This window comes from Quercus suber, unplaced genomic scaffold (assembly GCF_002906115.3).
Source record: "Quercus suber isolate HL8 unplaced genomic scaffold, Cork oak 2.0 scaffold_129, whole genome shotgun sequence".
Taxonomy (NCBI): domain Eukaryota; kingdom Viridiplantae; phylum Streptophyta; class Magnoliopsida; order Fagales; family Fagaceae; genus Quercus; species Quercus suber.
Genome location: NW_027069592.1, coordinates 39,749 through 111,837, shown reverse-complemented (window position 1 = coordinate 111,837; position 72,089 = coordinate 39,749). Strand labels below are relative to the sequence as shown.

General features: G+C 31.9%; 3 protein-coding genes and 1 long non-coding RNA gene across 4 annotated transcripts; 3 read left to right on the top strand and 1 right to left on the bottom strand.

Annotated features, from left to right (window-relative positions):
- The first annotated feature begins 29,312 nt into the window (after positions 1-29,312).
- On the top strand, positions 29,313-33,687 carry LOC112009267 (synaptotagmin-3). The gene is given in 9 exon segments (XM_065776156.1): positions 29,313-29,459; positions 29,545-29,646; positions 29,785-29,815; positions 29,818-29,858; positions 30,483-30,559; positions 30,758-31,007; positions 31,822-32,193; positions 32,961-33,089; positions 33,180-33,687. Coding segments are annotated over 9 exon segments (1,194 nt in total). The 5' UTR covers positions 29,313-29,396; the 3' UTR covers positions 33,309-33,687.
- A 22,567-nt stretch (positions 33,688-56,254) lies between these two features.
- Positions 56,255-61,539, top strand: LOC112009257 (E3 ubiquitin-protein ligase WAV3). The gene is made up of 2 exons (XM_024041592.2): positions 56,255-57,068; positions 59,182-61,539. The coding sequence occupies exons 1-2, from the start codon at positions 56,853-56,855 to the stop codon at positions 61,123-61,125; spliced, it is 2,160 nt and encodes a 719-aa protein (XP_023897360.1). The 5' UTR covers positions 56,255-56,852; the 3' UTR covers positions 61,126-61,539.
- A 1,252-nt stretch (positions 61,540-62,791) lies between these two features.
- LOC112009274 (uncharacterized) lies at positions 62,792-64,257 on the top strand. Its single transcript, XR_002882653.2, has 2 exons — positions 62,792-63,322; positions 63,444-64,257. It is a non-coding gene; the product is annotated as an uncharacterized LOC112009274 (long non-coding RNA).
- Positions 64,258-65,843: 1,586 nt separating this feature from the next.
- LOC112009269 (uncharacterized) lies at positions 65,844-70,390 on the bottom strand. The gene is made up of 4 exons (XM_065776154.1): positions 70,172-70,390; positions 68,044-68,256; positions 66,201-66,324; positions 65,844-66,120 (listed from the first exon to the last, which is right to left on the bottom strand). Exons 2-4 carry the CDS (start codon positions 68,235-68,237, stop codon positions 66,043-66,045), a joined length of 396 nt encoding a protein of 131 aa, XP_065632226.1. The 5' UTR covers positions 68,238-68,256; positions 70,172-70,390; the 3' UTR covers positions 65,844-66,042.
- Positions 70,391-72,089: the final 1,699 nt, after the last annotated feature.

Below are 72,089 nucleotides of genomic sequence, written 5' to 3'. Positions count from 1 at the left end.
CTAATATTACATTGTCATTAATTATTGGTGCGATAGTCACTCTATAAGTATAACTATATGAGTGTTTGTGGGGTATGAAGGACGAAAGCCAGGGTTTAAGTTTTTAGAAAGGAGTTCACACACATATCCACTTAGATTAAGCTTGAATAGAATTTCTATCATGTATCAAAAAAAAAAAAAAAAAAAACCTGTTTTAGTATAGTCATCTGGCATCAAATCAACATTTCTTTATTTTACAAACTTTAAAACATATACAGAAAAGAGAAAAGTTCAAATTAACTTTTATTCTATTTTATTCATTGTCTTGGTATATATTATTTCCAACATAATATTAAAACCAAAAAACAAAAAATAAAATTCTTATTCCATCCAATGATTATAGACGGAAATCTTTACTTGTAGGTAGGGATGGTCATACCCATTGGGTAATGGATATCCAACCATACCCGATCCTGTGATGAGTTCTTGGCCTTCAATAAAAACAAAATATACATGTTAGTTTCTCTTATTCATAAAATGTGAATAGTGCTTTGAAAAATTAGAATAGTAATATTATGGAACTAACATATTTACTGTGAATTATTTCTATCAATAATTTGAATCGGTATTGTTCTACAATACTTATTATGCAATTAAATTATATATCTTATAAATTAAAAACTTGATTTTTTTTTTCTATTCAGGGCTAGTATTTATTATCTAATATTACCTTGTCATTAGAGCATTCGCATCCGAAAATTGTATCATATCCTATTTTACCATCTCAAAAGGCTACTTTATCAATTATGCCATACAATTTGACAATATTCTTAGCATCCCAATTTTTATTTTACAAGACAACACATTAAAATAATATTTCTACACAATAAAATAATATATCCCAAAATCATATCTATTCTCTCCCATCTCTCTCCTCTCTCTAATTTTTACCTCTCTTCCAGCTGCAACTTCCACCGGAGCCTTCATTTCCAACGAGGTGGTGAAATAGTTCGAAGCCATAATCTTATTCAGCCTCTCTCTCAATGCCGAATCTACAGCAACATACAAAAAATCAAAATCACACACACCAATTATTCAAAATTGATTCAAAATAAAGAGAATTATATTCAAATCAAAGATTATACATGATAGGCCAAAAACGTATTAACCCCTTGCGATTAAATTAATTGATTAATTAGCCAAGTTATTTATTAATCAAATTAACATGTAAAGCGCATGGTAGCACAAAAAAATCACCAATAACTAAAGTATGCAGCGGAAAATAAATTAACACGGTGATTTGTTTACGAATAGGGAAAATTTACACGACAAAAACCCCACCGGGTGATTTTAAGGTCACCACTCCTGAAACTCCACTATTATGACAACAAACAATTGCAAGTAAAGGAATCCCAATACCTTATACCAACCTACAGTTGAACCCTTACCTCAAGACCCAATTTGACTTGTTCTATAGTGACAATTCCAATTGCACAGATTCCAGTACGCGACTTCAATCACCAACTACAGAAGGTTGTTGGCTGCAAAGTTCTACAGTTCATCCACGATGAAGATCAAGAAGATGCTTGGTCACAAAACTCTATGGTGTACAAACACAGCAACTTCTTCATAAGAATGATGAACCAGGGCAAAACTCTGTCTCCGGTCACAATTTGCTTGAACAAACTTTGCTCAACACTTGTGCAACTTGTGAACACTTTGAGGGCCCTTAAAATAATCTTTTTATATGTCTAAGGTTAGGAGAAAAGAAGGCCCAAAGACACATTCACAGATCTCAAGAAAATCATATCAGAATTTTGAAATTCTTAAACCTCGATAGATAGGAGTTGTCGAGCAGGTGTCGAGTACCCAGGCTGAGACAGCTTTCTTAAGCTCGATAGATGCAGCTGTCGAGCCAGCTGTCAAGTTTTAATGAATTTGCACTATTCAGCTTATTTCTTTGACAGACTTAAATAGCTTTAACACTTGATCTTAAAATCTTATTTCTTGAAGTATTAAAAACACCTACATCTACTCAAATACAAGTAAAGTACGTTTTGTCAAAGGATTAGCCAATTACATAAAAGAATGACATATGTTCTTAACAAGTGAAACACATATGTCCTAAAAATACAAGTAAGGCCTCACTGCCCATCACCCACCACTCACCACCGCCAAAATAAAACCCATAAATGACCAAAAAAAAACCCAGCAAAATTGGACCCAAACATTGACGATCTCCGACAACCAACAAAACCCAACAACATTGGACTTAAGAGAGCCACAACCCATGACCCACTTCAGCCATACCCACCTCTTCCTTTAAGCGCCGGTCACAGCACACATACACACACAAAAACCCCCCCACAGAACCTAGAACTCCAAACTCGCCGATCCACCTATCCACTAACCCACGACCCACACACCAACGTGACGGCCCAACTACCTACACAAAGAGAGAGTGAGAATTAAGAGCAATTCACAGAGAGAGAGGGAGACGAAATGAGGAAAGAGAGAGAGTTGAGAAGTCTAACATAGAGGAGAGAGAAAGAATAAAACAGATTAAAAAACAAATACAAAAGTCTACAGTGTCATCATAAAAGTAAGATGGCACTATAGCAGTATTGGAAAAAAAATTTACAATTCTTTACTTTTACAATTTCAGATGTTGGAGGTTTTTGAGATACAAATGCTAAATAAAGGCAACATATGGCATTTAGCATTCCGGATGTGAATGCTCTTAACTATTGATGCGATAGTCACTCCATAAGTATAAGTGCTTGTGGGGTATAGAAGACAAAAGCTGGGGTTTAAGTTTCCAGAAATGAACTTCACACACATATCCACTTAGATTAAGTTATAATAGAATTTCTATCATGTATAAAAAAAATTTATTATGGTCATCTGACATCCAATCATCATTTCTTTATTTTACATACTTTAAAACATATATGGAAAAGGGAAAAGTTCAAATTAACTTTTATTCTATTTGATATATACTACTGTAAGTTTCTTTAAAAAAATATTATCCCCTTTTTCCGTGTGTGTGTGTTAAAAATATTTAGTATTTAAAAAAAAAATTATTCTATTTTATTCATTGTCTTGGTATATATTATTTCCAAGACAATATAAAAACCAGAAAACAAAAAATAAAATTCTTATTCCATCCAATGATTATAGACGGAAATCTTTACTTGTAGGGACATAGAGCCTCAGGCCCCCCAGGACAGTTCCTGTGACGCTGTGACAAAAAGGGCAGCAATGCCAATTGTGATGAAGGGCAGCAATGCCAATGGTGATGACTAGTGAGAAAGATGTTATAGAATTCTTAGTCAGACCATTCCCGTAGGTTATTCCAAACCCACCAAAATGCATAATAAATAATATCATTTACACAAAATGCACAAAAGACCAAAACTTCACGGGGTGACTATGTTGCTAGCTGTGTACAACTACTTAGCCGCTAATAATATATATATATATATATAAAGGATTAAGTTATTTGTTTTGAGTAAAATTAGTTTATTAGGCTTAATTATTTTAGTTTTATTATGGTAATTTTTGTTGTTTTTTTTTTTTTAGTTTTTTTTTTTTTTTTTTGGTTTTTTGAAAGTTTCAACTTATGGCATCCACTACTGATATCATCAGACCAAGACACCAATCGGTTGTTGGTGTAGGTGAGGATTAAACTTCAGATTTCTTATTCAATCATTAGAGACTTTACAACTTGTTGATGTAATGAGTGGTTATTAGTAAGTAAAAAAATGGTGTAAACGGTGGGTTTAGATGCGAACTAATAAGAATTTACTACCTCAACAGTATGTAAAAATGTTATAAAAAAGTTTGTAACTATAGCATTACTCTTAAAATAACCAATAATATTATTGTAAAAATGCATTTTTTTTTTAACATGAACATATGAAAATGCCCTCACCCAACCTTGACCCTTCTCCCTAGTAAAAGGCATAATATATAGCACGATACTATTTTTTATTTATTTTTTCCTTCCTGAGTTGTACGATGTCTTATTAATGTTTCTTCTAAATAATCCTATTGGAGCAAGACTATTAGTAAAATGAAAGTAATTTACTTTTAAAATTTTAAGTATGTAATTTTAAAAAAAAAAAATTAAGTATCATGCATCTTTGATGCTCTCTATAATATGACCCAAGGAAAATTCAGTCTGGTCAGGCTTTTCTACCAACCTGAATATCCCAAACTCATTTTAAAAATTGATTAATATGCAATTTCCAACTTACTTGACGGACCAATACTAAGAACATATTAAGATTTCAATACTCAGGGCAGCTATTAAACTCAATTTTCTTTGGCCAAATCTAGTCAAATAGCTGACTGAGCCTTTTTATTTATTTATTTTTCCCCTTATTGGTAGAGAAGTGACCAAATCCACAATATATATAATATACACAAATCAAATCTTGTTTATTTGGCACTGGCCTGCCGGTGAAAAACTTGGTCAAGTTAATTCAATTTTTGGTGTATATAAATTAGTATGATATTTGTCTAGGTCATCTAAAAGTTTGTCTGACCTCTTCAAAAAATAAAAAATAAAAGTTTGTTTGACTTAATTTAATATCCGTGTTAATTATTCATCCTTGTGTTTTTTCTATTCACATTTTTTTGTGTGGTAATCCATGTTAATTCATCAATTTTATTAACTCCTAATCTAATTGTTAGGATTTTTAGTGTTGACTAATTCTATGATAAATTTATTTTATTTGTAATTTTGGGTAGTGTACTATTGTGTTATTATGGTTGTAAACAAGGATGAAGGCTGAAGTTTCTATTCATTATGAATGCCTGCTCGAGTGAAAACTAGATCTTGATTTAACAAGAATGAAGGTTCAAATAGAAAGTTCCGATAGACCCTTAGTTGATCGGAATCCTATTATGAAAAATCAGATATTGCTTTCCATGGTTATTCCTGTAGCCACCTCAACCCCAAAACCATACACCTTCATAAGCAAAATTAAAATCCATCACTAAGAGGGAGATAATTGTACTTTAACAAAGATAAAACAAGAGAGAGAGAAAATCTTCCATTAATTTACATTGAATATCCTTGAAAGTTCCACTATTTTAAACACCTTGTCATCATTATCGAGTTGGATGTTGCTGTTGAAATTATGTAGACAATATCAAATCTTTGAGGACTCTTGAAGCAGTCGAGAGATCGGTTTGCAAATGACTTATCGTCTTGTACAATAGATAATTTAGAAGGTTCGAAGCAAGAGGCTGCAGTTGTTAACATGAGCTTGGACGACTTGACTACATATATAATGTGAGTATCGTATGTTCATCAATAAGTCGTGTGAGTATCATATGTTCTTTATCTTGTTGAATGAGATTATCCACTTGATCATTGTGATTAATTAACTTCCTCCTCAATAATTGAATTAATAGGTTAAAACTCCTCTTAACATATATTGTCTCTGTGTAATGGAATGGAACATGAAATTTTGGTCCTATAGTACTCTTATCTGTCTCCTTCATGCCATGATTAAATTGTCATATGTAAGATGGCAGATATTTTGTTCGAATGCATTCAAACAACTTTGTCCGAGCACCATGTTAACAGAGAATCAAAATAATGCGAGACTAAGAAACACACAAAAGAAAGTGATGGATATTTGACTGTATCATAGTACAATGTAAAGATTATGTCAGTTTTCTCCCCCTCGATGTGGGAGCATTCGTATCAATAATTCGTGTAAATTTTTTATCCAATTTAGCATTAGACTTTTTTTTTTTTTTTTTTAAATAGCTCACTTTTCTAAACAACTCACATTTGATTATTTATTCTACACTTTTCTCTTTTCTTCACCCATAATAATTATCATCTACTCTCTTATTTCATCATCAAGATATGTAAAAAATAAATAAATAAATAAATACAAAATGAATAATATCAATATAAATTTACACGGTTAATTATTTTAACAACTATATATTTTTACACAATTTTGCATAACATGATATGAATATATTTTGAGCTTGATTGCTAAAATGTGATTTTTTTTTTTTTCTATTTTTACAAGCTACTTTGCAAGTGCTCTAAATATCAAATATACTGGTACATAAGCATTGTATAACATAAATTCCTGACTTGTGTTGCTCAGTTTCATCATAGGTTGTTGGGTGCACTACACTGTTACATCGTGTATATATATATATATATTAGAGAGTTTCAACTTATAGCGTCCGCTTCTGATGATACTCTTTAATCATCAGACCAAGACACCAATCAATTTTTATATTTTTTTCGTATATAAATATGAATATTCTTAAATATATCCGGGTACTTTTGATTTGTTCTATTTTTCTCTACCTCTTTTCACTCAGTACTATCTTTGGAATTAGCAGCCATAATTGATATTTTTATTGTATTCTATGGAACCAGTGGTAACTTCTTAATTTAGTTTTTATAATTTAGACATTTTTTTGGGCTTGTATATTTCTTTTTTAGATTTTAGATTTATAAATATTTTTTAATGGTCTTTAAAATAAGGAAAATATTTGAACTACAAACTCTTTTTACAAATTGTTGATAATGTAAGTGATTGGCTCAAATGCGAACCAATAAGAATTTGCTATATTAACATTTTGTAAAAATATTATAGAAAAAATTGTGACTATAACAATACTCTTAAAATAATCAACAATATTTTTAAGGGGACAAAAGTGTAATTTTCTAAAACAAAATTGTTAAATTAAGTACCCATATATATAATAATTTTTTTTTTTTTTAAAGTTTGAGGGGCTCCTAGTCCAACTATGGCTCCCAAGTCCAACCATGGCTCCGTCCATGAGCTAGACTTATTGCCCCCAAGTCCAACCATGACTCTGTCCATGAGCTAAACTCATCCATATCAGTATAGATTTGGAAATGACTGTACAATAAAGTTGCAACTATGGCTCCCAAGTCCAACCATGGCTCCGTCCATGGAAAAAGTTCTGTATGTTTCGGATACATGCATCCTCCTCCTTACAAGGGGGTGGACCCCACACGTGTGGGGTCCACCCCCTTGTGATGCGAGGTCCACCCCCTTGTGAGGGGGAGGATGCATGTTTCCGAAACATGCAATACCTTCTCCCGTCCATGAGCTAGACTTATTGCCCCCAAGTCCATATCCATATCAGTATAGATTTGTGTGGGGTCCACCCCTTTGTGTGGGGTCCACCCCTTTGTGAGGGGAAGGATGCATGCTTCCAAAACATGCAATACCTTCTCCTGTCCATGAGCTAGACTTAGTGCCCCCAGTCCAACTATGGCTCCATTCATGAGCTAGACTTATTGCCCCCAAGTCCTTATCCATATAGTATTGATTTGGAAATGACTCTACAATAAAGCTGCAAGTATAAAGCATCATCATTATCACAAAAGGGTGGGGGTGGGGGCTGCCAAAGCAAAATATCTAGAAAAATTCTTAGGTAGTCCCGGAATATAATAAAATTGTGCTTTTTCTCTCACATTTATGGTGAAACCCACCATAAATTTAATGAGCGGACCCCATCATGAATGCGAGAGGAGAGAACACCATTCTCCGTGGTGCTCCGAGAGTACCTAAGAATTACTCTAATATCTCACAAACATTAGCATTATAGAGTTCGTGCTTCTGACCTTGAAAAAAGATTAATTATATTCATAATTTATGAGTCGTGATTCGTGATTCGAGGCAGAGAAAGGGACAGAATAAAAATAAAACAATCACTTCATCTTTATATTATCATCTTCGCTGGAGATGAATAACTTATTGCTTTGTGTTGTGTGGCTAGAGATGCCTTGTCCTAGTTAAGAATACCGTACGAATATGGGAGACCACCATGATATTTCTGCTGCATTCATCACATGCATGTTTGTCTGATATATAAAGTCGTGACTGATGATTGATGCAACTGATGAGGAGGAATAGTGTCTGTAATCCCCAAGTACCCTCACGAACCTGATTTATTTGAAGATTACTAGGAGTGTCAGAAAACCACTTAATCCATATAAATGATAAATACTACTTGTTGTTAGCATTTGATTATCCTCCATCATTGTAGAATTATATCAATTTGGTGCAAATGTTCAATGTTGATCACCAGCCTTCTGGTTTTTGATATATGCATGGATAGTTAGGCAGACAACAATATTTTCTTTGCTTGGAACTTGTATACTGAAGAATCCAAGTACAACCATTATCTCCTTCCAAGTCTGTCCTTGCATACAAACCACATTTCTGTACCCATTCAATATTATTTCTGGTTTTTATCGCACAGTTTCAAATTCGTTGCAGAAGATGTTAGATTGAGTATCTCTCTCTCTCTCTCGCATATATGATGTATAGTCAGATTAGTAAATAGTAAAAATATACTACTTCAACACATAGTACAAAACTTATGAAAGGTTGATGGAAGGACATGACAAAAAAGTATTGGGATGCAAAATAAATTCTTTAAAGTTTAGGGACTAAAACAATATTTTACTAATTTATTTATTTAAGGCTACATAGCATCTGATGGCATCTAAAATATATTTTTTTTATATTACTGTTAACTGCATTAGCATTTTTTGTTCACCATATATAATGGTAGGAATTATTTTGATATAATATTTAAAAAGTTAGGGACTAAACTAACACATTTGATATATTATAGACCTTTTTGACAAATAGAGCAAATGTTAATAATCAAATTTGTTAGGTCTAATGGTTTAAGTGTTGGCAAACCATGACAAATTGTAAGTTTTCTTAAGTTACAAGGTGTATTTTTTCAAGTCTAAGATGAAGACCTAAGTGATAAGAGCATCTACATTAGTAGATTCATATTGAAAAATTTATGACTCTACAAAAAACTACTTTATTAATTTTACCTTTTCACTTTACAAAACACCGAATATAAATAATTTTATTTTAGCTTTCAATACAATAAAATAATATAAACAACACAATAAAGTAAATTTTTTTTTTGGAATAATTACAGTAAACCCCCCTGGGGTATGGCCCGTTTTCACTTTGCCTACCCTTGGTTCAAAACTTATCACTTTGCCCCTCTGAGGTACCTTCTATTAGAGATCTGTTACCCACTTCTCCCTTTGCCATTTGAAAAACATATTTTTAGAAAAAAAACAAACAAAACAAAGGTCAAAGAGTTGGAATTTTTGATTGCTTAAGAACTTCTCATAGAAGTTCTTATATAAGTTGGAAGAAGAAGAAAAAAGAACTTTATTATAGCCTTAGACTTCATTATGCCTAATCTCCAAAACCCATCTCTTTCTTCTTCTTCTTCTTCTTCTTCTGCTTCTTCTTCTTATTTAAGAACCCACAAAGAAAAAAACCTAGAAAACCCAGTAATGCTTCCTTTCAGATTAAGCGTCGTCGTTTTGTCTCTGTATACAGTTGTTTCCGACGAGACCGAACTACAGTGGAGATGGGCTTGGGCTTGGGCTTGGGCTTGATGGGTTGTCGCGGTTTGCTGAAGCGCCGGACTACCATAACGGGAAAGAGTGCCCGCTGATGAAGAACAAGGATATAATTATCGAGGTCTTTAGTGAACCGGTTGAGATTTCCAGCGGACCAACGAAGAGTAACAGTTCTCGTAAACATGGACCAAAATGCGAGCAACAAAATCGCCGCCAATGCCCAGAACTTGTACCGACCTTTACCGAAGAAACTCGAATCCGAGGTTTCTTTCTTCACTATCGTTGCTTGAATAAGCCCATCTTCATCCTTCATTTCGATCAAACCCCAAAAAAAAAAAAAAAACAAAAACAGAGAGATACGAGGATTTTTTTGGAGGGTTCGATTCGATAATTAATATGTAAAAATTTTTCTTCTAATGTAGTTACCATGCTGTTTGTTTTTTGTTTTCAGTCTGAGGTGGACTATTGGATTTGGAAGAAGGAAAAACAAAAACAAAAAAATGACGACACTTCGTGGGTTGTGGGGTTATGGGTTGTGGGTGAGGTGGTGGTTATGGGTTGTGGCTTGTGGTGGTTGTGGATTGTGGGTAAGGTAGTGGTGGTGCTGAGTTGTGGGTTCTGATAGTGGTGGTGGTAGAGTGGGTGGCAACGCTTCGTGGGTTTCAATTTTTTTTTTTTTTTTTTTTTTTTAAAAAAAAAAAAAAAAAAAACTTTGCTTTTTGATTGTGGGTTTTATTTGATTTTGGCTTGCTAGTGGTTTGAAAAATGAGAGGGATTTTTGGTCTCGATTAAGAGGATTTAATTGGTTTTGGATGTGTAACTGAAAATTTTGAAATATATTTACAAATGTTGTGTTCTTGTATTCATGAGGAAAAGATTCAATGGTTCGTGGTTTTGATCCGTGTTATGTCTGATTTTTAATAAAATGGTGTTTTTCCAACGTCTGAGGATGAGGTGAGTAACGGATAGGTAACAGAAGGTACCTCAGGGGGGCAAAGTGATAAGTTTTGAACCATGGGTAGGCAAAGTGAAAACGGGTCATACCTTAGGGGAGTTTACTGTAATTATTCCTTTTTTTTTTTTTATAACATATGAACTATAGTGTGAACACATGAATGAGTTACAGTGTAGTGTGAACACGTGAATAATAATACAAAATAATGTGAACACGTGAATAATAATACAAAGCAGTGTAGAGCCCAATTAGTTGGCTTTGGCTTCACCAATGTAGGCATAGTTTTGTATTTGGTGGTGCTAAAAATATGGCTTTTTAGCACCACAAGTAATAATGGTCTTTGTAAAATCAAAGTATTTCTAAGATGCAAGCAAAGAATACGAAAAGAGATTGGAATCAACTATGGAGAAACAGGGAGGGAGAAAGAGGGAAAATACTTCATGTGAAGATTGTTTTTGCTTTGCATAGCTCATGTACAATTACACTAGGCTTGTGTGTGTGTGTAGATCTCTCTAAACATTGGTTAAGTTACTAACATGCATAATCAACTCGCTAAACTTGTCTCTAACAAACTGAACTAGCATAACAGATTCTAAAACAAAATCGAAACAAACTCTCCCTAGATAAAAGCTAATAATGGAATGACTGCATTTAGGCTTCATTAAGAACTTGATGAAACAATGTTGTTGGCACTGCTTGAAACGTGTGTTTCACACTTTAGTGATGACACATGACTCTTTAAATGACTTAAGAGTAGCACGTGGCTCAAGTTTTGATTTGGCTTCCAAATCGTCATCGTTCAGTCAAACTTAATGTGTGCAATTTTCATTTTAGCCTAATTTGAATAATTTGATTAATCCACTACATAATAAACAAGGGTCTAAACAACCCAACAGAAATGGTATTTAAAACTTTTTTGAAAAAATAAGAGATAAAATTCAATAAACTCGGTATTTGATAGATGAAAATTGTAATTTACCTTTTCAGTTAATATAAGATTGAGATTAAAAAAAAAATTGGGTTAAAAAATTATTGAATTAAAGGAAAGGGAAAATACTGCCTCATGTTGTGTAGGCCGACGGTCTATTGGGCCAATAACAGACCACTAAAAAGGAACTGGATTAAATGGAATGGTGAAAGGCTTTTCTGTGATCCATAGCATTACGAAAGAGGTCCAAAAACCAAGTGCCACGACAAACATGATTACTGTCAATGCTATATTATTGGGCTCGTGAGTCGTGAGGTACGATTCTCATATACCAACAAAGTGGAGTAATAAAAACAATAGAAAGCAAAACCTTTTGCCATGAACTAAAGAGATACAAGACCCATTTATTAATAGAACTGAGCTCACAATAAATTTTATATTGAAGATGAGTGAGGCTTAAGAAAATTAGTTAGGCTTGTTTCGAACCTAATGGGCTTTTGAAATTGCATCATGTATAAGCAAGCCAAGAACGGGCCTAACATGCTTCTAAACTGTTTACTTTGGGTAGTTCAATGAAATAGTAAGTGGCAGTTTCATGATTTTTTTTCTTTGGCAGGTCAGTAGTGGCAGAGTTAGAAATTCATTATGAGAGCGATTAAAAAGAAAATGATTTTTTTTTTTTGTATATACTACTTCCATATTCATGTAATAGTCTAAAAAATTTATTAATTGTTTAAAGATGTAAGACAACAACCATTGAATGCATAATAACTTATTATATTTATATGTAATATTAATTAAATAAAAATATATGATAAAGAAGAATAATAACAAACCTAGGAGTGGGACTAGGAGTAAATGTGAACTATGAAGAAAAAAAAAACTAATATAAATTTTTGCTTTTGGAGTGTATGGTTTTCTAACCATACACATGGTTACTCTCTTAGAATTTGAGCAAACAAAGATAAAAGCTAACAAAACTACTTGATCAAACAAAGATAAAAACTAAGAAAACATAGATTGGAGAAAGAGAGATAGAGAGAATAAAGAAAGAAATCACAAATATAAATATAGATCAGTTGGTTGGAATGGTAGTGTAATTTTTTGTTGATGATGAAGAAGAAAAATGCAAGGAAAAACAACTTTATTTTGTTGTCAACGGAAAAGTAAGCCAGAGTTCCAGATAGAAGGTTTATTTATTTATTTATTTATTTTTAACAAATGAGCAAAAATTTGAAACATTTTTTTCTTTATTATAAAATTAAATATTTTTAGAGTAGTGTTGTTGACACAACACTTGCACAAAAATTTCACAACAAAATATAGGTGGCAAGTTGTTAAAGGTAGGTAAAAAAAAGTGATATATTAGCAAAAAAGAAAGGTAAAAAGTGATGTTAGTTGTGGGTCAAAATAAAAACTAGTTACAACTTGTCACTTACCCCCTATTGTGAAATTATTGTGAAAATAGTATTAAAATGATCATATTCAAGTTTATTTTAATTAGATTTAAACAAAATTTATGGTCAGGGTGTTCAAATATTTATTTTAGGGGAGTCAAAATAATTTTTGTAAAAGAATTTATATATATATATATATATATAAATTCCAAGTCAGGTTTCGTTTGAATCCCCTAACCAACACGTAACGCTGCCCTTGGAAATAGTTGTGGAATAGTAAATAACACCTTATTTGAACAAAACTTCACATGTATGTTAAAAACATAAAGAACATACAATTTATAAGTTAGATTTTCAAAAATCATATCTAATAAAAATGTATAGGATTTGAAGGGTTTCTTTTCAAACTAATTTGGGAAAAAACTTTGTCCAATAGTTGCAGACTTAATTGGGTAGTTCTTACAAGATAAGTGTGAACCAATCCCCATCAGATATGCTCGTGTTTACTGGGCTTTAACCCATCCAACATTATCACAGTTGAATAAGGCTACTAAACTTCGGGCTCAGCCCAACTCCTGCTTCATGGTCCCAATCTCCTTGACTTTCACATTCTGAGTTTCTCCCAATTATGTAAGTGCATCACTTACAAGTAATCTCATAGCTCACTTCCACTCATCCTTTGTTAATTCAACAAAACAGGTGTAAGCCCAAGCTCACTCTTTTAATTCTCCATAATTACTTAGCAAAATAAATAAATAAAAAATCAACGAAGTTTGTGTTGTGAGGAAGGCTTAAGTTTATAGGTTTAGATCCGATTATGTATTAACTGCTCACTTTTATATTTATTATTCCGTTTTCGTTTGAAATATTGTCATTAGTATTTAGTATGGGACTTTACTATTCAACTAACCAATTAACCATATTGTTTACATATGAATATTCTAAAAAATTGATTTGTTTAGATGGTAAGAAAACAAGTGATTCACCATGGAATAGTGGAATAAATTTATGCTTTAGGAGCTTCCTTAAAATAAGAATGTTCTCATCGAGGTTAAGAGCAAGGAGACAGGATCAGCAGGTATTAGTTACAAACTTACAACCAAGAGCAAGAATCTGCTGGATAATTTTAAAAGTATACTAATAAAATAAAATGAACTGCTCGGTTTTCTCATAAAGTAAGTGTGAACTCGAATACAATAAGCATAAAAAAATGAAAGCAATTATATTAAAAATAATACAGTATATAAGTTAAACCTGTCCAGGCCAACATTAATCAGCTATCACCTTTCCCAAGCATCTTTCTTTTAGCAAAATTTCCAGATATCACCTTCACTAAATCAACCAATTTTTCCTTTTAGACACTTCTCTAGATATGACCTTCCCAAAACCATCCTAAAAACTTCTTACACCAAGTTCGGTTCTAAACCGGTTTGGAGTTACCTACTATGTAATGATTAAAAAGACCACTTATGTGTAGTTTTACTTTTAATTGCATGACTTCTTTTAACGAGTCTATAAAGTATAAACTCGTTTAAATAATGCACATAAATAATCTTGTATAAATAGTCACATAATGAGTTTGAGAAAATAACTCAAAACCAGTTGAACCTAAACTTTGTTCAATGTATATTCCACACAGGATATACCCTAAACTAGAAACTTCAAAATTATTATGTCATGGCAATCACTAGAAAGCCAAAAATTTCCATTATTTTCAACCTAACTTGCATCTCAAAAGTCAAAGCACATATATCCTAATTTAAGATTTAAAACATGTCAAGGAATTAATAGCCCTCTAATTGTAGCGGATTATACTATCAACTAAAGGACCATACATCGTGAAGCAGCTGGTAATTTGTCTTATGGGTACTACCCCTTGGGATTAAACTCAGTCATATCAAAGGAAATTAATTAATTAAACACAAACACACAAACATGTTTGCGTGTCACATACTGTCAATTTACTATGCAATTCACTGTCACCAAAAATTAAAAAATAAAAAATAAATTTTCTTTGGCCATTTGTGCAAGAAAGAATGAATTTCTATAAAAATAAGTACATAAAAACTCCCTAAAAATAACTAAAGATATTTCATATCTTTTTACAATTTCTTTTCGAAATACTACGTTCACAATATTTTCATAACAAATCTTAGGTGGTAAATTGTTACCTGCTGGTGGGCAAAAAATAAATTTCTATAGTGGATTCAAATTAAAAATCCGTAACAACTTATCACTTAGAATTTGTTGTGAAAATATTATGAACGTAGAATTTTTTTTCGTTTTATTGGTGTTTTGAAAACAATATATCCTGCATAGATGTAGTCAAAGTTTTATCTCTATCTATTTGGCTCCAGCTGAAAAAAAGACTGACTTAGCATTCGGCAGAAGGTAGCATGAAAAATTATAAATTCTAAGCAAGCCATAGGCTATAGCACATGTAATTCCAGAATTCATGAGTGTTTTATGTATGTGAATAGCTGGAAATCATTTGTCATCATCTTAAATTATACATTAGCAAATTAAAATTAAAAATGACAAGATTGGCTTTTTCTTCTAATAATCTTATTTTCTGAAGCTAAACCGAAAAGGTAATCAATCCTTGATATCACCTAAAATGTCACTAATATTAATTTATTTTATTAAATTCATGTATGAGACAAAGATAAGATTCTCCCTACGATTTTCCCATCTCATAAGAAAATGCCACTTCAGAAACTTAATATTTATCATAAATTTTTTATATTAGCAATGGTTAATAATACTTTATTCACATGTAATATTTACTTGCATGTGATTTAGAAAAGTAATATTTTACCTCTTTGTGATACTTTTTTAAGGAAAAAAAATTCCTACCTGTGTTTTTATAATTATTGGGTGGATTGTTCTATTTAACTACATATTTAATAAAAATATATATATTTTAAGTGTGTAAAGCATCACTTTAGAAATCACAAATTTTTTGGGGGTAAAGAATTCAAAAACCACGAGTTGAAAAACAAAACCCGTCTTAGGTCACAACTAAAAAATAAGTATAATATAATCGAACTCATAATTTTTTTTTATAAATACATAAGATTTTAAATTTATGACCTCTACTCTATAATGATTATCTTTTAATTAGCATCAAGTTAATTAATACATCAATGAAAATATTTTTATTATATGCAGGACAATTTTGGCCAAAACACCACGGGTCATTTACGCCGAAGCACAATTTATAAATGCATTCAAAGTGACAAAGACTTTTTTTATTATTTAATTTGGGACCATAATGACAAAGACATATTTGATTATTTTATACACATGCCTTGTAGAAAATTTGTCTATAAAAAATTGGATTTTGGCTAAAGTGCATATATGACCTACCTTTCAAAACAATCGACAGCTAATGGTTGCTTGAATTCCAAAAACCTTCCAACAAACTATGATAATTAGGTGAGCAACTACAATTAGCAATCCATGTCTACGTGCCAAGTGGGTTATCTTGTGAGCATTGAAAGCAAAAGAAAAAGAGGCGTTCTAAGACCATAAATTATTTTACAACTTTTTTGCGACAACTTTCATGTAACAAATTGTGAATGGTTAACCGTCACTTACATATCAATTTATTATTTTTTTCTTCACCAATCACACCCTGCCACATTATAGTTGGGGCAAGAACTTGTGAAAAATTTTGTGGTCTTTAAGATTTTTTTTTTTTTTTTTTTAAGAAAAGACGCATTTAAATACTAGAGAATGCCAATCATAACAATAGCTCAGTGATGTTAATAATCAAGTAAAAGTTAGAAAAATAAAAGGAAGAGATCAGGCTTAGCATTATCCGAGGTAGAGTGGAAGCCCCGTCCGTCTTAGCATATCCGAGGTATAAGGGGAATATGACAAGCGATCTTTAGCATAGGAGTATATTCAAAAATCATAATATTTTATAGTTTTCTACTTGTCATCATTCATAGTTTGCAGCACATAAACAGGCAAACCACGTTGCCCCAATGCCAAAATGGAAATTTCCAACCTTTCAATCTTGTATATACAACCTGTTGCACGTGGCATTTTCCTGTTGGAACCCTCTTTTTTTTTCTTTTTTTCTTTTTTTTCCTGTTTAAACAAGTTCTTGTAATTGTCAAATCTTTAAAATAAATAAATATATATATATATATATTTTAAAAAGGTGAAAAGACTAATCGACCATGCTAAAACATATTGCGTGTGAGTTATGTGTAGGGGGTTTCATTTTTTGAAAATAAAATATATAATAAGGATTTTGTTGGGTTCAAATGTTGTTGTATTGGCAAATCTAAGTCAAAAATAATCTTTGATGTAATTGAGTCTTAATTTTTTATGTTTAGAATAGTATTTGAAACTGTTTAGAATTGTGAAGGATCAATGGGCTCAACTCTACTTGATTGATCAAGTTTAAATGGACCTTAACTCTTTGCCTAGATTTCTCTCGACCAATTGAGTTGTAAGATTTTGTATTGAAACTACGATGACTCAGTCCAACTTAAAATCAATTTGTTGTTGTGGTGAAGTCAATTAAAGACTGGAAATTCGTACATATTAACATCATGGACTAGAAATTTGTGCACATTGAAGAAGGTTGCTAAGAAGAACAGTCCGACCGGGTTGAAGTTACTTCAACAAAAATACCATTTTATTCAAATCATTTTAATTAAAAACTGAAATTCTCTAACTATAATTAGCTTCTTCTTTTTTTCTTTTATCTTTTTTTTAGGGAAATGCTATAATTCTGTTTAAGCAGTTCTACTCACGTAAATAAAAGAGTTTTCGATATTTATTGCAAATGGGTCCTATCACTGATTAGCCAAAAAAAAAATGGATCCAGCTCAAGAGTGAGAGTTTTGACCATATGTTTGCGATGGTCCATCCTCCAACATCGTTATTAAATGTGATGGTCCATTTTCTCAAACCATATCAAGGGCAACATCTTAGAGTAATAGAAGACTTGGACTCCTATTGTAGCATTTATTTATTTCTTTATCTAAAACTGCAAGAGGAGTCCAACTCTTCTATTATTGCAAGATGTTTCCCTTGATAAAACCATATCTTTCACCTAGTTATTCATAAATCAATTTAGCGTCCATTGAATAGAGAGAGTAGAGAGAAATCTTCATTTTAAAGCATTCACATTAGTCTCGTCAATTTAATATTTCAACAAAAATTTATCTAAACTTAACCAAAACAAGCATGCATCAGCCTCACTAAATTAACTAAAGTTTTTAATGAGAATAATCTCATCTCTACATGTAATGAGCATCTATCCTCGCTACATTAAATTTCAATGTTAATAAAGTATGGAGACTGATGTATGTGTATAAAAATTAAAAGATAGCTAAACTAGTAAAAGTAGAATTTTTTTGGTTTAGTTTAACTTAATATTTAAGAAGACTGGTGTGAATATTCTTAGAGAGAGAAAGATTTGCTTAAAATGAGAAATTGAAGATGAATTTCTATACTAGGAAATTGAAACTATTTATATAGGTGAAACACAGTTTATCAATGTTTCCCATACATATTGCTTACTCTATTACTACCACCCAGATTAATAGAAGTGAAAAAAGATTTCAAATTAAAATGGCTTCATAAGTTTGAAACTTTAATTGATAACATTAAAGACTTAGGACTCAATTTGAAATAGGTTATGTAAGGACTCAATTTGAATTGAGTGTTGGGTTTTCAGCCCAACAAGCCCAAACAATACATTTATAGAGAGTGGGCTGACAGGCTTAGGTGCTGGCCATTGATCACCATGCCCAAACTTATCTTTAAAAATGGCTAAGTGTTTTCTTACAAATGAGGGAATGCTCCTCGGCCTGTGGCCTCCTCAGGGGGGCAAAGTGATAAGTTTTGAACCATGGGTAGGCAAAGTGAAAACGGGTCATACCTTAGGGGGTTTACTGTAATTATCCTTTTTTTTTTTTTATAACATATGAACTATAGTGTGAACACATGAATGAGTTACAGTGTAGTGTGAACACGTGAATAATAATACAAAATAATGTGAACACGTGAATAATAATACAAAGCAGTGTAGAGCCCAATTAGTTGGCTTTGGCTTCACCAATGTAGGCATAGTTTTGTATTTGGTGGTGCTAAAAATATGGCTTTTTAGCACCACAGTAATAATGTCTTTGTAAAATCAAAGTATTTCTAAGATGCAAGCAAAGAAAACGAAAAGAGATTGAATCAACTATGGAGAAACAGGGAGGGAGAAAGAGGGAAAATACTTCATGTGAAGATTGTTTTTGCTTTGCATAGCTCATGTACAATTACACAGGCTTGTGTGTGTGTGTAGATCTCTCTAAACATTGGTTAAGTTACTAACATGCATAATCAACTCGCTAAACTTGTCTCTAACAAACTGAACTACATAACAGATTCTAAAACAAAATCGAAACAAACTCTCCCTAGATAAAAGCTAATAATGGAATGACTGCATTTAGGCTTCATTAAGAACTTGATGAAACAATGTTGTTGGCAATTTTCATTTTAGCCTAATTTGAATAATTTGATTAATCCACTACATAATAAACAAGGGTCTAAACAACCCAACAGAAATGGTATTTAAAACTTTTTTGAAAAAATAAGAGATAAAATTCAATAAACTCGGTATTTGATAGATGAAAATTGTAATTTACCTTTTCAGTTAATATAAGATTGAGATTAAAAAAAAAATTGGGTTAAAAAATTATTGAATTAAAGGAAAGGGAAAATACTGCCTCATGTTGTGTAGGCCGACGGTCTATTGGGCCAATAACAGACCACTAAAAAGGAACTGGATTAAATGGAATGGTGAAAGGCTTTTCTGTGATCCATAGCATTACGAAAGAGGTCCAAAAACCAAGTGCCACGACAAACATGATTACTGTCAATGCTATATTATTGGGCTCGTGAGTCGTGAGGTACGATTCTCATATACCAACAAAGTGGAGTAATAAAAACAATAGAAAGCAAAACCTTTTGCCATGAACTAAAGAGATACAAGACCCATTTTTTAATAGAACTGAGCTCACAATAAATTTTATATTGAAGATGAGTGAGGCTTAAGAAAATTAGTTAGGCTTGTTTCGAACCTAATGGGCTTTTGAAATTGCATCATGTATAAGCAAGCCAAGAACGGGCCTAACATGCTTCTAAACTGTTTACTTTGGGTAGTTCAATGAAATAGTAAGTGGCAGTTTCATGATTTTTTTCTTTGGCAGGTCAGTAGTGCAGAGTTAGAAATTCATTATGAGAGCGATTAAAAAGAAAATGATTTTTTTTTTTTGTATATACTACTTCCATATTCATGTAATAGTCTAAAAAATTTATTAATTGTTTAAAGATGTAAGACAACAACCATTGAATGCATAATAACTTATTATATTTATATGTAATATTAATTAAATAAAAATATATGATAAAGAAGAATAATAACAAACCTAGGAGTGGGACTAGGAGTAAATGTGAACTATGAAGAAAAAAAAACTAATATAAATTTTTGCTTTTGGAGTGTATGGTTTTCTAACCATACACATGGTTACTCTCTTAGAATTTGAGCAAACAAAGATAAAAGCTAACAAAACTACTTGATCAAACAAAGATAAAAACTAAGAAAACATAGATTGGAGAAAGAGAGATAGAGAGAATAAAGAAAGAAATCACAAATATAAATATAGATCAGTTGGTTGGAATGGTAGTGTAATTTTTGTTGATGATGAAGAAGAAAAATGCAAGAAAAACAACTTTATTTTGTTGTCAACGGAAAAGTAAGCCAGAGTTCCAGATAGAAGGTTTATTATTTATTTATTTATTTTTAACAAATGAGCAAAAATTTGAAACATTTTTTTCTTTATTATAAAATTAAATATTTTTAGAGTAGTGTTGTTGACACAACACTTGCACAAAAATTTCACAACAAAATATAGGTGGCAAGTTGTTAAAGGTAGGTAAAAAAAGTGATATATTAGCAAAAAAGAAAGGTAAAAAGTGATGTTAGTTGTGGGTCAAAATAAAAACTAGTTACAACTTGTCACTTACCCCCTATTGTGAAATTATTGTGAAAATAGTATTAAAATGATCATATTCAAGTTTATTTTATTAGATTTAAACAAAATTTATGGTCAGGGTGTTCAAATATTTATTTTAGGGGAGTCAAAATAATTTTTGTAAAAGAATTTATATATATAATATATATATATAATTCCAAGTCAGGTTTCGTTTGAATCCCCTAACCAACACGTAACGCTGCCCTTGGAAATAGTTGTGGAATAGTAAATAACACCTTATTTGAACAAAACTTCACATGTATGTTAAAAACATAAAGAACATACAATTTATAAGTTAGATTTTCAAAAATCATATCTAATAAAAATGTATAGGATTTGAAGGTTTCTTTTCAAACTAATTTGGGAAAAAACTTTGTCCAATAGTTGCAGACTTAATTGGGTAGTTCTTACAAGATAAGTGTGAACCAATCCCCATCAGATATGCTCGTGTTTACTGGGCTTTAACCCATCCAACATTATCACAGTTGAATAAGGCTACTAAACTTCGGGCTCAGCCCAACTCCTGCTTCATGGTCCCAATCTCCTTGACTTTCACATTCTGAGTTTCTCCCAATTATGTAAGTGCATCACTTACAAGTAATCTCATAGCTCACTTCCACTCATCCTTTGTTAATTCAACAAAACAGGTGTAAGCCCAAGCTCACTCTTTTAATTCTCCATAATTACTTAGCAAAATAAATAAATAAAAAATCAACGAAGTTTGTGTTGTGAGGAAGGCTTAAGTTTATAGGTTTAGATCCGATTATGTATTAACTGCTCACTTTTATATTTATTATTCCGTTTTCGTTTGAAATATTGTCATTAGTATTTAGTATGGGACTTTACTATTCAACTAACCAATTAACCATATTGTTTACATATGAATATTCTAAAAAATTGATTTGTTTAGATGGTAAGAAAACAAGTGATTCACCATGGAATAGTGGAATAAATTTATGCTTTAGGAGCTTCCTTAAAATAAGAATGTTCTCATCGAGGTTAAGAGCAAGGAGACAGGATCAGCAGGTATTAGTTACAAACTTACAACCAAGAGCAAGAATCTGCTGGATAATTTTAAAAGTATACTAATAAAATAAAATGAACTGCTCGGTTTTCTCATAAAGTAAGTGTGAACTCGAATACAATAAGCATAAAAAATGAAAGCAATTATATTAAAAATAATACAGTATATAAGTTAAACCTGTCCAGGCCAACATTAATCAGCTATCACCTTTCCCAAGCATCTTTCTTTTAGCAAAATTTCCAGATATCACCTTCACTAAATCAACCAATTTTTCCTTTTAGACACTTCTCTAGATATGACCTTCCCAAAACCATCCTAAAAACTTCTTACACCAAGTTCGGTTCTAAACCGGTTTGGAGTTACCTACTATGTAATGATTAAAAAGACCACTTATGTGTAGTTTTACTTTTAATTGCATGACTTCTTTTAACGAGTCTATAAAGTATAAACTCGTTTAAATAATGCACATAAATAATCTTGTATAAATAGTCACTAATGAGTTTGAGAAAATAACTCAAAACCAGTTGAACCTAAACTTTGTTCAATGTATATTCCACACAGGATATACCCTAAACTAGAAACTTCAAAATTATTATGTCATGGCAATCACTAGAAAGCCAAAAATTTCCATTATTTTCAACCTAACTTGCATCTCAAAAGTCAAAGCACATATATCCTAATTTAAGATTTAAAACATGTCAAGGAATTAATAGCCCTCTAATTGTAGCGGATTATACTATCAACTAAAGGACCATACATCGTGAAGCAGCTGGTAATTTGTCTTATGGGTACTACCCCTTGGGATTAAACTCAGTCATATCAAAGGAAATTAATTAATTAAACACAAACACACAAACATGTTTGCGTGTCACATACTGTCAATTTACTATGCAATTCACTGTCACCAAAAATTAAAAAATAAAAAATAAATTTTCTTTGGCCATTTGTGCAAGAAAGAATGAATTTCTATAAAAATAAGTACATAAAAACTCCCTAAAAATAACTAAAGATATTTCATATCTTTTTACAATTTCTTTTCGAAATACTACGTTCACAATATTTTCATAACAAATCTTAGGTGGTAAATTGTTACCTGCTGGTGGGCAAAAAATAAATTTCTATAGTGGATTCAAATTAAAAATCCGTAACAACTTATCACTTAGAATTTGTTGTGAAAATATTATGAACGTAGAATTTTTTTTCGTTTTATTGGTGTTTTGAAAACAATATATCCTGCATAGATGTAGTCAAAGTTTTATCTCTATCTATTTGGCTCCAGCTGAAAAAAAGACTGACTTAGCATTCGGCAGAAGGTAGCATGAAAAATTATAAATTCTAAGCAAGCCATAGGCTATAGCACATGTAATTCCAGAATTCATGAGTGTTTTATGTATGTGAATAGCTGGAAATCATTTGTCATCATCTTAAATTATACATTAGCAAATTAAAATTAAAAATGACAAGATTGGCTTTTTCTTCTAATAATCTTATTTTCTGAAGCTAAACCGAAAAGGTAATCAATCCTTGATATCACCTAAAATGTCACTAATATTAATTTATTTTATTAAATTCATGTATGAGACAAAGATAAGATTCTCCCTACGATTTTCCCATCTCATAAGAAAATGCCACTTCAGAAACTTAATATTTATCATAAATTTTTTATATTAGCAATGGTTAATAATACTTTATTCACATGTAATATTTACTTGCATGTGATTTAGAAAAGTAATATTTTACCTCTTTGTGATACTTTTTTAAGGAAAAAAAATTCCTACCTGTGTTTTTATAATTATTGGGTGGATTGTTCTATTTAACTACATATTTAATAAAAATATATATATTTTAAGTGTGTAAAGCATCACTTTAGAAATCACAAATTTTTTGGGGGTAAAGAATTCAAAAACCACGAGTTGAAAAACAAAACCCGTCTTAGGTCACAACTAAAAAATAAGTATAATATAATCGAACTCATAATTTTTTTTATAAATACATAAGATTTTAAATTTATGACCTCTACTCTATAATGATTATCTTTTAATTAGCATCAAGTTAATTAATACATCAATGAAAATATTTTTATTATATGCAGGACAATTTTGGCCAAAACACCACGGGTCATTTACGCCGAAGCACAATTTATAAATGCATTCAAAGTGACAAAGACTTTTTTTATTATTTAATTTGGGACCATAATGACAAAGACATATTTGATTATTTTATACACATGCCTTGTAGAAAATTTGTCTATAAAAAATTGGATTTTGGCTAAAGTGCATATATGACCTACCTTTCAAAACAATCGACAGCTAATGGTTGCTTGAATTCCAAAAACCTTCCAACAAACTATGATAATTAGGTGAGCAACTACAATTAGCAATCCATGTCTACGTGCCAAGTGGTTATCTTGTGAGCATTGAAAGCAAAAGAAAAAGAGGCGTTCTAAGACCATAAATTATTTTACAACTTTTTTGCGACAACTTTCATGTAACAAATTGTGAATGGTTAACCGTCACTTACATATCAATTTATTATTTTTTTCTTCACCAATCACACCCTGCCACATTATAGTTGGGGCAAGAACTTGTGAAAAATTTTGTGGTCTTTAAGATTTTTTTTTTTTTTTTTTTAAGAAAAGACGCATTTAAATACTAGAGAATGCCAATCATAACAATAGCTCAGTGATGTTAATAATCAAGTAAAAGTTAGAAAAATAAAAGGAAGAGATCAGGCTTAGCATTATCCGAGGTAGAGTGGAAGCCCCGTCCGTCTTAGCATATCCGAGGTATAAGGGGAATATGACAAGCGATCTTTAGCATAGGAGTATATTCAAAAATCATAATATTTTATAGTTTTCTACTTGTCATCATTCATAGTTTGCAGCACATAAACAGGCAAACCACGTTGCCCCAATGCCAAAATGGAAATTTCCAACCTTTCAATCTTGTATATACAACCTGTTGCACGTGGCATTTTCCTGTTGGAACCCTCTTTTTTTTTCTTTTTTTTTTTTTTTTCCTGTTTAAACAAGTTCTTGTAATTGTCAAATCTTTAAAATAAATAAATATATATATATATATATTTTAAAAAGGTGAAAAGACTAATCGACCATGCTAAAACATATTGCGTGTGAGTTATGTGTAGGGGTTTCATTTTTTGAAAATAAAATATATAATAAGGATTTTGTTGGGTTCAAATGTTGTTGTATTGGCAAATCTAAGTCAAAAATAATCTTTGATGTAATTGAGTCTTAATTTTTTATGTTTAGAATAGTATTTGAAACTGTTTAGAATTGTGAAGGATCAATGGGCTCAACTCTACTTGATTGATCAAGTTTAAATGGACCTTAACTCTTTGCCTAGATTTCTCTCGACCAATTGAGTTGTAAGATTTTGTATTGAAACTACGATGACTCAGTCCAACTTAAAATCAATTTGTTGTTGTGGTGAAGTCAATTAAAGACTGGAAATTCGTACATATTAACATCATGGACTAGAAATTTGTGCACATTGAAGAAGGTTGCTAAGAAGAACAGTCCGACCGGGTTGAAGTTACTTCAACAAAAATACCATTTTATTCAAATCATTTTAATTAAAAACTGAAATTCTCTAACTATAATTAGCTTCTTCTTTTTTTCTTTTATCTTTTTTTAGGGAAATGCTATAATTCTTTTAAGCAGTTCTACTCACGTAAATAAAAGAGTTTTCGATATTTATTGCAAATGGGTCCTATCACTGATTAGCCAAAAAAAAATGGATCCAGCTCAAGAGTGAGAGTTTTGACCATATGTTTGCGATGGTCCATCCTCCAACATCGTTATTAAATGTGATGGTCCATTTTCTCAAACCATATCAAGGGCAACATCTTAGAGTAATAGAAGACTTGGACTCCTATTGTAGCATTTATTTATTTCTTTATCTAAAACTGCAAGAGGAGTCCAACTCTTCTATTATTGCAAGATGTTTCCCTTGATAAAACCATATCTTTCACCTAGTTATTCATAAATCAATTTAGCGTCCATTGAATAGAGAGAGTAGAGAGAAATCTTCATTTTAAAGCATTCACATTAGTCTCGTCAATTTAATATTTCAACAAAAATTTATCTAAACTTAACCAAAACAAGCATGCATCAGCCTCACTAAATTAACTAAAGTTTTTAATGAGAATAATCTCATTCTACATGTAATGAGCATCTATCCTCGCTACATTAAATTTCAATGTTAATAAAGTATGGAGACTGATGTATGTGTATAAAAATTAAAAGATAGCTAAACTAGTAAAAGTAGAATTTTTTTGGTTTAGTTTAACTTAATATTTAAGAAGACTGGTGTGAATATTCTTAGAGAGAGAAAGATTTGCTTAAAATGAGAAATTGAAGATGAATTTCTATACTAGGAAATTGAAACTATTTATATAGGTGAAACACAGTTTATCAATGTTTCCCATACATATTGCTTACTCTATTACTACCACCCAGATTAATAGAAGTGAAAAAAGATTTCAAATTAAAATGGCTTCATAAGTTTGAAACTTTAATTAATAACATTAAAGACTTAGGACTCAATTTGAAGTAGGTTAATTGTTTAAAGTTGATAATAACAAATGAAGTGGATTCCAGTTAGCTCAACTAGTAAAGTCTCTAATGATTATATAAGAGATCTGAGATTCAATTTTCGCCTACATCAAAAACTGATTGGTATCTTGGTCTAATGATAAAGAGCGCTTATCAGGAGCGGACGCCATAATTCGAAACTCCGTCTCAAAAAAAAAAAAAAAAAAAAAGAACAAATGAAAGGGAGATAAGAAAAAAAGAGATAACATATCTTTATGTGTTATAGGTAATTAAGTTGCATTTATTACTTTTCAAAAAAAAAAAAAAACTGCATTTATTATCCAATGATTTTAATAAAATAAAAAAAATCAAAAAGTTACTATTTGATATAAACAAAAGTACAAATCAAACAGGATAAATTTAAAAAATAAAAAATAAAAAGGTCGATATTCGATCAAGCTTGTGTGCCTATCCAAAAATTGATAAAACGGTAGGAAAAAAAAAGGTTAATAAGAACAATTAAAATATTGTGTTTATCTAAAAACTATACACTATATACTTCTATTATATTCTAACTAGTATATATATTTTTAATTAAAAAAAATTTATTTCAATTTATAACTTTGGAAAAAGAGTAGGGGTTTTGTAGTAATTTAAAATGACAGGCCAACCTCTGTTAAAACCAGCGTAGAATTGTATAAATAGCAGAGTACACAGTTCTTTTCTTCATTCAAAGTAGTTCAAGACAACGTGTCTTTGTTTTGGCGGTTTTCATAAGACGCTTATTTTGTTACGTTTCCAAAGAAACTTTCTTTCGCTGGAAAACTCGTCACTTTCTATATATCTCTCTCACATTCAACCAGCCTTCATTTTTTTTTTTTTTTTTTGGTTCTTGTTCTTCACTAGCTGTTGATTTTTCTGTGTCCATTTTTTGTTGAGTTTTCGTACTTTCTTGGAGTATTAGAATATGGGATTTCTCAGCACTTTCTTGGGGATCATTGGTTTTGGAATTGGAGTCCCTTTGGGCCTCTTGATCGGGTTCTTCTTCTTCATTTACTCTGAAGCAAAAGATGTAAAGGTAACATTTACTTTGGCAACGTAGTTTTAAATTTATAGAAACAGATAAGAGATAGTAAAGCATCTGATCACTTGCTATATTTGATGATCTAAGATTCTGTGCCAAACTTACCATAACAATGGACAGCATTATTGTTATGTCTTTATGCTGTTTTACTTTCTTTGTGAAGTTTACTGAACTGGGTTTAATTTTCTATAAGGAAATATTATCTTTATTAATGAACAAGAAAGTTTTTTTATTTTATTTTTTTTCTTTATGGGTATTTAATTTTCCAAATATTTAAATTGCAATTCTAAGGTTGACATGTTGTTTTCTCCAAAAATGAGTTTTACCTTATTTATTGAGCTCATATGGTAAAGTAGTTGTGGAAATTTTTAAATCGAGGTTCCATTAGTTATTTTTAATATTGAAATATGAGTTTTAGCCCCCTTGTTTTTTTCTTTCTTTTTTTGGTTTGGGATAAATTCCCCATTTTTTAGATGGGCGATTGATAATGGGTCATATGTTCATACTTTTGTTTAATAATCATAGTATGGGGATTAACAGTATATGATGATTTTAATCATATACTTTGTAATGACTGTTTGTTTCCTTCTTTCTTTTTTCTGGAAAGTGTTAGACCAGTATTTTGTTCAAATCTGACTGGTGGGTGACTATTCATTTTCATGGCTTTGTACTGACAGTCTGGAACTATTTTTAAGTCATCATGGAAACCCTTGGCTTTGTAGCTCCCTTTCTTTGTTTTTTTTTTTTGTTTTTTGTTTTTTTTTGGTGCTGGTGTCACATCATTTAAATGGTTATATAATCTAGTTTTCAACTCTGCGTAAGGTTGCTAAAAATACTAAAATAGTGGGTCGGCTATGTCATATGGCTTTTGTTGAAGAGAAAAGATCCATATGAAAATTATATAAATTTGGCCATTGATAACGAACTACGTTATGCATTAAAAGACCGACCTTTTGTAGAAACATGCGAGTTTTTGAACCTTAAGTCAAAATTTCAATTGTTTATTGAAACTTTGATAACACATGAAATTAATAAAATAACAATGCAAAGACATTAGAAGTGTTTATTTGGGGTGCATTTGATATTCTCAATGAATTGGATTGATCCCACTTGGATTCCATTTCACTGCTAGAAGGCTAAGTTACATACTTTATAAATGGTGTCATTGCAGAAATAGGAGCCATAATGGCAGAAAACATTGTAAGTCTTGTCATTCTGTAAAATCTCAGTAATGAGCATGTGCATGCAATGGAAACCAATCCACTTTGAAAATTATGAGAACACAATGAGCTTATCAAAATTCTTAAGTGTAACATGGTGCAGTGGTAAAATATTAATTTTGCCCTTAAAAAAAATGCTAAAAAATTTGTAATTTCTCTTCTGCCGAACAAATTATGATTTAACTTGAAAAATCGATCTCTTTGACTGGTTTTTATTTTAGTAAATCTCAATCACATATGGTTATGTATAGTCAATTGAAGCCACATGCACGGTTACAATTTCTAGAGATGGATGCTAGGGTACATCAGGCATTTGAGAGTTCTTTGGAAAATTTTGTGCAAAGAACTTTCAAGCCCATGATAATGACAAATTTTGCTCAACATAAAAATAAATAAATAAAATAAAGTTTGGGAAATAACATTGAGTAAAGTACTGCATGGTATCAAGGGAAAAAGCATAGTTAGTTCATAATTGTTTGAAACAATGTAGGGGTGAATTATTGCAAGATCTGTTGATTATTACTATGTGTAACAGGCAACATTAGGCTGCTCCCTATTTATAAAAGAGTAATGTATTATGTAAGGCTTTCATATGCTTTAGAGAAAGCAGATGACTTGTAGAAGCTTTCAATGATTGACATTGAGTAGGATGTAAGCATACATTCCAGGTAGGGTACATCATTGCATTGTTCTTCTGTTGTTAATTTCAGTCTACTTTTCCAACTTGCAGGTCTTAAAGTCTATGAGACTAATGAGAAGGAACTGGTCATGGAACCAGCAATTAGATGGGCCGGCAATCCCAATATAGTTTTGGGGTTAAAATTATTGTTCTACAAATTACAGTTCAGGTCAGAGGATACTCCTCAACAAAGAAATGTTTGTGTGCTCGCGTGTGTTTTGTTTCTTTCAGAAGTTTGACTCTGCTACTTTCAGTTGGTGGATTTACAAATATTTGCTGCACCACGGATAACCTTGAAACCTCTTGTACCTACTTTTCCATGTTTTGCAAACATAGTGGTCTCTTTGTTGGAGAAGGTGAGCGGAACATTTTTGGACGCTTGAGTTTTTTTTTTGGGTGTCTTTGATTTTTATTTTATTTTTAATCCAAAGGTGAATGAATGGATACTGATAGGAATCTTTCCTGTATGATGGTTTTTTCCTGATCATGTGCAGCCACATGTAGATTTTGGAATGAAGATATTGGGAGGGACATTATGTCCATACCTGGTCTCTATAGATTTGTTCAGGTGCTGCACTAGTAAGTCTTCAACTAGTAGTAGTTGACATTTATATAATTGTCTGAAATTGGATCTGTGAGAGATAACTTTTGCTAAATTTGAGTTTTGANTTCTTAAGTGTAACATGGTGCAGTGGTTTCTTTCCATCAGATGTTAAAAAATGCTTATATATTCATTTGAAGAACAGCATCAATTCCCTTTTTGTTTTTTCTGTTTTTATTTTGAGTATCTTTGACAACTTTTGAATCTTTAGACATAAAATATTTAATCACTTTTTTCCCTAAAATTTTAGTGACATTGTCGATGATAATAAGTTCTCAGTCAATTTGCCCAAAAACAAAAAAGTAGTTTCAATTCTAGAATATGTGCAAAGTACTTCAGTAACTCAAAATGCTAAATGTTGCAGGAACCAGTTACCAGACCACTTTATGAGTTAGATTCAAGTGCCTTGCAAGATCTTCTTCCTGAAATTCCACTGTGGGTGAAGAACCCTGATTATGATCGAGTTAGTATTGCCTTATGATTTTCTTAGAAATTCCATTTTTCTTTCTCACATTGTCCTAAATTAATGACATTCTTTTAGCTTGTTGATTAATAGGATTTGAATTAACTAACTATTCAAGGTTCTTGCAGGAGACTATTAAGAAACAAGTTGCAAGCCTCTACCTCTGGCCCCAAACTCTTGAAATTCCTATTCTTGACGAAGCAACGTGAGTTTATATGAGATGACAAAATATGCTTAGATTTATTGATACATTTTTCGTTTCTAAATATATGTTCATTCATAAATCATATGATTTCAAATGTTAATAATGTTAGTTGAGCTTTGTACTTCATGTTAATATGCCTCTACTTTTTTTACTTCATTTATTTATTAAAAAAAAAAAATTCACTTGGTCTTTCTATAGAGTGGGCGAAAGGAAGCCTGTGGGGATCCTACATGTGAAAGTTGTTCGAGCACATAAACTCCTGAAGATGGACATCTTCGGAACATCTGATCCTTATGTCAAACTAAGCCTGACTGGAGAAAAGCTTCCTGCAAAAAAAACCACTATCAAGATGAATAACTTGAATCCTGAGTGGAATGAGAAGTTCAAGTTTATTGTGACAGATCCTAACACTCAAGTTCTTCATTTAGAAGTCTACGACTGGGACAAGGTTTTTTTCCTGTTTCTCTGTTTAGTTGCTTAGAGAATGGAGAAATGAAAAACTGTGTCCTTTTGTTTATTAAATGAAAAGTGAACTCAACTAAGTCAGATACTTGTGTTAGATGTAGTTGAGTGGCCCAAGCCCTAAGATACTAAAATAAAAGTCTTAATTTCAAATAGTTTTTTTTTTTCACATTTTTAGAACAATTAAGTGGACCCTTACGTGCCTCTCTGTCTTTTGCTTGATGTTAAGGATTTTGAAGTTTGAAGTTACTACTATTCCTACTAGAAAAACTTTAAACAAAAAGTGATCAATGTCTTCAGTTGGTGTAATTTTGAATCCCTTTTTGAGTGCTTAGGATTTGTTTGAAACCAAATTCAAGGAAGAACCACTCCAAATAATCACCACAAATCATGGTGCTATTAGTTTCATGGAAGCTGGATATAATTATATATATATATATATATATTCTCCAGAAAAAGTAGCTCATGTAAAGGTCAGAACCCACTTACTTTCTAAACAAGTTCAAAAGGACTGCCTGAACAGTTGCTAGAGAAGCATTCTCTATACTTAAAATCTATGCATTTCACCATCATTTTGATAAGCAGGAAATATTTTTGATAGTGCATAGAATGCCTGACCCATTTTGGTTTGGTATTTCTCTAGTGTCTATAAAAGCGATCCTCCTTTAAGATTTCTTACAAAAAGAGTTGGAGTTGACTTATACCACAGAGATTGTCTAGTTGAGTTTTGCATTTATGATGAGGATTCAAGTTCATACTTAATTTTTTTTTCTTTCTTTCTTTCTTTGTGTTCTTCACAGGTTGGTGGACATGACAAGCTGGGAATGCAGTTAGTTCCACTGAAGTTCCTTACACCCAATGAGGCAAAAGAATTTAAGCTTGAATTGCTAAAGAGCTCAAGCATTAGCGAATCTCAAAACCATAAGAAGAGGGGCCAACTTGAGGTGGAGCTGAATTTTGTTCCTTTTAAAGAAGATAGTTTCAAGATTGGTGAGCCAGTGGATAGATTTGGGAGAAAGGAAAGTGGAAAAAATAGAGCATCCGACAATGAGAAAGTGAGTGGTGCAGGCTTGCTTTCAGTTATCATTCAAGGAGCTGAGGATGTAGAGGGGGAGCGCCATAATAATCCTTACGCCTTTGTTCTCTTTAGAGGAGAACATAAGAAAACAAAGGTGAATTTTTTCTTTTGGTAACAATATGATGATCATGTTTGAGCCAATTTTGCATGGATTTGGAGACTTAAAAGAGTCATCTTGCAAGTAGTAACTATGATCCTAGATGTACTTAAGAAAATTAAATGTTCATATAGTTTTTTATTAGTAATTTATTTTATGTGCTTGTAGGTTGGTGTTTGGTAGTCTGACCAGACCAAAAATGCAATGTTTAATATGTAATAAAGTTATTTTACCAATATAATTGACTAGGATAATGCATGACAAAGCATGAAGAACCCGATTTTATATTTGCCACCAACATCTTTCAAACTAAACTTGCTTAAAATATCAATATTGCTTAGAAGAATTTATACTAAGCTACAATCTGAATACTTTTTTTTCAACAATATCAAGCAAGTTTCACAAAGAGTAGTATACCAATAATTGTCTAGCTCTTTGATGCTTTTGGAACTTTTCACTCTGGCATTTTTTTATAATTATACATATTTTGTGAATTGCTATTAGGTTTAAGTTCAATTTTCATTAGCACCCACCCTATAGAAAACACCAGATTTAACTTTCAATTTCAAGAAACACTGTCAGTGGCCATGTTTGGCTGAATTGAACTTCTCAGTAGAGATGCATTTTCAATGGTTTTTCTTTTCTTTCTTTTTTCTCATTTCCCCACTTATATGAACTGTTAGCTTTTTTTTCTTTTTCTTTTTTTGTAATTTTAAGGAAAGTTTGCCCTCCGTTTAACTTGCGGTTCAATTTGGTTTGTTTAGATGATAAAGAGAACTCGAGACCCTACTTGGAATGAAGAATTTCAGTTTATGCTTGAGGAACCTCCTCTAGATGATAAGATTTATATTGAGGTTATGAGCAAGAGAACGCGTATTAGTTTTCGATCAAAGGTATGCCATCTCTTTCTAGTCCTTTTATAGTCGTCTTTTCTCCACATACTATACAATTGTTCAAACTTTAATATATCTTCGTTTCTGTAGGAATCATTAGGATTTGTAGAGATTAATCTTACCGATGTTGTGAACAATGGGCGTATTAATCAAAAGTACAATCTAATCAATTCGAAGAATGGAGTGATACATGTTGAGATAAAGTGGACAAAAATTTGAGAAATGAGATAAGAGTACATTGTCTTTTGAAGTAAACAATTTGAGACATGGAACAAGAGAATGCTATCTTTACAAGTTATTGCCTCTCAGTCTCAACTGATGTGAAATTGTTACTAGAGTCAGCATACAAGATTCGAAAAGTCTACAAAGGAGTCACAGCTTACATGATGAACCAGAAAGAGGGAGAACTAAAATTTTAGGATATTGTACATTCTATTAGTATAAGTGTATGCTGTATTTTTACCATGTCTTCATACATTATTTTGTCCTCATAATGCCAGTTTTTTTTTTCTTCTTTTTATTACTCATAATGCCAGTTCGCATATTGAATGAATATATAGAGTTTACCCCTTTATAATATATTTTGTAATTTAATGAAGTAGCCGATTTAATTCCATTATTATTTTTAATGCTTCATAATTAATTGTGCTTCTAGAAAAAATTTTAAACTATTAGTTATTGTTGAAGATAAACAGAGAGAAAGAGAGAGATTTCTGGAATGAATTTGTATAATATGTATATACTCTTGAGTAATTTCTATATATCTAAATACATCTAGGAGGCCTGATCATATCTTTGATCTATATACTCTAAGTAGTTTCTTTTTGTTCTTTTTTTGCGCTCTGATTTAAGGGGATAATGAGATTCTTTTTTTTTTTTTTTTTGAGAACTAGATAATGAGATTCTTGAGTTAGCTAAATCAAAGATATGATTAGGCTAGGACCAATACTAACAGATATGATACAAATATGTATACTTAACTAAGTTTCTAAAAAAAAAAAAACAATTTATAAGACTTCACCTAAAAAAAAAAAATATATATATATATATAAGACTTAAAATTTGTACTTATTTTTTAATTATATTTTGCATTAATGAATTAAATCATCTATATATTTTAAAATCCTCCTAGACTAATAAGATTCTCCTTGCCCTATTCAGCAAAAAAAAAAAAAAAAAAGATGATTCTCCTTGCCCAAAAGTCTTTTGAGTTCTATTTTTGCATGAGATGTGGGGATATAGGATGCGGTCTTTGAGTGTGACTCTAAAATTATCTTTGATGCCTTGAAAGGCAATAGTGATCCTCGTGGCCAACATTATTGAGGGGATCCAACAAAAGCTATAAGAATTCAAAATGGTACAAGTGTGTCATGTGAGACGATAGGGGAACAAACCAACACATGTATTGGCTCAATATGTCAAGGATGTTGCTAATTTTATAACTTGAATAGAGGAAAATCCTAACATGATCGAGCCCTCATCGGCGTAAGATGTATTGAATTTCTCTTCTTCTTAATGAAAGTTATGTATTTCTTTATATATATATATATATATTTAATGTCTTTTACTACACTAGCATGAACTTTTGTTCACATTATCAAAATTCTCTAATTAGGTATTCTCTTTAAATGATATTCTTACGCATTTCCTTCCCATTTAAATCAACCCTTGTGTTTTCTCTTTGCCTTCGTAAAGTTCGAAGTTGGGTGAAGTCCTTTCTTAAAGATCATATTATTTGAATTCTTCAGTTGAAAAATGGCTAGGTGACCTTATTTTACTAAGTATCAGAAGTCCGGTACAATTGATTTTTTTTTTTTTTTTGGAAGTTACAGAGAATTTTACTAATTAATAATTTCTCTATCTACCATGATTATCAATATAAGAATGCCAACTATATAAGCACCGTCCAATTCACAATGACTTGAATGTGTAATTGTATATACTTTTCATTCATATAGTTTTTCTGTATATTTTCAGATAATGTGTAGAATTCCTTTTTTTTTACCCCTATCTCTAAGAAAAGGTGGATACAATTTAATTTTGAGGTTAATAAGTCTCTAACAATGGCAGAGCAGGAGGGATATTGCTGCCGTATAGCTCTGTCATCATAGAGATTAGAGGCTGACTTAGAAGAATTGCAGGAATCTCATGAGACGGTCTTATGATACCTTCATCTCACAATATGTGTGGATTCTACATATGTGAGTCCCATATATTATGAGAGAGATGTCATATAAGATACTTTCTCGTCACTCTAATGCTTTCTCTAATTATGTTGTGGGGAGAGTATGTAATTTGTTGGTTGTTTTCTTCTAATGAAATTTCCCTTATTAGCCAGGACAAAAAAAAAATAAAAATAAAAATAAAAATCCTTCCACGCATAAAGCATAATAGAGAAAGAAATAAAATATGGATATGGATATGGACCAGCATAAGCTACTTCTACAATAATTATCAACTTGACCCAATTCTTCAGTGTTTGGTTATCTTTACATAAGTGGTCCTCAACATTGGCAACATGTGGTGGTTGAAAGGAGTCAAATGGTTCATGGACTCGATGCCTTGCGATTTTCTTGGGCCACAACAAGAGTAGCAAAGGCCCAAGGAAAGCGAGAGGTAGAGAGAAACTAGGACCATTTTCATACAACAACATTACATGAAATTCAATCCAAAGCCACTCACCATGATTGATGGATAATATATTGGTAAATTTGTCAAAATTTGCATCTAATTAAAAATATTACTTTCTCAAAAAAATATATATATAAATTAAAAAATATTGAATGGTGTAACATTATTTAAAGTTATACTAAATGTAACTTAAACTTAACGTCATAAAATTACACTAGTTTAGTGTAACTTTAAGTAATATTACACCACTTAATGTTTTTTTAATTGGACGTGAATTTTGACAAATCTACCATTAGATTACATTAGCGATATATATTCTCCATGCTTGCAAAATTTCAAGGTGATTAAAGATTAATAGTCATATTATCAAACAAATGTTTAAATTCAAGTTTTTGTAATTTAAAATAATGCATAAAATATGAGTTTATGGATCGAATAGTAAATAAACATCCAATTAACATGAAAATTGGCATGAATGTTAAGAACATTCAGAATATGTAATTCAACGGTAGGATTTTTAAAATATGAATTATATAACAAGTTATTGGGTGATTTAAGGTATAAGTTGAACCCAACTTATATATATAATTTGACAAGGATATATAGTCGACTCCAAAAATTTGGAACAAAGACTTTGTTGTTTTTATCATGTCATTAGCATTTAATAAGTATTAATTAGTATTATTTTAGCATTTATTTAAATTATTACTTACGATATAATAGAATTTAATCTACTGTATTTTAATATTAATAGAGTCAAATAACCTTGTAACCAATAAGTCAATATCATTACTTACTTGCTTTACAAGGAGAATTAAAAATCCTCTTTTTTTTTATGTTATAACCATTGAATCATTTAAAAAAATTATTATTATTTACAGATTCAAGAAACAATAGAATGATTTACCTATATCTCTAGAAGATCTTGATTGAAGTAAAGGTTAAGACTAGTCCAACCAACCAAATGATATATTTCAAATTGAATTGAGTTTGTGCGTATACACTCATGCATGCACAATCGAAACTTTGTTGAATCTCATTCTCCATTGAGATCATATAACTCTTGAACCTTCATTGCAAGGTCATCCCAAATGTCAATATTGTCACCCTAAATGTCAAATTACCTCAATATCGAAAAACTTAAATGTCACTGAAGAAACCCCAAATGATCAATCATCGAAGAAACTATTTGATCAAACTTTTGCATATTATTTTTATTATTTTGAAGAAAGAAAGAAAGAAAAAAGTAAGAAAGAGACTTGCATATACACAATGTCGGACATGATGTTAAAAAAAAACACATGACCCCACTGGATAAATGGATTAGGTCTGACTTACCTTAATCAAACACAAGTTATATCATTATCAAGGAAAGCTGCTGGCTAGTTTGTGTGAATCTGGTGGATTTTGCAAAGTCCTATTCAAATACAAATCATGCTCACTATGGAAATAAGAGTCGGCTAATTAAACTTCAAGAATACAGAGTTTTAGTGTCATAATGCTTTTGTTATGTTATACAATTACTTTGCCAGCTACGTATTGCATAAAAAGTTTGGCCAGTTGCACCATATGATTGGTTTCATTTTCACATCAAATCATAATAGTTTTGAATTGAAATCTCTTTTTTTCTTTTTTTTTCTTTTTTAAATTTAAATATTTTTGGTTGTTATTTCAATTTTCCATTATGCCATAATGGAAAATATTGACTTAATCATCATAGAGGAATTTTTGTCAACCCTTTTCAATTACTTGGTATAAATAACGGGTTATCCGTTTTTTAAAAAATTAATTTGATAATTGCAATGGTATTTATGGTATCTTTTTTTTTTTCAATTAAAGGCCTATAATAGTAGTCTTGTTATATAAAAAAAAAAAAGTATCATTTCTATTTAACTTCCAAACAAGGCACATTTCATTTGATTTGTTTACTTTCAAACATCCAAACAAGAGAGATAAATATCTAATTAATTTTTATTTTATAAATTCCGTTTGATTCATTTTCTTTGTAAACTTTCAAAAATAGTGTTAATAAAAATATCATATTCAAAAGAATTCAAATGTATCTATGTACTTGTTTTTAATAGATCTTTTAAATATATTTCTTTATCATTTATGATTTAGAAGATTATATAGTTTTTCGCTGTAAAGGAAATCCATCGACATGGTATACTTAAGGGCAATTCCCCCTCCCCTTGAGAAAATAGATTGTCCCTATAAATGATTGAAGTTGCTCCCATATCAGAGCGTTTTTTTTTTTTTTTTTTTCAAAATGAAAATGTTTCATTTTATAGTTTAGATTTAGTTTTTATGAATCTAGAGGTGATTTCATTCTAAGAAAATAAGAAAAAGTAACTAGTTTTATATAGTATGACACTATATTCATAGATTTAGGCTCTATTTGGATAAGTGATTTTATCATGAGATGAACCATCTCCATTTCAAAGTAAATTGAAAGCACCCTCCCCATCTTGAGTAATTATTTAGTACTCTAGGAGTACAACTGAGTATGATATATGAGTTGATATATGCTCTAAAATCATTGAATCATTCATGGTTCATCTGGTTCAATGGAATGCAATTTTATGCAAATTTTACAAAGAATGGATGGTGTTAGTTTTTGAATTTGAGAACCCCCCCACCCTCTTAAGGAGTGTATGGCATGCCAACCATTAAGTTAACTAATTTGTTTTGTTATCAATTGAATTCCTATCGTGGATTCTAATTAACTCAATTAGTAAAATTTCTGGTTATTGAATAAGAGATCTAGGATTTAATTCCCACTTACACCAAAAACCGATTATTATCTTGGTATGATAATAAAGAGATATTATCAGGAGCGAACGCCATAGGTTGAAACTTTTTCAAAAAAAAATTTGAATTCCTATTATATTTGTTTTTTTAAGAGGACTAATAGTTTTTCATTTTATTATATCACCTCTCTCTCAATATGTTATTATTTACTAAATTTAATAGTAATTTAAGAATTATATATGTTTAATATGTGAATGTGCAAATTATAAATTTATATGGAAAATGGTTTTATTTATATCAAAATGCTTTTTATTTGATAGATTACTAAACACAATTTTTTAGGTTTGTTTATAGTTTATTATTTTCTATTAATTTTATAAAAATTCTGAAAATTCATTTGAAAGTTGTTTAAATTGCCCTTTAGTTTTTTCTTTTTTTAAGTAAATGTTGCTAACTTTTACAAATTTAAATTTTGATTTGTATCTTTCTAAAAAAAATAATTTTTTTTTAGAGAGTTTCAACCTATGGCGTCCGCTCTTAATGATAGCTTTTTATCATCGGACCAAGACATCAATCAGTTTTTGGCGATACTTTACCAATTAAGTTAATTGGAGCCCACAAAAAAATAAATAAATAAATACCTTTATTTGTATTCTTAATCATTAAATTAATTATGATATTATCGCGATTTAACATCAGTCGAACCTTAGTCCGACTTTCAAAACCTTGTAGTCTTGCATTTCCTTAAAATATTTTAATATTTAAAATGACAGCTCACTCTCATTTTAATATCTTTGCCCCTAAGTCATATAAGTCTTTAAGAACAATAAATTTGAGAGTCATTGTTTTCTCAAAACAAAAATTGAAAAATAAAGCGTGGAGTTTTATAGATGGAAAATTTGTATTAAATACACAAGTTGAAAGTCAAAAATAGACAACTAAATTATTTCCAAGTAAATTTCTGTTTAAAGATTTTTTTTCCCCCCTTGTCTTTCATAGTTTTAAAGGTTGAAGATTTTTTATTTTTTCGAAGAAGACGCTGACATTTTTTTTTTTAAGATATCAAACGACAAATTTTGGACTTGTTTCTTTTGTCACGCTAAGATGATTTTTTATTTTTTAGAAACATGCTAACTTTTTTTTTTTTTTTGAGAATCTTGCTAACATTTAGTTGTTTTTTGATAATATATACTCTTTTTTTCTTTTCTTTTTTGAGAAACTTAATAATATATACTTGTTATTACTACTTAATATTAGTTTCTTCTGTTTCTCAAAAAAAAAAAAAACTATTAGTTTCTTCTTTATTTTTATTATTGCACGGTGAGCTAGTTTTCCTATAGAAAAAGTTGGTGATTGGTCAATAAAAGTATAACTTGCATTATTATTTATTTTATAAAAAAATATAGGGTAAATTGCAAATTATACCTATAAACTTTGGGGTGTTTAAATTTTACATTCTGCCATTTCAGAATTTGAATTTTATCCTTTGAAATATGGGAGTATTTAGATTTTACATCTTGGCGTTTCAAAATTTGAATTTGACTGGCTAAATTTTAGGAGTATTTGGATTTTACTCGCTAAAGTTTTAGAGTGTTTGGATTTTATACCTTGAAGTTTTAAAATTTGGAAATGTAAAATTCAAACACTCCCAAATTTTAGGAGGTAAAATCCAAATTTTTAAACTTTAGAGTGTAAAATCAAAATACCTCCAAACTTCAAGGGGCAAAATCCAAATTCTTAAATTTTTGGGTGTAAAATCCAAACATTTCCAAACTTCAAGGATGCAATTTAGAATTTATCCAAAAATATATTAACCTCCTTTTAAGATATGGAAAATCACAAAGACCACATAATTTGGTTAAAATGACAGTTCCCCCTTAAAGTTTGTGATAAATATAAGAAATACAACTATTTTTTTTTTTTTTTTACCCTTTGGCCTAATTTTCCCTTCACTTATTGATTTAATCCTTATTCTTGAGTTTTCTGGTTCACTGTATTTATAAAAAAATTAGGAATGTTGAATTGGATAACTCAAGGATAAAATAGATATTTTATTGAAATATTTATTACATACCTCAACGAGGAAACATATTTTTGCAAACTTTGAGGTCAGTATAGTTTCCTTATATCTCAAGAAAGGTTGACGTAATTTTCCCATATTTTTTTGTTAGAGTCTATTCAAGAGAAAAAGTGAGAAAATTTGAGAATAGTTTGTACATTTGAGAAAATTTTTGAGAATAGTTTGTACATTGTTAGAGAAAATCATGAATTGTTTGTACATTTGAGAATAGTTTATTTAGCATTTTGTAAAAAAAAAAAAAAAAAAAAAACTATTAGTTTCTTCTTTATTTTTATTATTGCACGGTGAGCTAGTTTTCCTATAGAAAAAGTTGGTGATTGGTCAATAAAAGTATAACTTGCATTATTATTTATTTTATAAAAAAATATAGGGTAAATTGCAAATTATACCTATAAACTTTGGGGTGTTTAAATTTTACATTCTACCATTTCAGAATTTGAATTTTACCCTTAGAAATATGGGAGTATTTAGATTTTACATCTTGGAGTTTCAAAATTTGAATTTGACTGGCTAAATTTTAGGAGTATTTGGATTTTACTAGCTCAAGTTTCAGAGTATTTGGATTTTATATCTTGAAGTTTTAAAATTTGGAGATGTAAAATTCAAATACTCCCAAATTTTAGGAGGTAAAATCCAAAATTTTAAACTTTAGAGTGTAAAATCAAAATACCTCCAAACTTCAAGGGGCAAAATCCAAATTCTTAAATTTTTTGGTGTAAAATCCAAACACTTCCAAACTTCAAGGATGCAATTTAGAATTTATCCAAAAATATATTAACCTCCTTTTAAGATATGAAAAATCACAAAGACCACAAAATTTGGTTAAAATGACAGTTCCCCCTTAAAGTTTGTGATAAATATAAGAAATACAACTAAATTTTTTTTTTTTTTTTACCCTTTGGCCTAATTTTCCCTTCACTTATTGATTTAATCCTTATTCTTGAGTTTTCTGGTTCACTGTATTTATAAAAAAATTAGGAATGTTGAATTGGATACCTCAAGGATAAAATAGATATTTTATTGAAATATTTATTACATACCTCAACGAGGAAACATATTTTTGCAAACTTTGAGGTCAGTATAGTTTCCTTATATCTCAAGAAAGGTTGACGTAATTTTCCCATATTTTTTTGTTAGAGTCTATTCAAGAGAAAAAGTGAGAAAATTTGAGAATAGTTTGTACATTTGAGAAAATTTTTGAGAATAGTTTGTACATTGTTAGAGAAAATCATGAATTGTTTGTACATTTGAGAATAGTTTATTTAGCATTTTGTTAAAAAATTTTAATTAAAAATGTGCTAAAGTATACTTACACCTTAAAAAAATTGAGAAAATATAGAAAAAAAAAACGAGGCTTCAAAAGACTGTATATAAAAGATAAAAGCTAAAAGTTAAAAGTTAAATCTGATGTCAAAAGATGTACATAAAAACTAAAAGTTAAGAAGGAGAAAGAGTTGTATAGGCCAATTGTTTTAGTAATTAATAAAAATAAAGTATATATTTGTATTATATTTTTTGTGGTAGTTAAATGTTTGTTAAAGATATATATCTATAAACTACTAAACTCCAGAATTCTTAAATGAGATTAAATTCTATAAGGACGTGGTGTAAAACCCATGTTTTACCCTTCCAGTCCCAACATGCCACATCATCTTATCACATATTTAAGAATAAACACAATTACACTCAATCAATTCTAATACCCATATATAAATCCAACCAAATTGGGAATCTATCGAGATGTTATTAGGTGTGGTAAGATGTATTGAATTTTAATAAATTTTAAGTAAAATGCTGATGTGGCAATCACTTATTGGATGGTGTAAAACATAGGTTTTACACCCCATCCCTATAGAATTTAATTTCTTCTTAAATATATAAACCTATTTGATGTATCTTTCTTCTTCTTTTAATTGGGTTTCTAATAAATGTTTTGGCATTTTTTATCCCAGTATAGTTCATCTTTTTGTTTTGAATGTAATTGAGGCAAATGCTTCCTTTGTTATCTTCTGTAAATAAAAGTATTTATTCTCGCAAAAAAATAATAAAAGAATAAATTACTTGATGCTCCCACCCCCCCCCCAAACACAACAAAATAAAAAAAAAAAAAAAACCGAGTTATTTGATGCAAATCTTTTGACATAAGCCTGCTTATATTTGTCATATTCTCACACATGCATGGGCACCTAGTATAGGTGCACATATAAAAATCAATTAAAAAAGCAAAGAAAAAAAAGTAAGAGCCAGAAAGATCACTTGGATATGCATGATTTTGGACATGATAATAAACATATGGAGCCCACTGAACGCATGGATTAGGTTTGACTTGGCTAGGATCAAAGATCAATTCATGTGACATCATAATTAACAAAAGCTTCTGGCTACTAGCTCTTGGATGTCCTGGTTTATACTTTACTAGTCGTACTTAAATAATATTTGCATGGAATATAATGAAAAAACTGACTTGTAAAGTAATGCTAATATGCTATACATCTGTACTATAACTAACCAAAATTGATAGTTTATACAGTATCTTGAAACAATTATCTGCTTTTTGTTTTATAATATTTTGCATATATACCACATATTATAAGATAATGTTTTGATGGTTGTGAAGCTTTGGACGATTTGATTGGTATTAGATAATTGAAAGGTGTATCATGGAAAAGGGCAAAAGAAAGAAAACTAAGTAATGTTGTACAGTGAGTTTGTAAGTGCAAGACATCCCATACCCCTTAAAAACCAGTTCACCACCCTAGTGGGGGCACCATTAATATTTAGAGAGGTTCCCTTAGCATATATATATATATATATATAATTAAAAAAAAAAAAGGGCAGCTTTTCTAGTTGACTTGCCCAGAAAGTCTGGCAAATTTAAGAGGTAGTAAAGGAATCCTATCCCCTGCCCACAAAGGTTTTTATGAGAGGATTCTTTTGCTAATGGATCTCCACTCATTGCTTTGAAGAAGCCCTCATTACTCTCTGTTTCTATAGAGAGAGTTGTGTGAGGCATGTGTTATCTCAAAAGGAGGTGTGAAATGAAAAGGAGTCACTGTCTTGGTTCTTCATTGATGTTTTTTTGTGGGGGAGAGGAATAACTTTGCACTCTCTAATAAANCTTGTAAAGTAATGCTAATATGCTATACATCTGTACTATAACTAACCAAAATTGATAGTTTATACAGTATCTTGAAACAATTATCTGCTTTTTGTTTTATAATATTTTGCATATATACCACATATTTATAAGATAATGTTTTGATGGTTGTGAAGCTTTGGACGATTTGATTGGTATTAGATAATTGAAAGGTGTATCATGGAAAAGGGCAAAAGAAAGAAAACTAAGTAATGTTGTACAGTGAGTTTGTAAGTGCAAGACATCCCATACCCCTTAAAAACCAGTTCACCACCCTAGTGGGGGCACCATTAATATTTAGAGAGGTTCCCTTAGCATATATATATATATATATATATAATTAAAATAAAAAAAAGGGCAGCTTTTCTAGTTGACTTGCCCAGAAAGTCTGGCAAATTTAAGAGGTAGTAAAGGAATCCTATCCCCTGCCCACAAAGGTTTTTATGAGAGGATTCTTTTGCTAATGGATCTCCACTCATTGCTTTGAAGAAGCCCTCATTACTCTCTGTTTCTATAGAGAGAGTTGTGTGAGGCATGTGTTATCTCAAAAGGAGGTGTGAAATGAAAAGGAGTCACTGTCTTGGTTCTTCATTGATGTTTTTTTGTGGGGGAGAGAATAACTTTTGCACTCTCTAATAAAAAAGATGTAGAGCATTTTTTTTTCCCTTTTAAAAGGTTGTCTTTTGAGGAGAGTAAAGTGGGAATAGGAAACTCCACTTAAGGATCATCTATAAGTCATTATATTTAGTCTCTCATGCTCATGTAGTGTGTGTTTTTACACATATACGGATGCTTGGATAGTGCACTTCAACTTGAAAAAAGCTGAGGTGTCTTGGCTTTAAGATAGTTGAACGTCGAATGAGAGAGAGAGAGTGAGAGAGAGAGAGTGCTTGCGAAATCATTTTGATGCCCTAGTAGACCAATACCAAACAATTGAAATGGAGAGCAATTCTTCCACCACTCAAAAGCACTCGAATTTTCAAACTTCCAATTCCACTCTCAATATGCCATTAGATAGAGGTTGAGTTAAGATTGTTTTTTTTTTAATGGGTCATGTTAACGGTCTCCTTAAGGCAATTGTTAATAAATTATTTTAGAAAAAATTTTAACACCACTTTTATAGAAAATATAAAAAGCTATCAGAAATATTAACTGTTTTCTCATTCTTTTATAAATGCTTCTAAAAAATAGTTTATAAACCAATACCCTTAGAACATTTTGTTAACATTTCTCTTTATATATATATATATATAGAACAAAGTCGCATACATCATATCCATGTTTATGCTTTTCTAAAAATAATGGGTACGAATATTGGACCTAAAATCAACAGATTCTGGCTTTTATTGGTGACTTAAAATAGATTTTAATGGTCTAATGTTAGGGGGTGCATGTGCTCTAGATCCTCTCTCCCACCTAAATATTTGTCCTAAAGACATGGAATTAATACTGATTTCTTATTTTAATTTCTTTTGTTTTGGTGGTACTCTATTGAAACGTCACAGCCTTAAAAAGGGCACCAACCAAATATATATTGCTCCCCGCAGCCCCTAAAAGAAACTTTGAACCTTTGACATTGTTGAACCTAGCTAGCTAGGTCCTAGTCACACACTCACACTGCACCTACAAACTAATTAGTCATTGTTATGTTACAAATCACTACTGGCATTGAAATTTAACCAAAACCCAGTTGTACTTTGGTGACTTTTTGGTAAGCTATGAAATGTGAAAAGGAAAAGCAGAATAGAGATGCTATAATTTCTATTACAATATATTAAGTAACTATCAAAAATTATAGTAATATATTATGTTTGATATAGTTGAATAAAACTGGCATTCACATAAGTGATTATTATTATTTATTTTTTTGAAGTTGGATTTCAAAAAAACAGCATTGTGAAAAAGAGAGATTTTATAAAGACCTAAGAAGAAAATGGTATACGCATGGACAATGTAATTCTGAGTTTTGGACAAGAGAATGTGTGTCAACTGTCAAGAGTTCCCACTTATTATAAAATAAAGGTTTTGTTTTTTTTGGAAAAAAAAAATCTCATAAGTCATAAAAGAGAGGTATTTTTGGACCGCATGCTTGGGGCCGGTGCATTCATTGACTATATAGTAGGTTAAAATAATTTCAAAATCGAGGCATACATTATTGAATTGAAAATTCTAAATTCCAATTATTAATAATAATAAAAAAAAGGAAAATTCTAAAAAATCAAGCTCTTTGACCATTGAATGCTAAACTTTGGGTTCATCAAACAAAGGTTTTGTTTGGCTATTGGCATAACTATAATAATAAGGTAAGAACCGTATCAAAAAAAAAAATAATAATAATAATAAGGTAAGAACATTACACACGCACCTAAGTGATTAAAAACAAAATTAGAGCACGAATATCATAAAGCTGCATTGGAAAGTTCTAAAAGGAAAAATGGGAAATCGTACTTATTACTCGAAATTGTAAGTTGAACACATCATTTTAGGTGGAAAGTCCAAACATTTTTGTTGTTGGTGCAATCAAAGTTCAAACATTGTTGTCCAATACCAATAGCCTGCTGCAAATCAACGAACCCCAATAATAATTTGGGGACTGGAGAGGGAGGCAAGGAGCCTACTCTGTCTCTATCCCTTGATGCTGTAAATTCCCCCATTTTTTTTTTCATTATCTTAAAAAATAAATAAAATATAGAAGAAACAGATACATCTATAAAATATAGAAAGAAAAAAAATTTATTACAGTATTAGTATTATTATTGGATGGATTTTAGAAAAGGAAAGGGTTGGTAGGAATGGTTATTGTCACCCGTGCTTAGGGGGTGTTTGGTTTGTGTTTTTAAACAATATTTCACATATTTTAACGCACTTTTTCACACACATATTTTCCTAAATGTTTTCAAATAACAATTTTCAGTTTTTAAACACATGTACTAAATGAACCCTTAAACTCTGGTCGTAGAGTGGGACTACTCGGGTCCTAGAGATTTAATCATTATTTGAACTCAATTAAACTCCTTGTATTGCATTATAACATGGATCAATTAGACAGATTTCCTACCATTTAAACTAACAATTCTTAAACTTATATATGTGAAAGGTTCAAGGATTTTAAATCACTACATCACCTCTCCATATGGTCTTTTTTTTTTTTTTTTTTTTTAATTCTGAGTTTTGGACAAGAGAATGTGTGTCAACTGTCAAGCGTTCCCACTTATTATAAAATAAAGTTTTTTTTTTTTTTTTTTGGAAAAAAAAAAATCTCATAAGTCATAAAAGAGAGGTATTTTTGGACCGCATGCTTGGGGCCGGTGCATTCATTGACTATATAGTAGGTTAAAATAATTTCAAAATCGAGGCATACATTATTGAATTGAAAATTCTAAATTCCAATTATTAATAATAAAAAAAAAAAGGAAAATTCTAAAAAATCAAGCTCTTTGACCATTGAATGCTAAACTTTGGGTTCATCAAACAAAGGTTTTGTTTGGCTATTGGCATAACTATAATAATAAGGTAAGAACATTACACACGCACCTAAGTGATTAAAAACAAAATTAGAGCACGAATATCATAAAGTTGCATTGGAAAGTTCTAAAAGGAAAAATGGGAAATCGTACTTATTACTCGAAATTGTAAGTTGAACACATCATTTTAGGTGGAAAGTCCAAACATTTTTGTTGTTGGTGCAATCAAAGTTCAAACATTGTTGTCCAATACCAATAGCCTGCTGCAAATCAACGAACCCCAATAATAATTTGGGGACTGGAGAGGGAGGCAAGGAGCCTACTCTGTCTCTGTCCCATGATGCTGTAAATCCCCCATTTTTTTTTCATTATTTTAAAAAATAAATAAAATATAGAAGAAACAGATACATCTATAAAATATAGAAAGAAAAAAAAATTTATTACAGTATTAGTATTATTATTGGATGGATTTTAGAAAAGGAAAGAGTTGGTAGGAATGGTTATTGTCACTCGTGCTTAGGGGGTGTTTGGTTTGTGTTTTTAAATAACTATTTTTAATTTTTAAACAATACTTCACGTATTTTAACACACTTTTTCACACAAATATTTCCCTAAATGTTTTCAAATAACAATTTTTAGTTTTTAAACACATGTACCAAATAAGCCCTTAAACTCTGGTCGTAGAGTGGGACTACTCAGGTCCTAGAGATTTAATCATTATTTGAACTCAATTAAACTCCTCGTATTGCATTATAACATGGATCAATTGGACAGATTTCCTACCATTTAAACTAACAATGCTTAGACTTATATATGTGAAAGGTTCAAGGATTTTAAATCACTACATCACCTCTCCATATGGTCAATTTTTTTTTTTTTTTAAAGAAATGGTCAATATTAAATTATTAATATTAGATAGTAGCAGTATAATAGCATAAATGAATATTATTTTCTAACACCGGAAAGAAAAAAATTTAAAAAAAAAATAGTGTCAGAGAACATGCTTGTGCGACCACTTGATGTTTATCTTAAAAAAAAAAAAGAAGCTTTCACAAAAAACTCATTTTTATGAAAGGTCTTAACATTTTTTTCCTAGAATATTTTAAAACATACACACCTAATATTATATAGTGCTAAAAATAGATCAACAATTAGTTTTATCAATCATATTTTCCATCCTCTTCAAAAAAAAATCATATTTTCCGTCTACTTTAGGGTTGATATCAAATTAAAATACTAAGTAGTATTTTCGTGTAAAAAGGAAGGAAAAAAAAAAAAAAAAAACTCATAAAATTATTATTGCCCATAAATCGGCAATTCACATGGAGGGCTATTAAATATTTAACAGAACAGAAAATAGGATTACAAAAATCCCTTCCAAGTCCCATCGCACTGAGATAACTTAAAGGGCAAGCGACAGCAACAGAATTCACCCAAGATATTGCCAATGAAGGGTCAACTTTCCCAAAGAGCAAGCGGTATTGTTTGCTTCTATTATAAGCCAATATTCAGATGAAACAGACTCCAAATTTGGTAATAAAACTATTGCATCATTTAATAGCTTCTCAGTCAAACGTCACCAACAGCTTGCTTCCCTTAAAGTTCAATGCATATTTTGAGTCACTTTCTTTTTACTTTTTTTTTTTTTTTTTTTAAGAGTTTCAAACTTATATTTCTGATAAAAAATTATTATCAAACTAAAACATCAATAAGTTTTTTATGTAAACGAAAATTAAACCCTAAGTTTCTTATTCAGCCATAAAATTTTTTACTAATTGAACTAACTGAAACCTACTTTTGAGTCGCTTTCTTCAATAATTATTGATGCTTTTGTTTAATTGCTTTTTTTTTTTTTTTGGTATGAAATATACTATTTATTAAGAGTTTAAAATTTAAACAATTTCAAAACTATAACATTCAAATTGATCCAATTGTCACTTTATTATTTAGTTCGAAGCCATGATTAAACTCTAGGACTTTACCTGTAAAGTCAAAATAAAGGGAAATGAAAAAGAAGAACAAAAAAGAAAAACAGAAATAAAAGGGAAATCCAACTCATGGGATAAGAGATCTCTAGATGATATAATTGTCAACAGGGTTGACATGGAATCACAACAAGGCTACTCTGTGATGATGTGCACGTGCGGCATACTTATCATCTTCTCCTGTGGAAGTAAAAAAAGAATAGTAGCATGATTAAGAAAATCCCACCATTTTGACTCATGCCCAACAATGATTCATCATGATGCATAGGGACCAGCCCCATTCATTAAAACTGTGTCATACATGTACTAATGGAGAATCCCTTTTTTTTTTTNAGGGGGGGGGGGGGGGGGGGGGTTCATGGGTATTTTAGCCCAAACTAAGAGCATAGTAGTAAATTACTAAATTTGAAATCAAGCATACACTATTTACATGATTGAGAGAGAGAATCAACAGCAATTATACACCAATACAAATATGAAATATGCTAAACTATATGGTTTTCTAAGCAAAAACATATTATTATTCAGGTTTGACATTTTAGAAATTTTAGAATCAAATCTAGTAGTTAAAATATGGGAGGGACTAATTCCAAGAACAAATTCAAGAGTGAGAAAAGTGGCGCATCATCTAGAATATCAGCCTAACGTATAATGTCTAGAAAAGTAGTCCAAGAATCATTTAAATGGGTCATTTGGTCATGAACATGGAAAGTGTCATGTTAAACCCTTCGCTAAATTATGTTTGTTTTTTATTAAAAAAAAAAAAAAAAACACGGCAATTATCCTATAATTCGCACCAAGCTTGGTACTATTTTCATCAAATTTGGTTTGAAAAACTATTTTAACTAACTCATTTGTAGATACTCCTACATCATACTTTGTCATTGATTTTTTTTTTTTATTTCCCCATCTCTTTTCCTCTCAATCCAAACTGACTCCGATCTCTCTCCCTCTCTCTCTCTCAAACAATCTAAATCAATGTTAGCCATGGAGGTGGTTGTTGTAATGGTCAAACAACAAGATTAGCCAAACCACCAAATATCCATGAAAGACCGATCCATTATCAAAGGATGAAAAATATCTCCCCGATCCAATGTGATGATTGTGATAGCCAAATGACGAGATTGAGAGGTGAGTTTTGGTTGTTAGTGGTTGTTAAAGAGAGAAAGTAGTGGAGGAGATTGAATTGGCTAGTGGCTAGGTTAGGCATGTGTGTGGCGCGAAGAGAGAGAGAGAGAGAGAGAGGATTAGAAAGAACATTAAAAAAAAATTATCTTCATATTGACAATGAACATTGCTCAATAACAATATTGAGGTATTGTTCATTGCTAATAAAAAAATTGTTACTTTGTTGAGTATGATGCGAGATGTTGATTAGGTAATTTTTTGCTAAATGCATCTAGTGAGTTAGATGCGAATGTTCTAAGTTGAGATTGTGACTGCATGTTCTTCAGTGGCAGTGTCGAAACATTAAAAAAAAAAAAAACAATAAATCAATTTTTTATTTCGAAACAACAAAAGAAAATAAAATGGTAATTACATGTAATAATACTATGAACACATTCATTTTATCACACAATTTCATAATTTGCTGATTTTTGTGACTATGAGTAATAGATCAACAGTGGTGGGCCCCTGTAAATAGGATTTGACATAAAATGTTCAACCCTCTTGCACATATCAACATTTTGTGAAATTAAATGAGTTCCTAGAATTATACAAGTTCCTGAGCTTAAAAGTTTTGAAATGTTTTGTGGCTTCGAAATTGTCATCAACTTCTTAATCGAAGTGTATTTTTGTGAGAGAATATATTATTTATAAAAATAAAAATAAAAACTAATTAGGGTGATTGTAGTAGTAGCATAATTGATTTTTTTTTTTTAAATGCTAACACCATTTTATTTTTCTTTTAGACTATTAAATTTTTATCTTATAATAAGAGCATTAAAAATAAATATATATGAACTATATTTTATATTATCTCATTTTTCTTCTCAGTTAAATAAAATAATTTTTTCTACCATTCTTCTTTTTCATCTTTCCACCTAAACACTTATTACAAAAGAAAATTAAAATTTCTATTTTCTACTTTTCCATCTCCCGCGATTTTCTACACCAAACTCATTGATATCAATGACCAAGAGCTGGCAATTGCATCGCTGACATTATTCACTGCAGCTCGAGGTTAATTGAACTGAGTTCACAAGTCCGACCAAACAGGCAACAGTGACAAGCTTGGGAAATGGGAACGGTTCAAATTCACCTTATACCTGTCCTATAATTTGGAACGTTGTGGTTTGTGCATGGAACAGGTTCTCTGCTATTGAATTGAAGAAGTGGTCCTAATTAAACAACCGTATTCAACTACCTAAAACTAAAGATCTTTCTTTCTTGTCTTCTCCTTTTTCTTTTTTCTTTTTTCTTTTTTTTTTTTGGTTTGTGTTTTTTTTTTCTTCGTATGAGAGAGTCAATAATCGTGCCTTTTAAACGAGTCCAAATCTTCTGTTTCATACTTCCTGCTCCATTATATACTTCATAAATAAAAATATGCCACATGTCCATCTAAGTTATTAAATACTAAATTTATCACTTTTATTATTTCAATTACTTAAATGTGATGGGTTATTTATTTATTTATTTATTTTAGGAAATTGAAATAATAGAAGGCATAAATTTAGCATTTAATAACTTAGATGGACATGTGACATATTTTTATTTGTGAAGTATATAATGAAGTAGGAAGTGTGGGACAGAAGATTTGGACTCCTTTTAAACAAACAAGAGTTTTGCTCTTTTGCTTCAATCTTGCTTGGTCTTTCAGCCCAAAAAAAAAAAAAAATTTCTTGCTTGGTCTGCATTTTCGCAGAAGAACTAGCCAAACTTTCATTAAAAACAATTTAAGTGGTCCTAATTAAACAACCGTATTCAACTACCAAAAACTAAAGATTTTTTTTTTTTTTTATATATATATGAGAGAGTCAATAATCGTGCCTTTTAAACAAACAAGAGTTTTGCTCTTTTGCTTCAATCTTGCTTGGTCTTTCAGCCCAAAAAAAAAAAAAAAAAATTCTTACTTGGTCTGCATTTTCGCAAAAGAACTAGCCAAATTTTCATTAAAAACAATTTATGATAAAGAGAGCTATCATTAAGAGCAGACACCATAGGTTAAAATTCTCTAAAAAATATTAAAAAAATGTTAATAAAAAAAATAACCTAACTATTTATTATATATATATATATATATATTTATATGAGTTGGGTTTAAGTTATACTTAAGTACTTGGATACGAATTTTGACAAATTTACCGTTAAATTACATTATCCTCGTATATTCTTCATACTTGCAAATTTTCAAAATGATCAAAGGCTAATAGCCATGTCATCAATCAATTATTTAAATTCAAGTTTTTGTAGTTTAAAATAATACATAAAAGATGAGTTTATAGATAGAATGGTAAATTATATCCGATTAGAATGAAAATTAGCATGCATGTTAAAAACATATAGAACATGAAATTCAACGGTTGGATTTTCAAAATATGAATTCAATAACAGTTTTTGAGTGGTATAACATTGTTTAAAGTTACACTAGATGTAACTTAAACCAACAATATATATATATAGAGAGAAAGAGAGAGAGATTAAATTCTACAAGGATGGGGTGTAAAACCCATGTTTTACAATAATTGTCACATTAGCATTTTACTTAAAATTCAATACATCCTAACATAATTACAAATAAAAGCCAAAAGTCTTGAAATTCATATAACATTTCTTAGAATTTTTACAAAGACATTAATGGTTCAATACGTGCCTTTCAACTATCGAATTAAAAATTATGCATAAAATATATTGTAACATGGCTTAACATATTATTTCTCCATATATAACAAAAATATTTACATTATGTTATTATTACATAACTCAAAATAATTTCTCATCTAGTTGGTTTGTGAACTGTTAACTATATTTTGAATTATATTGATCATAATTCATATTTTTCAAACATTTTAGATCAATATATTTATATTTTAAATGATTTAGAGATTACACGGTTAGAGTATATTAACAATTTTAAAATTTATGAAACATGTACAAATTTAATCAAATTTAAATAATAAACGCCACGTTACTTGCAAAAGCTTATACGAAGGCAATGTAAGAAAGATATAAGATATAAAAATAACAAAGATGAAAATTGAAATCTTATTTAAAAAAAATGACAAATTCAATAAGCACAATAAACTCCCAACTAAGAAATCCGCAATTGTCTTTTTTATGGTATTTATATCTCTTGTTCTCCAAATGCAAAATAAATAATTTTTTTAGAACATAAAGAATGCATCAATTAAAGAGATCTACTTATCGTTTATAGAAATATATATCTTGAATTTTTTTTTGAGAAAGTATATATCTTGAATTTGTTTTTGTTTAATGAGATTTGTATGGTATAAAAATAATAACAGGAAAAATAATGAATTAATCATTTATGTAAAGTTATAAACATATCTATTTTAGGAAAAAACATACTTTTTTTTTTTTTTAGAATGAAACCTTAGAATTTCATTAAAGAAAATCAACCCTAATTGCCTAAGAGTACAAAATAAAGGTGTGGAAGAAAACCTTTATCCACATTGAAAAACCTCTAACATGTCGAGCATGTTTAACAAAATTACAAATTCTTCGGAAATGAGAGAAAATAATATTACAATTGGCATATGTATTGCCTTTGGCTGAAGCGAGGATATGGCCAAATGGTGAAAGAGATTCCTCCTCACTGATGAGGGTCTTGATCACCACATCAGAGTCACCTTCAAGAATAAAGGAAGAGCATCCTAGTTCACGAGCAAAGGAGATGGCCCGTGCTATTGCAAGAGCTTATACCACATCCGAAGAGAAGGGGAGGGGAATTTGTTCTGATAGAGAAGCTATGGCTTGACCTTGATTATTTCGAATCACCACACCTAAACCCCTAAACCTACTTTGCCTATATTTTTTGAACAATGCCCCATCAAAATTAACCTTGAGAGAATTTGTGGGAGGAGGGGACCATCAAAAATATACATTTGAATACACTTATAGATTTAATGGGATATGTTTGGTATTAGAGTAATAAGAGAGAAAAAAAATTGGTACATAAATAATTTTCATTATTGTTTTACGATTCTTTTAAACTCTGTTTGGGGGTGGGGGAGGGGGAATAGGTAATTTTTAATAAAGAAAACATTAGAGGGAGGGGGGACTTTGAAAAGCCAAGGGGTTGTAATCATTAGGTCAAGACATCAATAAATTTATTAATTAAAAAAAAAAACTTGTTAATGACCACACATCCAACCCAAATTCAGGAAATCTTGCATAATGGGGAAATAGATAACTCAAGTGAGAAGTGACACTAGTGTAATATTAGTTCAAGTTTTTTTGATACTTAGGGTGTGTTTGTTTGGAAGTGGAATATGGTGAATGGAAAACTTTTAAGAGAAAACGGAGATGAACACTTTTTTTAGAGTGCATTTGGTTGGATGGGGAAGAAGGAAAATAAATGATGGAGTTCAGAAATTTTCTCTCTCGACTCACCAAAAAGTTTTCTCTCCAAAATAGAGAGAAAACTAAGAAAGGAAAACTCATGATAAGAGTTTCCAAAAATACCCTTGGAATTCACCTCTCTCCAACGTGTTGGCTTCTTTTATTTTTATTTTTCTTTCTCTAGTACTAATGTGTTGGTTTTTTTTTTTTTTTTTTGCTTGCTTTTGTCTGGATATGTTGGCTTTTTTGGACGTGTAGCTTTCTTCTTCTTTTTCCTTTTTTTTTTTGGTGCTCATATGTTTATTTTCTCATTAATTTGGTTGGTTTTTGTTTTTGTTCTTTTTTTTTTAGAAAATAGTTTTGGGTTAAATTTTTTTTTCTAAAGTGTCCATCTATACACAGTTTAAAAAAAAAAATAATGTGTTACTTTTTGTTTTATTTAAATAGGGACATGATGGTAAATTTATACAAACTTTATTTTTAATCAAACAAAAAAGTTTTTCATCTCTCCACTTTTCCACCCTCTCAATCAAACACAAATGAGAGAAACTAAAATATTTTATATCCTCACACTTTTCCATCCTCTCTCTATTTACTATCCTCCTACTTTTCCATTATTCTAACCAAACAGACTTTTAATTCAATACTCACTATATTTTCCGATAAAGAGAGTATTGTTTATAGTTTTTCTTTTTTAAACACTTGGGGTCTTTAGGATTAGCCGTATATATCAGACCTAGATGTGCTAGGCATTTGTTCCGAGATAACTTCCACGATTAATGCTATGGAGCATGCTTATTGTGCAATCGTGGGTGAGATTATAGGACATGCATCACGGGTTGGCGAACTTTCAGGAGTATGACTATTATCCATGTGGATTTAGTTTCCGTGTTGCAAGTCAAAAACCTTGAAACAACACATCCTTAGATAAACATCTTGTGAAATTAAGCACATTCTTAGCTTTCACGTAATTGTTTATTTCAATAAAACTTACCGACGGTTCATTTTTCGATATAGTTAAGCACATTCTTAGATGATAAAACATCTTTGTGAAATTAAGATCCCCTTTTAACCTAAATCAACCAAAAAACAAAAGCATTGACACGAATGCTTTATCAAATCAAATTTCTTTCTGTCTCTCAAGATTGAAATTTAAGAAAATGATCATGCTAACGAGTACTTTTAAGCATTGGTTAATAATTTAATTAAAGAAAGTTTTTATGAAAAAAAATAAAAAAACAGTTAATATTTTAACAGTTTTTTTTTTTTATCTTCTATAAAAATATTGTCAAAATTTTTTTAAAATAAATTGTTAACCAATACCAATCCTCTAAAAAACACTAGTTAACATTTACCTTACCAAACGAAAAATAACCCAGAAAAGAAATCTAGAGTAAATAGCACTATAGGCTAGGGAGAAGAGAGAGAGAGAGAGAGGGAGGGAGATCCTTGAATGATAAATTAATAAAAATAGGAGGGGTATTATAGGAAATGATAGTTGACAAGGTGGAATAGTCACACACACAAAAATTAGAGGAAAGCAAAGCAAGTAGCTTTGCCTTTTCTTTCCCAATTCAACCGAAACGTGCTTTTATTTATATGTCCTTTTTATACTTCTCATCAAAACCTCAAACTCAAACCAACAGCTACAAAGCAAAGCAGTGCAGGTCAAAATCCTCAACATCAAAAACCCACGTCTCTCTCTCTCTCTCTTGCTTTCTTTATCTTCCATGGCGGCCGAAATAACTAATAAGAAGACTAATACTAATACACGCTCAAGCCCTCCAATCTTCTGCGACTCAGTCCCTCATTCTGACATATTTTAAGCCTCGCCACCTACATTCAACCTCTAAAGTTCACGTCTTTTACATTGAAACCTTCTTAACTCTCTCTCTCCCTCTCTCTCTCCTTCTCTTTCTCTTTCTTTCTGTCTCTCTTGGTTTTCGTGCTCATTTGCCACTTTTGCTAAAGCATCCCCATTACCTCTCTCACTCTCTCTCATTCCGAGAACTCTCAGCTTTGCTTTGCTTAGCTTAGCTCAACATAAGGGCTTCTTCGAGATCTGGGTTTTCTTGCTTTTGCTTTGATTTCTCAAAGATTTCATTTTTATCTTCCTTCATTTCCTTCTACTTCTATTTCTGTTGGTGGGTTTTGCTTGTTTGAGATCTGAAAGTGAACCCAAAAAAAAAAAAAATGGGAAGCAAATGGAGGAAAGCGAAGCTGGCGCTGGGTCTTAATCTTTGTGTGGTTGTTCCAAGAACTTTAGAGGACTCACCCTCTGTTCTTGAAGCCTCTGAGAGGCACTCTGATGTTGCTTTGCTCTCACCAGCCAATTCTTCTCGGCCCACCACACCTTCACCGTCTTCTCATGGTTTATGGTTGTCCAAAAGTGGTAGCAAATCATCAAAGGTACCAACTTGTTCACTATATATAGTAGTTCTACGCTTGTATGTGTGTGTGAGTTTTGGTTGGTTTTTGATGATCTTGTGAGTTTATATTGTTTTGGTAGTTATAATATTTGCAAAAAGAAATTTCAGTTTTGGTAGGACAACTAAGCTAGATAGTTGCTTTAATGGAGTTTTGCTCAATAATGGAAATTTTTTTTTTATTATTATTTAAATTTCAGATTAATAAAACTGGGAGTTAGGATTTTCTTTTAAGCATTATTTGTATTTGGTACGGTGTTTGACATGTGATTTGATTTGGAAGTTTTGCTACCTCAATTATGAGTGGATATTCGTTTTCCTCTGTATATCTACAGATGATGTAATTACATGTACCTTCTCAATTATATGAATATTTCTTGTTTGCTTCAGTTTCCCTGTTATAAATGACCATATGAATTTTTGTACCTATCTCATTGTTTTTTCTTTTTGATAAAAATATTTTTGTGTAATTGAATTATTGCTGTGTATGCTCTTTGGTCTAATAATGTTTTAAACAGGTTTTGAGGTCTAAGAAATCAATTAGCTGGGTACCTATCTGATGTCATGTTGCTTTTCCCCTCCTTAATTAGGCTTGTGGGGTTGTCATAAGTCCCTTTCAGGACCATTCTTTGTTTGCATTGCTAGTAAAAGAAGACTACAGATTTTACCCTTCCTTTTCCTTCTTACTTACCTTGGAGGGAATAAAAGTACTTTGTTTGATGACCCTTCTGTTTGACTGTTAATTTGCAAGCTTTCTAGCAGGGAATTTCAATAAAGGGGTAAAGGAGAGGAAAGGAAAGCTAAGAATTATCATAAAAAAATTAATGATTTCTCTCTCTTTGATGATGGGTTTTGCAATCTTTTCTGTGGTTGTTTTTAAGAGCCTTGGTTCATCTGTAACCATGTATAGTTTCTTGATAATCATTCAAAAGTGACACCTTTGATTTTTTTTGGCTTTTTTGTTTCCTACTATGCCCTCTATATATGGGATACCTAACATTGACTTCCTTTTCACAGCTTAGCTGATTTGTCAATCATTAATTATTTTTATGTGATAAGTAAACTTTTTTTAATGCTAAGCCCATAGGAAAGCCATCCACAGCTACACCTAATTGCTGTTGGTGGAAACAGCTATTTGCAATCTCCTATGCCCAATGGGAAAATGGGAGAACAAATCTAATTCTTCGATCTCTCAATCAGCTTACTTATATAACAAAAAAGGGAAAAAAAAAAAAAAAGACTTTTGCTGCATGCATGCTATAATATTAGAAAGTACTACTCAACTCGTTTCCAAAGAAAAAAAATTGGTTATTTATAAGATCATAAGAATGAACAACTTTTTGTAACATAAGAACCCTTAAGTTGGCTAAAGGGTTGGAGCTTCAAAATAGTTGGTGGCAAAGACACCTTATGGGATCATCTTTTAGATTCTTCTCAATCCTGTATATTAAGGAAGAGTATTTAGTATTATCTCTCTGTTTATTTTTCTGCCATTCACTATGTTTCATGATAATTCATATGAAAAAACTTGGACGTGGATGCATAGCTTAATTCAATATGTGAAAGTTACACCAAAAATGAAAACACAACTATACGTGCATCACATGGAATAATAAAATAAAAAAGGAAAGACTAGAAAAGGGCTTCTATTGAGTAGAACAAAACTAGTTGTTTTCAAAATATTAAATGAAGTTAAACATATTAAGTTGGGCATCCTTCTCTTCTGCAATCCTTTTCCTTTAGCTCAGTTCTATAATGACTTGTGGTTCAAATATACAAATATCGAACTTGAGATTTTGGTATATTCAAAAGAACAATTATCCGCAGTTTGCCGATTCTACTTATGAGCTAATAATTATGCTTGAAAGTGATTGTCTGAAAAGTTGTAGGTTCCTAAATTTGTCAATTATGAATTATGGAGCTCAAACCTAACTACAAAATTTTCATAATATTTGATTTGGTTGTTCATGTGTTGTAAAAGTTGTAACAAGATGTTTTTTCTTATCTCTATTTTTGAAGTACTTTCTGTGAGATTTTTGATTCTCTATGTATGTATAATCCTAAGTTACTCTGCTTACTTTCTTTCACATTTTCAGCAAACCTGCTCGATATGCTTAACCAAAATGAAACAAGGGGGTGGTCAGGCTATTTTCACTGCAGAATGCTCACATTCCTTTCATTTCCAATGCATTGCATCAAATGTCAAACATGGCAACCAAATCTGCCCAGTTTGCAGAGCAAAATGGAAAGAAATCCCTGTGCAAGGTCCTAGTTTGAATCCATCCCCCGGGAGGGCATCAAATGGTCCAGTAGGTTGGCCCCAAAATGATGCTTTGATGACAGTGGTCCGCCGACTACCTCCCCCACGAAGAGACTTGAATCGGCGGCATATCATGCCACTATATCAAGCTGCTGATCCAGCTATATTTGATGATGATGAATCCTTAGATCACCAGCCTGTATTTTCTGAAAGAGACTGTTCTTGCGATAACAATGCTTCAGATAGCATGTCTCTTAAATCAATAGAGATCAAGACATACCCAGAAGTTTCAGCTGCCCCTCAGTCCAATACTCATGATAACTTCACTGTCTTGGTCCATCTCAAAGCCTCTGCAGCAGTTACAAGCAAAACTCCCAGCAGAAACCAGGCTAGTTTGCCACAATTTTCTCAGACACCTCGTGCTCCTGTTGACCTAGTCACAGTGCTTGACATAAGTGGTAGCATGGCAGGTACCAAGCTTGCATTACTTAAGCGAGCTATGGGGTTTGTAATTCAGAACCTTGGCTCCAGTGACAGGCTTTCAGTTATTGCCTTCTCCTCCACAGCCCGTCGCCTCTTTCCCCTCCGTCGAATGTCTGAACTAGGTCGGCAACAGGCATTGCAAGCTGTTAACTCTTTGGTTGCAAATGGTGGGACCAATATTGCTGAAGGCCTGAGAAAGGGTGCCAAGATAATGGAAGAGAGAAAGGAGAAGAATCCAGTGGCCAGTATAATACTGTTATCTGATGGGCAGGACACTTATACTGTCAGTGGTTCAGGCAATAACCAGCTGCAACCAAATTACCGGTTGCTCCTTCCTTTTTCTATTCATAGTGGTGATACTACAGGATTCCAGATTCCAGTGCATACTTTTGGATTTGGTGCGGATCATGATGCTTCATCAATGCACTCAATTTCAGAGATTTCTGGCGGGACCTTTTCTTTCATTGAGACTGAAGCTGTGATCCAGGATGCATTTGCACAATGCATTGGGGGGCTTTTGAGTGTTGTGGTGCAGGAGCTTCAAGTGGGAGTTGAATGTGTGCACCCAAAAACCCGACTTGGCTCACTAAAAGCAGGAAGTTACCCCAGCCGTGTGATGGCTGATGGACGTGTTGGATTTATTGATGTCGGAGATTTGTATGCTGATGAAGAGAGGGATTTTCTGGTTTCCGTTAATGTCCCTGCACAGTCTTCCAGCAATCAAACATCATTGCTTAAGGTGAGATGTGTTTTCAAGGATCCCATAACTAAAGAAATGACAACATTGGAAAGTGAAGAAGTTAGGATTGCAAGGCCTGAAATAGCTGGACAAGTGGTGGTGTCAATAGAAGTGGACCGCCAACGTAACAGGCTCCAAGCTGCTGAGGCTATGGCACAAGCACGAGTTGCAGCTGAGCAGGGAGACTTAGCTGGTGCAGTTTCAATCCTTGAAAGTTGCCGGAAAGTATTGTCAGAAACTGTGTCAGCCAAATCTCATGACCGACTTTGTATTGCATTGGATGCTGAGCTCAAGGAAATGCAAGAGAGGATGGCAAGTAGGCATGTTTATGAGGCATCTGGGAGAGCATATATTCTTTCTGGACTAAGCTCACACTCATGGCAAAGAGCAACAGCAAGGGGTGACTCCACTGATGGTTCAAGTCTTGTTCAATCTTATCAAACTCCATCAATGGTTGAGATGCTTACTCGATCTCAGGCTATGTTACTAGGTAGTCCATCAGCACAAAGGCTTGTCCAACCATTATGGTCAGTCGGTTCACAACCGAAGCCAAGGTAAATTTTGCAGGATCATTTTGGGGGTCATCTTCAAATAGCTTTTTTTTTGGTTGCTTTTCTCATTTCCCTTTATTTTCAATTTTATTCTGGGGAGGGTGATAAATTGGAGAGATAAGAAGAGGGTTTTTTTTTTTTGGGCCGTGGGTTTTGCTCCTATCTAATGTGTAAATGAATAAAGATTGGGGAAAGGACGAAAGGATATATTTGGGGAGTAAAAGGGGACACTAGGTAGAGTTTACAACATTTATGTTCTTCAATTTTGTGTTGTGTTGGGGGTGGTGTACATAGAGAGGAATGGTTTTTCTCTTTGAGAGACCTGGGTATAAGTTTGTAATTGTGAAAAAATGGTTGGATGAACTCTTTCACCTAATATATAATTCACCTGCTCTCGATTCTTTCCACAGAGCTCTGTTAATTTCTCTCTCTTTGTAATGCTTGTATCTGTGCTGTATGTACAAACAATTCTTTGCAACTTGCAAGTGCACTTTTAAACAGATGCACTTAAAGAACATAACGAGTGCACAAAAAGAAATGAAGTGCATATGGACGGAAAAGTATGATGGGAAGTGTCAAGTTTCATTGAACCTAAGAAAAAGTGAGAAGTGCGAATGGGATCATCCCCAACCAGAGCCATGTTGCTTTTTGCTGATTGTTTCTTGTTTAGTTGCTGAAAGGTGGTTAAAGTATGGTTATACTTAAGAAAAAAATGAGGCTTTAATGAATTATACATAAGCAAATAAGCCTAAAAGTTACATCAAACAAATAGAATTTTTGAAGGAAACTTAATATTTCTTACCATGCGTGTAGGGACGGCAATTGGGTGGGGGGATGAGCATGGGTGTTTTGTTCTTGTCCTGTCCTCTTTTTCGAGGACGGGAGTAGGGCAAGTCAAGATGGGATAGGGTGAAAGGCATTTTGCTATGTCTAATGAGGTGGCATTGATCTTCATAAAAATCATAAGAGATGCGAGAGAAAGAGGAGGGATGACTAAGAGTACTAAAAGAGAAATGAGTATTTTGAGACGATATATATGTGTGTGTGTTTTTTATTTTTAGGGGGGGGTGGGGGGGGGGGGGGGGGGGGGTAGGTAAAATCTATTCCCATCCCTCTCCTCTCTAAGGTGGAAAATACTTATGTAGATGGACATGTCACCCGGGTGGAACATGGTTTGCCATTCTTACATGCAGCACACCATTCAATTAGAATTTTCAAATGCAAATTAAACTGAGGATCTACCGTCTCTATGGACAATCCAGGTTGAGTTTGCATTAAACTAATTGCTACCCTTGGGTTCCTTAAAAAGATATGCACTGCAACTGCTGGGGCATGGGCTTAGAGTAAGGACAGTATTGGTCTGCCTGACTCCAAGTCTCGAACTTAGGAGACATAAAAGCTTGAGCCTCTCTTTATCTAAAACAGATTTGCATAGCATGGTGTTGCCTTCTACTACATTCTACAGGTTTTTTGTTGCTAAACTAGATGAGGTTTGCTTAAAATTGGAAGGGAAAGCAGACAAAATAAAGGGCACAATCAGTAAATTGGAAGAAAATGCAGGTCTTCTCTTGAAATTGACTGCAAGTCTTCCTGATTATATTTAGGAGTTTAAGGCCTACCATTCAGTGATCTAGAAGCAAGTGCAACGGCTCTTCTACCAAACTTTTTTTGACCCAAAGATATTTCGCAATATTAACTCATTATTAAAGTGTGAGGCAGGCTTTGCTGGTGGGTCCTTGTTAGTGTAAATTCTGAATTATTTTTTTTTGTGGCAAAAGTCTTCCTAATGTGTTTTTGCTAAGAAACAATGAAAACTGTGAGATGACCTGGCGCTAACTAAATTTTTTATTGTAATCAACACTTTAAAACGTGCAAATCATGCAACTGAACACTAACAAGAGATTAAGAATATCCCTCCAACACGACACCGTTCAGAAAATGTTATAATGTACTCCTATCTCTTTCTATGATGTGGCACATCATGATCCTCTATTTAGACGCATGGTATGGATTTGGCTGTTGTTTGTGAATATTACTTATAGCCTTTGAATCCAGCAGAAGCAAAAACCAAACCAGAATAGCATCCTCAATCTCTGACTGACACCATCTCCACAAATATTTGTTTACTTCCCATAAGTGATGGAACCGCTGCCAGCTCCAGGCCCACAAGGTGAAGAAAGGCATGATGGACCACTAGGGTCATGGTAAGACATTAATTTCCATGTTTTCCTAGCACTCTTAGAACCTGAAAAACATACTAGCTAGTAGTAGTTCCTGTCTTATAGTTTTGGTTTCTTATTATGTCTTTGATCTTTGAACTTGCAGGTTATGGTTTCTCTGCTGCTGTGGTTTCTTTACTAGCTGCTGTCCGTTTTGGGTTCAACCAGGACCACCACCTCCATTGTGAGACATTTTCTTGATTACGTATTACTCTCCCTTTCCTTCTCCGGTTCTTCATTTGCAATACAAACTCTTTGTTCGTTGAGAAAAGATGCAAAGAGACAAGGACCGTGATTAAATTGATCATACTAGGTCTGAGGTATTTCGCAATTTACCCGATGCCTGCTCAGTGGGAATTTGTAGGCATCTAGGGTTTTACCCCTCAAAGATGGTCCCACTGACCATACCTTGAGGAGGTTCCGTGTCAAAAAAAAAAAAAAAAAATTTATTCAACATGGTTTGAAAGGTAAGCTGGGTGATGTGAATGACCCAGTTTGGTTTCCTTGAATACTCTTGCAAGGAGATATGGGTGATGATTAGAGGCAGGCTGTGTGGTCAAAGAGAGCTGTCCCTAAAATTTTCATAATATAGGCTATTTTAGGGGCTTTTCTGGTGATCCTGTTTGTTATTTTTGCAAGACTGGAATTGAAGAGACTGTGTATGTTTGATATCTCTATTAGGAGATGGGATGAGATCTTAGAATGGATGGGGGATTTAAAGGTGACTTTTTGTAGATTGGCTAGGAGTGCCTCGGTTTATCATGTTTGAGAGGAATGCTTGTGCTTCTGTTAAGGGTGCTAAAAGGGGGGGAAGAGTTGATTCATCAGATTAAAGATGCGGGGAATCGATTGACTGATTTTATGGTTCTTCATTCTGCTGTTAACAGTATTCTTTGCTGCATATGGAGGCTGTGTCTCAGTCCATAAGGGAGTTAGATTGGAATTGAAGAGACTGTGTATGTTTGATATCTCTATTAGGAGATGGGATGAGATCTTAGAATGGATGGGGGATTTAAAGGTGACTTTTTGTAGATTGGCTAGGAGTGCCTCGGTTTATCATGTTTGAGAGGAATGCTTGTGCTTCTGTTAAGGGTGCTAAAAGGGGGGGAAGAGTTGATTCATCAGATTAAAGATGCGGGGAATCGATTGACTGATTTTATGGTTCTTCATTCTGCTGTTAACAGTATTCTTTGCTGCATATGGAGGCTGTGTCTCAGTCCATAAGGGAGTTAGATCAGGGTTCGTTTTGTATTTGATCTATGTTCTTCTGCCCTGTTTTTGTTACCATTCTTTTTGTTTAGCGTGATATAGTTGAATTAGTGTTTTGAGTAGCTGCAGCTTGCTGCCTTCTTTTGTAACCTGCTTGCAGGTCCCTTTTTGGTTTAAATACAATTCTTAGAGCATCCGCATCAGCGGATGTAAAACTTTGCAAAATGCAAAAAGTAACAAATTTTACATATTTTGCCTAAAAAATCTTCCATATCAATCATTCTAAAATTGTGTATATTTATACATTTGTTATAGTAACCGTGCATATATACATGGTTACTAGGGGATGTGTATCCTATTATTTTATTAATTTCACATTTGGCTCCTTTTTCCCTCTCTTCTCCATCTGCAAAACCAACTTAGACTCATCATCTTCTTCTTCCTTTGTTACACACAAACACACTCACATAGAACTTGCAAGAGCACCACCACCAAAACGCAGATCCCACCATCCACCCAACACCATCCAACCATCACCACCCAACCACCACCACCATCACTCGTTAAAACAACCACCACCACTAGAACCCGTTAAAACAATGGAAACTCAAAATACAACTAAAATCAAACCTGATCTACCCAAAATCCACAAAAAATATACTCAAAATTAAACCATCAACTGAAAACCTATAACCCAAACCTGAAATCAGAATCAAAATACAAACCCAATGGTGTCAGAACACTAGAAATCAAATGAGAATGATTCAACAATGCAAGCTTCGACAGAGAGGGATTTCTTCAGATCTTTGAGATCGGTGCTTGTGGTGGAGATTGGTTCTTGTGGTGGAGAGTTGATCTGACTGTGAGACAAAGAAGAAAAAAGAAAACAAAGAAAAAGAAGAAGAAGATGGTTGTGGTGGAAAGGTAATCTGACCGTAAGAGGAAGAGGAAAAATAAGAAGATGGTTCAACTTATGAAGAGAGTGAAAAAATCATATCAAATGAAATGAGATAAGTACAAAAGAAAAAAGAGATAAAGACAATAGAAAAGGATAAAATATTAATTAATAAAAATTATAGAAATATTATTATTTAAATAGAATAAATTGTAAAATAGATGCACTGATGTGAGAGTTTTGAAAAAGTGATAATTTAAAATAGAAAAAATAAGTTCTTAATGTAAAATAGGAGAAAAAATTTGGCCAGACTGATGCGGTTGCTCCCTCCTTAATGGTTTATTTCTTGATGTTGTGTGTTTTTCTCACTTGTAATGAATTTTGTTAAAATAACAATACGCATAACAGAATTACTCAATCAATTACCACAAGCGACCAACTTATTCAGCTTACAAATGGGTAAATACAATATATATGCTTCTTTCTGGAGAATTGTAGTAGGGGTAGGAAGGAGTTCACTAGTGAGTCTAGAAAATAGATATTGTTTTGACAACCAAAATAAATCAAACGCTGGGATTATCCAACCAGCAGAAAGCAAAAACTAGACTGACTTGCTGTCGTTTGGTCTAGGAAGTTTCTTGTACTCGTAGTTGTTTATGTCCACTTTCTCTTGCAAAGCCTGCGTTACAGAAAAAAGAGAGAGGTCAGCTGCAAATGACCTTGACTATATATTGAATTATGCCAGAAAAAGCACTTTACCTTCAGCTCCTCCTCCAATGAAATTTTTTTTGGTTTATACTCTATAGGTCCCGTTCTGGACAGTGCTTTTCTTGTCTCTATAATCTCCCACTCCTTATCATCCTTCACCTTCGCAATATCCTTGCTGAACTACAAAGTTCCACCACACTTTAGAAGAAGAGGAGGAAAAAATATAAATAAGTAATGATCATGATAAGAACATGCCAGAAATGACCAACAAAACTCCAATGTTACAGAGCAAGCACAAAGGACACAAACAAACTGTCTTCAATACATTTCTTTGAGATATGTACCAGTAATGAATGTAAGGCTTGTACATCACTTGCATTACCAATATAGCTTTTGAAGGAACTTATTAAGCAGAACAAGCTTGAGCTAACAAAAATAAGAGTGTATACACAAATAACTGGGTTTTCAACATTAATTCCTTCAAAATGGTCAAGTATACGGGGGGACACCCAAATAAACTCAGAAATCATGAGCTCAATGCGAAGCGACTCATTAAGCTCAAGACTCAANGAGTGTATACACAAATAACTGGGTTTTCAACATTAATTCCTTCAAAATGGTCAAGTATACGGGGGGACACCCAAATAAACTCAGAAATCATGAGCTCAATGCGAAGCGACTCATTAAGCTCAAGACTCAATGTCAAGATCAAGCCATCAAGGTAGGAAATGACTAAAGAAAATGAATAAAACAACTATATTCTATCAGTTTGTCCACTGTTGGTTTCTGTACTGCATTACAACCTACAAAGAGATGACCAGACACTTCATTTATATCTAAAATTAGGATTAATTAGTGTCTAGACCTTAAAAAAAAGTGAGGTTTTAAGAAGTTTTACATAAACAAAAAGCACGTGACAAATGGACTCTTAGAAATAGAGGGGCCTTCACATCATTTTTACCAAAATGGTCCAATAAAAAAATCAACTTTGATTGCTTGCATCCTACTATAAATGATAGAAAAAACACATGGTGCTATAGGCACAGGTATTCAAGGGTTACAAGTTGTAGTGGACCAGAACACTCTATGGCTGAAAAGGTGGAAGATCTGATTTTAACTCTTATTTGTACAGTTCCAGCAATCGAGATTATATAATCTTACAACACTTGTACTCCAACTTAATTACTTGGACAAGCTTTAGATCCATAAATGAAATACCTAAAGCCATTAACTTAAAATTTTAGAACAACCTTAACACACAAAAAAAAAAAAAAAAAAACCCCAAAATTTATCATGAACGCTTATATGAACCAGCACCAACGTCCTCCTTCATTTTTAGCCCCTTTTTGGTCTTTTGATGTAAAACTACTCATCGAATCTGATTGAATCAACATCCTCAGAGCTCCCAATTTTTATTCCTAGAAATCCCCCCATCCTTTACTTTGTTTATCCAGTCTAAATTTTACTTTTTGAAAATAAAAAGAAAATGAACCACTTTTGATCCCTTTAGTCTTCATTTGTACTCCACAATCCACAAGAACTTGCCTATGAACAAAAAAAACTATCTGTCCACAAGGTAACACAACAGCCCTCTTACATCCACACTCCAGTAACCATGCTCAGTCTAAGCGTCCGTTTGGACTGAGGTTTTAAAAGTATACTTGTAAGAAAAAGTGAGGTTTTAAAAATCTGTACATAAAAGCAAGTTGAGCTTATAAGCTCTAGCCAAACAGACAGTAAGAAATAACAGATGTCTAATCAGAAAAATCAAAGAGAATGTTTGACAAGATCAAACAGCACTTCATGAAATAATACTTGAATTGCAACTTTAAATATGAGTTCAGAAGACTTGAAATAAATAAATTCACTAATTTATAGCAACAACAGCACTAACCTGCCTTGCAAGAGATGACCAAAACCAACTGCCCCAAACACCACGAGTGAGATCATTGGAAGCCCATATCTGATAAATGGGCTTTTTCTACCCCATCTTTTGAAGGACAATCCCGAATTCTGAATCTTAGAGGTTGTAGATGAAACATTAGTAGCTTTATGCGACTGACCTGTCGCTGTCTCAATACTTATCATTTCTGCACACCATAAGAGCCCTGCAGAGCAGCATCAAGATCACTTCTATTTGTATACATAAGATGACTTCTTGGGTTAGTGAACAAGCCATACAGCTCAGATTTCTGACCTTTTTGCTTCATAGTTTATTCATTTAATTTATTTATTTTTTATTATTTTTTTTAGATAACGAAAAATTTTATTAAGAAAAATAGCCAACCCGAGTATATTGGGGATGGACTATGGGGGCAAAAATCAAGAACCAAAATTACAATGATCAAGTAAAACAAGAAGGGATATAGAAGAAAAATGTGACAGAGCCACACTCCAAACAAGGAGAGTAAGTAAGAAAAAGGACTTAATCTCTAGCAAGGACTGTTCGCATCCCTCAAAGCATCTAGCCTTTCTTTCACTCCAAATACACCACGTCAAGCAATGCGGCACAAGTCTCCAAAATATATATATATATATATTATTTAAAGGGCAATCATATAGTGTGAAAATTTGAATATAAGTCTACCATTGACTAATCATCTTTTTTTTTTTTTGAGAAATACCATTGACTAATCATCTGGTAAATGCAATAACAACCCAAGCAGTATCCACTAATTACTATCTGTTTTTTTCTCTCTCATTTTTTAGATGAGATCATAAAGTCCATTAATCCATTAAAACCCAATAATTTACTCATCAAAGCTTTACATATTTTGAAATAAAATGATTTAATCGACGTAAATGGTTAACTTCAAGCATGTTTGCCCTATGTTTGACTGTTTAGATAATACAGGAAAAGCCAAAACTTCCACACACAAAAAAAAAAAAAAAAAAAAAAAAAAAAAGGAGAAAAAGTACACACACATATATAAAATAATTAAGCTTCATAACTTCCCAATTGTATATCACACTTTCATAAACATATCAAGGAAAATAGAATATAATGTGAAATGATGTATAATTCTTCCTCTTCTTCTGCAGCACTCATCCACTTCCACTCATCAATGCTTCTAAGATCCTCTCATCCTACCCAAGGCCTTCCTCCTCAGGCATTGAGGGCTGAATTGAAACCACTGAAAAGTTGCTACCTTTACAAGACTCACCTGAGTTAGCCTTCCCTTCTGAAACCACCACCTCATCAGATTTCTTATCCACCTCAAAATCCCCTCCTGAATTCATTTTCTTAGCAGACTCTTTATCACCACTTGATTCCCCAACACTCCCCTTCCTTCCCTCCTCCAAATCCAAACTCCTTTACAACAACCAAAACCTTTACAAGGCTCAAGTGAAAATTTAATTTGCATACTCCGGTAAGTATCAGTTTTCTCTAGGCTCTAGTTACACAAAGTCTAATTCTACATAGGTTATAGCCAGTCTATCCATATCAACCATCCGGCCCAAATATGTTTTCTCTTTCTTTCTAATTTTCGCATGTGGGACTTGGTAATTATTATAAGGAAGAGTTAGGCATCTCCCAACTACACGATGTGCTTATTTTAACAAGGAACCCCAGATAAACAAATCCCAAAATTCCGGAGAAATTTGCCCCACAAGAAATGATCATATAGTTTGTCCAACAATGACCAAACCCAAATGCCAAATTCGAAGTACCCATCAAGAACAGCGGTCCAAGTAACAACTTTCTTCTTCGGCATTTTATCAAACACTTTATGAGCGTCGGTTAATTTCCCAAAACCCCAGATAAGAAGTAATCAAATTAGCAAACATTTTTAACAACAATCACATATGTTTTTCAAACCTCTTTATATATATATACACACACACATAAATACATAAAAATTTCCAATTTCCAGTTTATTAACAAACAGATAACAAGTTAAAGCTCAGCTCTAAAATTTGAGGGTAAAGTTGGAGAATTGAATTGTAATTTCCTTGTTTTCAGCGACCAAACAAACAAACAAACAATAAAGAGAGAAAGGAAGAAGAATCTGTGTGCCCGTACCTGGCTAAGATCGTTGAAACGAAAGGAGCTTTGAATTCAGTGAGCAATCCAAAAAAACACGCAAAACTAAGAAGTTTTGATTTGGCAACAGAGAGAGAGAGAGAGAGAGAGAAACTCTAGTTTTCGTTCGGTAAAGAGAAGGATTTGGGCCGGAGGGCTTACTAAGGCCTAAATGAGCGCAAAAAATAATGGTTTTAGTTTATTTATTTTTGGCACAAAATTACAAACTCTTTTTGGTTTTTATATTCATTTGATGAAAGAATGTAATTTCAAATTTCAAATTTCAATTGAATAGACTTAGAGACGTACTATTCAATAAATTTTTGTTTTCTTTATTTTTTCAAAAATAATTAAATAGTGACTTCATAAAATGTAAAAATCCTACTATTTTAGTTTACAATCGATCTTGAAGATGAAAAGGCAAAATGACTATAAAAGTCAAAGTTGTGAGGATATGTGAGCTATAATGAAGATAAATTTTTTGTTAAATATTTGCAAAATGACTCTAGTTTTTATTTCTTTTGTCTAAAAAAGAAAGAAAAATAAAAACCAAAAAAAAAAAAAAAAGGTAAGGAGAACAATTTAGGTGGATATCATCAAAACTATAATATCTTACATATTTTTCACTTTATTCAATATTTTAGTAACACGTATTACTTATCATACTTATAAATAACTATTTGTAACCATTATTCACTTAATTGAAAGCTTTTACAATACTGAAATTTAGATCTTGTCTAGCTTACAAGAGACTTGTTCCTGCCAAATTTAAAAATAAAAAAGAAAAAAAGAAAAAAAAAAGAAAAGAAGAAGCTCATAGGAGACTAGAGATTAAGGGTTCGTTTGGATAAACTTATTTTTGCTGAAACTGAAAACTAAAATCTCTGTAGCAAAATAATTTTTAAATATGTGAATAATGTCGTGGGTCCCATTTTTAATGAAAAAGTGGCTGAAAAGTGTGTAAACAGTACGAAATAGTGCGTGAACAGTAATTGCACAGTGTGAACAGTACTTTTGTCCCCTAGTTGAAACGCATGCAGAAGGGGGGGAAGTCTAAAACGCGTCCCTCCCAACAAATAGACGCTATAATCTTTACCCAAACACATACTAAATCCTTGGCCTTCTTTATGGTCAACAGTGATTTGGAGGTGGCACATGGACAATATACCCAATAAGATGCATGCTTCCCACTATAACAAAGAGGCCAACCAAGTATCCAATCACTATTCCTTCCCCTGAGAACCAAGTTTCTCTACTCTCAATCTCCGTTGGTTTTGTTGGTGACAAGTTTTCTTGACACGACACCCAAATTTGCATTCCACACAACCCATTATTGTTGGTATAAAAGTTTTGATTGTTTATTGTGTCTATTTGCCCACCGACAGGAATCTTACCTGTGAGATTGTTGTTACTCACATCTAGAATAGTCAATTGTTGTAGCTTTGTTAGTGATTGTGGAATTGAGCCTGATATTTTGTTATGTGACAAAGTCTAAACTCTCAAAACTCTTTAAATCACCAAGACTTGCCGATATCTTCCTATAAAGATTGTTATGTGAGATGTTGAGAAGCTTTAAAGCCTTTAGAGTACCTAATGCATTTGGAATTTCACCAGAAAGTTGGTTCATTGATAGGTCCAACAAAAAATAGAGATCGAGGTTGTGGTTTGAGAGGCCTTGTTGTGACTTCTTCCAATTTATTATAAGACCATTCAACTCGATGAGTAGTTGTAAATATCAAGGAGTTGTAAAAATGTGTGGGGTGTTTTAGTCATACCAACAAGATTTCCAAATGTTGCAGGGATTTCATCAACAAGGTGGTTGCTTGAGAAATCAAGAATTTGGAGTCTACTAAGATTGGAAATACAGTTGGGGATTGAACCTCGTAGGGAGTTGTTTCGTAAAATTAATACTTGAA

Excerpts from the sequence above, each read along its gene's own strand:
- LOC112009269 (XM_065776154.1), bottom strand. The coding sequence starts at position 68,237 with ATGATAAGTATTGAGACAGCGACAGGTCAGTCGCATAAAGCTACTAAT. Across the intron at positions 66,325-68,043 it reads GGTCATCTCTTGCAAGGCAG|CAAGGATATTGCGAAGGTGA; the intron begins GTTAGTGCTGTT and ends TTTGTAGTTCAG. Across the intron at positions 66,121-66,200 it reads CATTGGAGGAGGAGCTGAAG|GCTTTGCAAGAGAAAGTGGA; the intron begins GTAAAGTGCTTT and ends TCTGTAACGCAG.
- LOC112009257 (XM_024041592.2), top strand. The coding sequence starts at position 56,853 with ATGGGAAGCAAATGGAGGAAAGCGAAGCTGGCGCTGGGTCTTAATCTT. Across the intron at positions 57,069-59,181 it reads GTGGTAGCAAATCATCAAAG|CAAACCTGCTCGATATGCTT; the intron begins GTACCAACTTGT and ends TCACATTTTCAG.